At 38.0% G+C, this 72,089-nt stretch overlaps 2 protein-coding genes and 2 long non-coding RNA genes across 4 annotated transcripts; 2 read left to right on the forward strand and 2 right to left on the reverse strand.

Moving 5' to 3' along the window:
- Positions 1-3,961: 3,961 nt before the first annotated feature.
- On the forward strand, positions 3,962-5,760 carry LOC104238472 (uncharacterized). Its single transcript, XR_011403046.1, has 2 exons — positions 3,962-4,034; positions 4,523-5,760. It is a non-coding gene; the product is annotated as an uncharacterized lncRNA (long non-coding RNA).
- A 686-nt stretch (positions 5,761-6,446) lies between these two features.
- LOC104238474 (DAR GTPase 2, mitochondrial-like) lies at positions 6,447-8,375 on the reverse strand. The gene is made up of 3 exons (XM_009792830.2): positions 8,307-8,375; positions 7,817-7,913; positions 6,447-6,772 (listed from the first exon to the last, which is right to left on the reverse strand). The coding sequence occupies exons 1-3, from the start codon at positions 8,319-8,321 to the stop codon at positions 6,570-6,572; spliced, it is 315 nt and encodes a 104-aa protein (XP_009791132.2). The 5' UTR covers positions 8,322-8,375; the 3' UTR covers positions 6,447-6,569.
- A 1,351-nt stretch (positions 8,376-9,726) lies between these two features.
- LOC104238471 (DAR GTPase 2, mitochondrial) lies at positions 9,727-15,453 on the forward strand. Its single transcript, XM_009792827.2, has 9 exons — positions 9,727-10,124; positions 10,449-10,618; positions 12,183-12,287; positions 12,795-12,872; positions 13,715-13,865; positions 13,993-14,063; positions 14,297-14,393; positions 14,645-14,817; positions 15,075-15,453. Exons 2-9 carry the CDS (start codon positions 10,451-10,453, stop codon positions 15,318-15,320), a joined length of 1,089 nt encoding a protein of 362 aa, XP_009791129.1. The 5' UTR covers positions 9,727-10,124; positions 10,449-10,450; the 3' UTR covers positions 15,321-15,453.
- A 2,020-nt stretch (positions 15,454-17,473) lies between these two features.
- LOC138880388 (uncharacterized) lies at positions 17,474-24,374 on the reverse strand. The gene is made up of 3 exons (XR_011403023.1): positions 24,147-24,374; positions 18,674-18,773; positions 17,474-18,519 (listed from the first exon to the last, which is right to left on the reverse strand). It is a non-coding gene; the product is annotated as an uncharacterized lncRNA (long non-coding RNA).
- Positions 24,375-72,089: the final 47,715 nt, after the last annotated feature.

Below are 72,089 nucleotides of genomic sequence, written 5' to 3' on the forward strand. Positions count from 1 at the left end.
TTATTTTCATGAATTTAGGTTTATTTCTTTAAATTTTATTTTATAATATAAATATCTATTTTAAATAATTTATCAATGTGATTCTTAAAAGAAAGAATTACAAGAAAATATACATGACTTCACACCATAAAAAAATAGCCCATGTTTTTAAGTTTTATCTGACTTAGCTCATATTGTACATATATTGTTGAAAGCACTATAGCAAATTCAAAATCTGTGTTCTTATAACCATTGCTTCTAAAAGCTATGAAGTTAAATATATATTATCATAACTATTGCTTTCACTCTCTCTTCTTCTCACATCTTCTACATATGCTTCAAGGGACCGTCCACCCTTACTGCTTCTCTCCTTGTGTCACCTGATTGCAATGTAAGAAAATTGAAAAGTAAAAGTCCACCATTGAACGCCATTCAAAGCTTTGCTTTCGAAAATAGGATTTTTTGAGTTTGTTAGTTGTTTGGATTGGTGTTGTTCCAATTGATTGAAAATATCAATAGGAGTTCAAAATTTAAATTTGAAGTGATTTGGAGTAGATTTGAGCAAGATTTGAGTTAAATTTCAAAAAAGATGTTAGGGATATCTACGGGACACTATGGTGGACACAAAGGAGATTGGTGGTGGAATGCAGTTGTCCAAGGTAAAGTGGAAGCAAAGAAGGCGGCTTACCTAAGGTTAGTAGGGAGCACTGACGAGGAGGAGAAGAGAGAGAACAGTCAAAGGTATAAGGTAGCTAGGAAGGAGGCGAAGATGGCAGTGACGGAGGCTAAGACGACAGCTTTTGCTCGTCTGTATGAGGAACTAAGGAACAAAGGTGGGGAGAAGAAGTTATTCCGACTCGCTAAGGCGAGAGAGAGGACAACTCGGGATCTGGACCAAGTGAGGTGCATAAAAGATGATGACGACAAAGTTTTGATGGGAGATGACCAGATTAAGAGGAGGTGGCAGACCTACTTTCATAAACTTCTAAGTGAAGAAGGGGATCAGGATATTATACTTGGGGAATCGAGGAATGCCGACAGTCACCATGAATTAAGTAATTGTAGGGACATTGAGATCGATGAAGTCATGGAGGCAATGCGTAAGATGAGAAGGGGCAGAGCTACCGGGCCAGACGAAATTCCGGTTGAACTGTGGAGGTGTGTGGGTAGAGCAGGCTTGGAATGGCTTACTGCATTGTTTAGTGTTATATTCAAGACTAATAGGATGCCTGAAGAGTGGAGGTGGAGTACAATGGTCCCGTTGTATAAGAACAAAGGTGATGTCCAGAGCTGTAACAACTATAGGGGCATCAAATTACTAAGTCATACCATGAAAGTTTGGGAGAGAGTGGTAGAAATGAGAGTGCGAAGGACGGTGTCTATTTCAGACAACCAGTTCGGGTTCATGCCGGGGCGATCTACCACAGAAGCTATCCACCTTATTAGGAGGATGGTGGAACAGTACAGGGATAGGAAGAAGGATCTCCACATGGTGTTTATTGATCTGGAGAAAGCGTACGATAGGGTTCCTAGGGAGGTCTTATGGAGCTGCTTAGAGGATAAAGGGGTCCCGGTTGACTATATTAGGGTGATTAAAGACATGTATGCTGGAGCTAAGACTCGGGTTAGGACAGTAGGAGGCGACTCTGAACACTTTCCAGTTATTACGGGGTTGCACCAAGGGTCTGCGCTCAGCCCATTCCTATTTGCCCTGGTGATGGATGCACTGACTCATCATATTCAAGGGGAGGTGCCATGGTGCATGCTATTTGCTGATGACATTATTCTAATTGACGAGACACGAGGCGGCGTCAACGAGAGGCTAGAGATTTGGAGACATGCTCTTGAGTCTAAAGGTTTCAAGTTGAGCAGGACGAAGACGGAATACCTCGAGTGCAAATTTGGAGTTGAGCCGACGGAAGCGGGAGTTGAAGTGAGGCTTGACTCTCAAGTCATTCCCAAGAGGGGTAGTTTCAAGTACCTTGGATCGGTTATTCAGGGGATCGGGGAGATTGACGAGGATGTCACACACCGTATAGGGGTGGGGTGGATGAAGTGGAGGTTAGCGTCGGGAGTCTTGTGTGACAAGAAAGTGCCACCGTTACTAAAAGGTAAGTTTTATAGAGCAGTGGTTAGGCCTGCCATGTTATATGGAACTGAATGTTGGCCGGTAAAGAACTCACACATCCAGAAGATGAAAGTAGCAGAGATGAGGATGTTGAGGTGGATGTGCGGGCATACAAGGATGGATAAGATTAGGAATGAAGATATTCGAGAGAAGGTGGGCGTGGCCCCCATGGAGGACAAGATGCGGGAAGTAAGACTCAGATGGTTCGGGCACATTCAAAGGAGGAGAACTGATGCACCTGTGAGGAGGTGTGAGCGACTGGCTGTAGTTGGCACGCGGAGAGGTAGAGGGCGACCTAAGAAGTATGGGGGAGAGGTGATCAGACAAGATATGGCACGACTTAGGATTACTGAGGACATGACCCTTGACAGGGAATTATGGAGGTCGAGCATTAAGGTTGTAGGTTAGGGGAAAGTTGTGAATATTTCTACAACACAATAGAGAGAGACTAGCCAATTAGGAGTTAGACTAAAAATGTCATTGGTCGTCTATTGATGTAGGGCTTTACCTGCTAGTTTTACTATACCAGCCATCTATTTCGTATTTCGTATTCTGTATTTCATATTTCATATCTCTTATACTGTTGTTATTTTATTATGCATTTTTATGGTACTAATATATCGGCTCCTGTTGCTTTTTGAGCCGAGGGTCTCCTGGAAACAGCCTCTCTACCCTTCGGGGTAGGGGTAAGGTCTGCGTACATATTACCCTCCCCAGACCCCACTTGTGGGATTATACTGGGTCGTTGTTGTTGTTGTTGTTGTTGTTGTTTCTTTTCAAAACCAGTCCAAATCTCCATTGAATGACTTCAAATATTATATACAACCTGCTTATGCTATTTCTAACAAGCCTAAATAACACCCACTCCAAATTTTTTACAAAATCAAATTCGAAATTTAAATCCACATATTTAAGCTTGTTAAAAATCTAATTTTCACCACCCAAATGGATTTGGTTTGTTGAACTAATAATTGAGTCACAGTTACTGATTCAAAAATTAACTTAAAAGCTTGAGCAATCTTTTTAAAAATTAAATAGCAATTTCGAGAACCTATTGGAGTTGAATGTTGAGTATTAGTCTATTATTTTTGGGTTAGTTGGTTGTAAATTGAAATATGGGCTATAAAATTGAAAAATAGGGAACCCAGTTGTTCTAATGTGAAATTTTCCCTTCTTAAAAAGCTTATACATATTGATATGGGCAGACGCGCAACGTGTGTATCCAAAGATTAGTTAATAATTAATTAAGTGTTGTGCACTTTTTGATCTTTTCACATTAAGACTTTATTTTAGGGTTCGTTTGGTATGAGTGAACGGAATGATAAAGAATAAGTAATTTCGAGACAAAATTCAAGAAGAGTTTATCACATGTTTGGTTGGTAAAAAAACTACGGTATAATTAATTCCGGAATTTATTTTTGATTTCCCACCTGGTGTCTGGTACCTGCATTGGAGCCCGACTATATCCGGATTCGCGCCGCGTAGGGCCCTATTTGGGAGGGAGGAGCGTTCCCTACCAAAGATTTTTCCATATCCAAGGCTCGAACTCGAGACCTCTGGTTAAGAGAAGAGCAGTCTCATCCACTGTACCACATCCTTTGGTGATAATTAATTTCGGTATTCCAAAATTATAGTATTTTTTATCCCCATGAAAAGGTGAAATAACTAGTACTGGAATACTAATCCTGGAATAATTAATCCTGGGATAACTTATTTCCAACCAAACAACTCCCTTGTGTGTTAAGAAATACTGCTGCTATCTTAAATTACCACGGCAAAAAGAAAAAAAGAAATTACCTACTCGATCATAATATAAAAGAGAAACCCTAGCATTCAAATCAAAGCAAAGCTCCAAATACAGAAAAGGTTAAATCTTTTCAAAGGCCAATGAAAGAAGAAATCAGTATCTCCCCTTAAATTCACAAAGGTGTCTGTTTATTTTTGCCGCATCTGATGTCTATTTTCTGTTTGTCTGTGCGCGCGCGTCGTGCCTGAGCAAGCTTAAGTCAGTTCTAACTCTTACCCTCTAACAATGGCGGATTTAGAGGGGAAGGGGTTCATCAGAACACCCTTCGCCCGAAAATTGCTTTTAATTTTATAACTTTCTCTTTTTTGAACCTTTTAGTGGTAATCCTGCCTCCGCCATTACCCACTAAAGTTTAGACAGATGAAAACAAATTATTTTTGGTGCCTCAAGTTACAACCTTGAGTGTTATTTTGTTTTTGTTTTTTATAACTCAAGCCTAAGCAACACTCGATTAATTTCACGAGGTATCTGCTACCTTTCATTAACATAGATATCGTATAACTTTGTTCATCAAGGCTTGGACAGATGGAAATAAATTACCTAGTGTTTTTTGCCTCCACTAGCGTTGTTACTTGTGTTATGGCGCTAACCACTATTTTTAATTGCAGCTAAAAGAGTTGTGAAGCTTTCAAAGAATACAAAGCAGTTGGATGTTGATGGGGCTATGGGAATTCACTTACAAGATGAAATAATTATGGACATTCTCTATATATTACCTGTACGGTGTCTTCTTCGATTCAAATGTGTTTCAAAGGTTTGGAAAAGGTTAATCTTATTCGAGCCTTATTTTAAGATAAAGCATCTCAATCGCGCCAAGAATGATCAAAATTCCCGAAAATTTCTTGTTAGCCAAATGTCCCTTGATACGGATAATATGTTTTCCTTCTATAGTTCTTCATTGTCTTCGTTTTCTTCTTTGTCTTCATTTCAACTCGTTAAGGATGTGCAAAAACTTGATTGCCCTTCAAATTGTAGACCAAGTCGTTGCAGAATCTATTGTTGTCGCGATGGCTTGTCTCTTATTGGGGTTTGTAGTTATCCTGACAAACACGTCGTACTTTTGCTATGGAACCCCTCCACAAGAGAAACCGAAGTACTCCCATGTTCTGAATTTCCACCGGAGGAATTTTGTACTTTCGGATTGGGATATGACTCAACTAGTGATGACTATAAGATCCTTAAGATTGATCCTAAAGCACGCGGTGAAATTCTCGCGCTGAAAAGTGGTTCATGGAGAAAAATTGATCAACATCCTACCGGCGTTTCCCCTGTGTTGTCTGGTATGGACTCTTTGGCATTTGTAAATGGAGCATTTCATTGGCTTGGTTTGTCGCTCAATGATTTTGCGGTATCATTTAGTATTTCAAATGAAGTGTATGGACAGATTCCGTTGCCATATGCAATGTGCTTAATGGAAACCACCGAACGTGGCATCTCAGTATTGAACGGAATGCTTTGTGGTTATTGTATTAACAGTCGGGAGAAGGACAGTTTTTGCGCATTGGTAATGAAAAACTATGGCGTCAAGGAATCTTGGTGTCCATTGTTTGTTATACAATGTACGAATCTTTATTCAGCCATACCCGGATATAGGTTTGCAGATGGTGAAGTGTTGCTCTATACTGGGAATTGGTTTTATTCTGTATTGAGGACATCCAAAGGACCATTTGGATTATGTCCTCAATATAATACTTATCGTGAAGGATTCGTTTGTACAGAGAGTGTGATCTCTCCAAAATTACATTATGAATGATCGAGACAATTCTTTTATTTTTTCTCTGGTAATCATGTTACAACCTCTTATTCTTGCAAGTTTATCTATTGATTGACAATTTTTGGTTCAAAAGTGCATTCACCAAAGCTTTCAGCTTGCTAGTTTCATGTTCTCAGTGGTGTAGTTAATAGTTGTTTTGCTCAAGTAGCTACAACAACAACAACAACCCAGTATAATCCCACTTAGTGGGGTCTGGGGAGGGTAGTGTGTACGCAGACCTTACCCCTACCCTAGGGTAGAGAGACTGTTTCCAAATAGACCCCGGCATCCTTCCCTCCAAGAACTTCCCACCTTGCTCTTGGGGAGACTCGAACTCACAACCTCTCGGTTGGAAGTGGGGTTGCTTACCATCAAGTAGCTATTCTTTATGATATAGTTTCAAGCTTTTGGAAATTATATAACTTAGTTTTAATATCATGAAATTCAACTTTCTGGTGCAGCATATTTTGGTGGGGAGCCATACCCACCATTAATAGGTATCTAGATTTTTTTTTACAAAAAAAGTTGAGAGGATAACCCCGGGTAAAAATTTATTCGCTATGAATAATAAACCTGAGGATGTTCTTTGTATAAAACAAACTACAAATTGAGCTAGAGAAAAAATCAAGACTCTTGACAACGTCGGAACTGCAATCTCATCTTAGAATAATAAAATACACTCTGTGTCACAACGACACTTCCATCATAGTCGACTACATAGACAGCCCCCTAAAGTTGCCACATCTTTTCATTTAGACAACTCAAAACTAAAAACTGGACTATATTCATGTTCTAAAATTGCCAAATGACTTTGGATGGCTGGCCTCTAATTTTGTAAGAGCAGTTTCATTACAAATGACTAAAGAACAAAACAAACATACAGCAAAGAGGAAAGAAAGACGTTATAACCAATTTCCTTTTGAACTGCTAACCTGCGTGTGATCTGTTAAATATTGTCTCTTTTGTCTTCTCTCCAACTCAGAACTATCATCAGCACCTGATAATGACAACTTGGCCCATTTCTTGTATTCATCACTCAAGTTAAAGATGGATAGAAAATATTCTGCAAGCTCCACTTCCCCGACCAAGCAATCTCTGATTGCACCTGCATTTAGAATAAAGGAAATTGGAGTATCAGTTGGCAAGTCACGTCTAGACTCACACTCCTGCATTTTTCTACTTGCTCGCGAGCCATGGTACTTTCTCCTTGTGTATAGCCATTCCCCATTCATGTGGGGGATTGTTGAGTTTTTGTTTAAGATGAAATAGTCTTAAAATTAGAGTGAATGGGAAATGGGATTTGGATTCGGATTTGGTCAAATGATCGATCGATTGATTAATTTTTTGGACCAAATTTATTTGTTAATAGTGAATATTAACGTGATATAATCCGTGTTTGTAACGGATGTTTTCCAATCCGTGTATTGTGTTGCAACACTAAGCAATAAGCAGCCTAGTGCACCTCCCACAATAGTGCAAGTGCTCCTCCCACCAAGCAAGTGTACATTCCACCATGTAAGTGCTTCCGTCACGATAGCCTAGTGCTTGTTACACCATGGAGGGGGCGGATTTCTCTCAAATAACTGCTATAAATAGAGCATAACTTGGAGAGAAAGAAGAACACATCGAAAAAAACACTCGAAACACTCTGTATACACTTAATATACACTCTGTATACACTGCGTATACACTGGAAAAACGAATTGCAATCTGATATTCTCTTCAGTAAAAATTCAACATTGGCTATACTTTGCATTCCGTCATCTCAGAATTTCCATTCGACTTCTGAGTTGTGCTCCTTATTCTGCATTATTTTTAACTACAAACAAAACATCCATAAATGTGATTTGCTGCCGAACTTTGTGTTCGCTGAAACACTGGGGTTTGAAGTACCGCTACACCAATGTGTAATTCGTTCTATCCTGGGAGGAAATAATCTATAACTTTGGGTACTAGGAGTGGATTAAATTCCTTAAAGAAACACTGTGAATTCAGTGGGCTCAAATTAATTTCTGTTTTATTTATATTTACGTTTATAAGCTAACTTTCTAATTTCCAGAATCATTATTTACAAATACAGGCAGGAAAATAACATTATGTTCTGATGAATCCAAAAGGTTAGCGAAAGAAAATGTTTTGGAAATTCTACCTGTTAAAGCTAGATTGGAGCACACCTCTGCATCAAGAATCTCAGCCGGCAAAACACCAGGTGTGTCTAACACATAAATACTAGGATGGCTGGCGATCTGATTTTGTAAAAGTAGTTTCATCAGGAAATGACTACAGAAACACAAAACAAACAGAAAACAGGAAAACTAAAACCCATAAGCTGAAAAACAAGCTTCAGGAACTATGCGAAAAATCCCAAATTCAGGAACTATTGTCTTTCTGAAAGACGAGAAAACAGCTATAAAAACTTAACAACTAAAAATTTGCACTAAGTTGTAATTATAGTAACTATATTACTTCTTGTCCAGTAATTCCTTGACACATGTGCCTCTAGCCTACCTCTTATTGGGTTGTTTCACATCCTGACTCGTGTGCAACCCACTCCTAAGCTCAAGTACTTCATTTTGGTTTACCCAATTCATAACAGTGTTTCAAAGTTATGGAAAAGGTTAATCTTATTCGAGCCTTACTTTAAGATGAAGCATCTCAATCGCGCCAAGAATGATCAAAATTCCCGAAAATTTCTTGTTAGTCAAATGTCCCTTTATATGGATAATATGTTTTCATTCTATTGTTCTTCTTTATCTTTGGTTCAACTGGTTAAGGATGTACAGAAACTTGATTGCCCTTCAAACTGTAGACCAAGCTAGGGCTGTTCATTCGGATCGGATATCCGAAATCCGAACCGTTCCATTCAATTTTGGATTTCGGATTTCGGATTGTATTTATTAAAATTTCGGATTTAGGATCGGATTCGGATTGGTATATTTTAATCCGATCCGAAATCCGAAATTATTAGGTAATGTATAAATACTACACTTTAATTTCGGATAGTCAGTACTTCCTTTACATCTTCTTCCAAGTTATTACCTTTACAATTGCTAGATTTAGCTATATTGGTACCGTAGTACTCTCATAATTGCATAAACATGATTTTTTTTTAATATCTTGCCTCTTTTACAAAGAAAATATACATATTAGTTTGCAACCTTGAGGCATAATAATATCCGAAATCCGATCCGATCCAATCTTAAAATCCGATACGATATAATTCAGATCAGATTCGGATTGCATTTTCTAGAATCCGAAATCCAAATTCAAAATGTACGAAATTCGATCCGATCTGATCCATGCACAGCCCTAGACCAAGCCGTTGCAGAATCTATTGTTTCCACGGGCCCACGCACAAGGGCAACTCAACGGGTCTCGTGGCCTAAGGGGAAATCATATTGAGAGGCCTTTAAATTTATTTTATAAAATATTTGCACTAACAACATTTGCTTTTTAAATAACAAATTAATCATTTAAAACAAAAAAAGCCGAATTTCAAAAAAAAAAAAAGAAGGAAGAAGGGCACAAAAGATAAAGCGGTGAACTAATGGATGTTGAAGTCCATAACTCAAAGTAAATTTTTTGATTTGGCTATCATCACAAACAAGAAAAAGAAATAAACGTACATAACGTGATAGCTTAAGTTTTGACATTAGACGGTATCAAAAATATTTACTCCTTCTAATCAATATAAACGATAATCATAGTTCATTCTATTAAGTAGCACTTATTGACGAATATCTAAAATAAATTGTAAATAACCTAATATAATATGTCGAATTACACTAAAAGAAAACCGGTGCATTTTGTTTTCATGCAGTTTCAGAGAACATTGTAAAAGAAATTCATTATGTTGCAAAAACATTCTGCTTCATAAGAGCACACAAACTATCCGGGACCTAATACAGCTTGTAGAATTGCATCAGCAAGAAGAATTACATATTGATTTAGATACTTGCACACTATCTTTTTGACTTTTGATGCAACTTAAAAGTTGATCAACTGTGTTCTTAGTTTTGCAACATTTTGAATCAGATTGTGTGGTATTTGTTCAGATTTGTTTTGTTCAGCGAAGAAAAGTTCTATACAACTAGTAAATTCACATAAATTGGGAGTGAATAGTACTAAAAAGAAATTAGAATAATTATTAAAAATTAGCTTAACAGAAATGTAACATCAAAATTTAAATATTTATAATTTCAGAAGTTGTAAATTGGTACAAGTATAAAAACTGAATGAACTGTATCTGCAACTGCCAAAGAAGGATCTCTTTTGAAAATTGCTTCTTTTTCCTGGTTATCTATATCTCCATTATTTCACAACTGGTTCTGTATGTGGGAGCTTTTTGACAATACTTTTGATTTGGATGGCTTCACTTTCAAGAGGGTTTTAGGCATTCTATAAGAATAAGACAATCTGGATTTACTTCTACTTGCTGGAGTTTCATCGCCAATTTGGTAAAAATCGAACATTTTCTCTTTTTTTTTTTTTTTTTTTTTTTTTTGTGTGTGTGTGTGTGTGTGTTTCTTTGAGCTTTTTCACTTGCTTTAGCATTTGAAGTTTGCAGCTTTTTTTGTTAAAAACTCATTCTTTCTGTCCATTTTGGGTAAAGCATATGGAATTATTGCTACTGAGTGGTTAACTTAGCTTTATTTCCTCCAATTCTTGGGCAGTTTGAGTGTTGGATTTGGGAATTTTGGAAAACTTTGACTTGGGTGTTTACTTGTTATGGAAAATACTAATCCAACTATGATTCTGACCTAGCTTATTCTTTTGTGCAGGAATGACGTTAAAGGCTAGTTTAGTTCAAAAGATAGGTAATGCAATTAAGGAAGTGGCCAGGAATAAAGGCTCAACATGGTGGTACACACCTCATATGGCTGCAGCATCTCGTTCCATAGCTGAACGAATCCCGTTGGTTGATCTTGTCCTTGAAGTCAGAGATGCGCGGGTATGTATAAACCTTAGCCTTCATGGATATTTTCCTTTCCTTTCTTGTCTGACAAATGTTTGATTAAATGTCTGAATGAGTTTGGCAGTATTACTCCTGAAATGTTTTGTTTTGTGATGTGGTTCTTTGGATAATACATTATTCTCTTAGATGTGTGTTCTCTTGTTAACAAGTTTTGACCTCGCACGACTTAAGTCCTGCATGATGTACTCCAACTACGTACCAGTTATGGAAACAGGAGGGATAGCCTAGTGGTAAACCCTCCAATCTCTAACCATAAAGTTGGGGGGGTTTGAGTCGTGGGCACAATAAGCTGGCTTATCATGGATCTTTACAGGGATGGGGTCAATGAAATTCTTGTCTGGATGTTGTATCATAGATGACAGGGTAACCAATGCATCGGCAAACTCATTCTAGACTTTAGGAACATGCTAGAACTTCATCCCCGTGAGCCACTTTCTTAATTCCTATACATGATGCAAATACGGGAGTATTTTGGAGTTCTTGGTTGCCCATTCTTCACGCACCTGATGTATGAGTAGGTTTGAATCTTCAATCACTAGCAACTCTTGAACGTTCATGTCAATGGCCATATTGAGCCCTAGGATGCAGGCTTCATACTTAGCCATATTGTTGGTGCATGGGAACCTGAGTTTGGCGGACACCGGATAATGCTGACCGGTTTCTGATACTAGGATTGCTCCTATGCCAACTCCTTTGAAGCTTGCCACTCCATCGAAAAACATTCTCCAACCGTCATAAAATTCTGCAATGTCTTCTCCTATGAAGTATACCTCTTCGTCAGGAAAATACATTTTTAGGGGTTCGTATTCTCCATCCACGGGATTGTCGGGAAGGTGGCCTGCCAGTGGTTGTCCCTTGACCGCTTTCTGAGTTACGTACACAATGTCGAACTCACTCAACAGGATCTGCCACTACAAAGTGGTAACTTCAGCTTTGTGTAGTGGGGTTTGGGGGTTGGAGTTTAGCAATTCAAGATGTATGTTGCAATTGAGCAAAAGACCATTATTTTTGGCCTCTTTTGGTAGGTAATGATCTTACCGGTTAGTCTTTCATTCTTCCAGAGCCTTTTTCTAAGTTTTATCTCAAGTATCAACACAAACATAATAAAATAAAAAGGAAAAGCAACAACATAGCTTGATATATTGAAATTGTTGTCAAGTCCCCAAAGGGCTGGCTGAGTGATTGAGGCATATGAGTGACAACTGGGAGGTTCTATGTTCAAATCCCAGCTACAGCACTTGTGGTGAGCCTGTCTACTCCATCCTCAATGGATAGGGTTACTCGACACTGGTGCTTGTGGGTGATAGCAGGCCGTTTGGTGGATTAGTCGAGATTGCACAAACTAGCGCGGACACCACCATTATGAATAAAATAAAAAATTGACAAAGTTGTCAATGACATATATGGTGGATATTTTTTATAATGACTCAATTATAATTCAACATATGTTCAAACATGTTTTAGTTCCCTTATTAACAAGGATATGTTTGTGTATCTAACATCTAATTTTTTAATCTTTTTCCCCTTTGACTTTTCTCAGATTCCTTTATCATCAAAATGTGAGCTAATTAAGAATTTGTCACCTTCCTCGAGGCGCATTATAATTCTGAACAAGACAGATTTAGCAAATCACATTCAATTAAAGGTGATGCTTTTTTCTTCACTTTCTTAGCTAGCATTTGGACATAGATTTGATTGAAAATTGATAAAAGAGTTTTTGAAGTTGTGTTTGGACATGCATTTTATTTGAAGAAAAGTTAGAAGTTTTGTGAGTGAAAGAAACTTTTTACCCAAAAACTGTCATAAACCAGTTTTTGGGAACTTGAATATTTTTGAATTTCTTTTTCCAAAACAAGATCATATTTCACAAACAAACAATATTTTCAAAAAAAAATGAAGCCAAAATTTATGGCCGGACAGGAGCTTAGTGTGGTAAACACTGCTGTTTCAGTAGACAATTGTTCATCTAGCCGATTCCTAGATTCCCCCTGCTCTGCCCACCCCTCTATATGATCACAAGCAGCATACCTTACAGCTTTTTGTTGTTAGGCACTACTTCCGATCCCAAATAATCGCAGATTTTATGTTGTAGATACTTTTTGCTCGCTTCCTTTTGCATGAGCAGATATTTATTTGCATTTATATCCTGCAGGAATGGCTGAAATACTTTGAGCAACAAAAGTGTCTTGTATTTGGAGTCAATTCCCATAATAAAGATAAAATCAAAGAGGTACGTGTATAAAAGTGTCACTGCTTTGTTTCTTATTTTATTTAGCCGAGGGGCTATCGGAAACAACCTCTCTGCCCTCCCACAGTAGGGGTAACGTTTGCGTACACACTACCCTCCCCAAACTCCACTTGTGGGAAATCACTGGGTATGTTGTTGTAGTATTTACTTCAGTATTTTAGGTCACTGGTGTAAGTGCTCATTTTACAATGTTATAAAGAAAAATGACATGCATTTCATGAAATTTTGTAGTTGAAAGAATAGTTTCGCTAATATAACTTTCATAATCTGGATTTTGTAACGATTATTTGTTTCAAGTTATACTCCTGAATTTATTATTCAGTTCTAGCTGCACCAATCTGTCTGGAACTTTACTCCCCATAATTCTGAAAATACTCTCCCACTGAGGTTCCATGTTGATGTATTTGATGGGCTAGCTTTCTAGATTGTTTACTTCAGTAACATTCTTTTTCTACAGAATAGGAATTCTTTAATGTTTAATATATGAGGCAATACTTTGACAATACCCTAAGTTGTAGTAGTATAAAGAGTAGAACACCGCAGTGATGCGACGTTTCAAAGATTATATAAATTGTGTTACCAAGTTCGCTAGCTTTCATTTGAATTCAGGTGGCCTTTCGGTTAATGGTGTGCACCCAAAATACGTTGGTCCATTTGAGTATGTTTATCAATTTGGCTAATTATTGTTGGTTTGGCATCGATATTGTACTAATGAAAAAGGAGTAGGGTTTGATGTTCATCACTAGTTGATCTGACAACCTTTTGTTTTGTATGTCATGCCCATTTGCGTCAGATATAAATCTTGACATATTGCTGACTTGCAGTTACTGAACTTTCTGCGAGCTAGAGTTCGAGAATTGCCAAAGACTGGTCATGGTGATAAGACAATCACATTAATGCTTGTTGGCATTCCTAATGTTGGCAAGTCTGCCCTTGCCAACTCATTGCATCAAATTGGAAGGATCAGTGCAGCGGGTACATCAACTTTTTGTACAAACTGTTAGTTGTGTAGTTCTTATAGCTTTTTTCTCATCTTTCAGAAAGACACTAGTCTAACAAACTTATTCGGTCCAAACATCCTGAAACATTCTTTGATCTGTAGAGAAAGGAAGATTAAAGCATGCCGTAGTGAGTCCTGATCCCGGAGAAACAAAAAATATTAGTGGCTTGAAGGTATTTATTTCTTACTTATTAAAAAAAAGAGGCTCTTTTTTCTTTCTTTGTATTATTATCATCTGGCTTCAACCACAAAAGTTGTGATCTAGAAAGGTTAGTATATCTGGATTTGGATTTTTCGCATAGTTCCTGAAGCTTGTTTTTCAGCTTATGGGTTTTAGTTTTCCTGTTTTCTGTTTGTTTTGTGTTTCTGTAGTCATTTCCTGATGAAACTACTTTTACAAAATCAGATCGCCAGCCATCCTAGTATTTATGTGTTAGACGCACCTGGTGTTTTGCCGGCTGATATTCTTGATGCAGAGGTGTGCTCCAATCTAGCTTTAACAGGTAGAATTTCTAAAACATTTTCTTTTGCTAACCTTTTGGATTCATCAGAACATAGTCACAAATCCGAACTCTCTCACAGCTCTTGCTCCTCTTGTTAACCGAAGCAAAAAGAAGGAATGATATATATTAATAGGGACAAAACTATACACAAGGAGAAAGTACCATGGCTCGTGAGGAAGTAGAAAAATGCAGGTGTGAGTCTAGACGTGGCTTGCCAACTGATACTCCAATTTCCTTTATTCTAAATGCAGGTGCAATTAAAGATTGCTTGGTTGGGGAGGTGGAGCTTGCGGAATATTTTCTATCCATCTTTAACTTGAGTGATGAATACAAGAAATGGGCCAAGTTGTCATTATCAGGTGCTGATGATAGTTCTGAGTTGGAGAGAAGACAAAAGAGACAATATTTAACAGATCACACGCAGGTTAGCAGTTCAAAAGGAAATTGGTTATAACGTCTTTCTTTCCTCTTTGCTGTATGCTTGTTTTGTTTCTTTAGTCATTTGTAATGGAACTGCCCTTACAAAATTAGAGGCCAGCCATCCAAGTCATTTGGCACACTATTGGTAAAATGGAAATTTTAGAACATGGATATTGTCCGGTCTTTAGCTCAACTTGTATCGACTCCTTGTTCTTTCCCCATTAGAATAGTTGGATATGACATCTGAGATTATTCATGCAGGATTTCATTGTGAACAAAGTCCGAAGAATGCTCTTCGAAGTAGTTTCATCTTTCAATTGCAATCTAGAGGATGAGGAGATCATGCTGCAGCTTATCAAAGCAGAGTTTGCTGTTCTTCGCGATGCTTTTAATTTACCTCCTGATTCGGATGATTATGTTCGTAAAGTGGCTGCTAAATTGCTTAATCTGTATCGTACTGGAAGGCTTGGTCATTATACTCTAGACCTTGTTCCAAGTAATAACTAAGGAAGTCTAACAGGTAATAGCCTCAATTTTGAGTTGTCTAAATGAAAAGACAGTAATTTTAGGGGGCTGTCTATGTAGTCGACTATGATGGAAATGTCGTTATGACACAGCATATTTTATTTTTCTAAGTTAAGATTGCAGTTCCGACGTTGTCAACATCAATAACAACAACAAACCAGTATATTCCCACAAGTGGGATCTTGGGAGGATAGTGTATACGCAGACCTTACCCCTACCTAGTGAAGGTAGAAAAGCTGGTTCCAATCGACACCGTCAAGAGTGTCTTAATTTTTTCTCTAGCTCAGTTTGAAGTTTGTAAGAACACCCTCAGGTTTTTCTCTAGAATATGCTAGTATTACTTTATATGCTACTTATCTAGGCACTATTATTACCTTTGCTTTCTCTTCTTTCATTGTCTCTACTTTTTTATTCCTTTTTTTCCTTTCACTTCATTTCAAAATTCCCTCTTTCTCCCTTCCTTTCTTTTCACAAAACACACTTTGGGCAAATACTATTAGGGCCGGACATATATCGGGTATAACCGATAGCCCGAACTAATAAAATGTTATTGGGTTATGAATATTGGGTTATTGGATAAATAGTTCGATACCAGTTTAATGCTATTTGACTATTGAGTTATCGATTCGGGTCTCGGTTTACCCAATTTTATTAACGGTTTAACCGATAGCCTAATAAAATTTAACAAAATTATTATTTTACCTACTAAGTATATAAAGCCACCTTATGGTTTCATTTTCTCATTCTCTCAATTCTCTCGGCAGTTACTCTTCATCTTCGGACCTTAATCCTTAGAGTAAGTTTTAAACTTTTCTGAATTTCTCAGCTTAATTCTTCGGTTAAAATTTTTAGTTTTATACTTTAAAGAATTAATTGTTTAGATTTTTAGTTTTTCTATTTGTTTTTTTGTTGCACTGATTCTTTAGTATTTACAAGAATAGGATTTTATTATTTTCCTATTAGTTATTCTCGCCCGTAGTGAGATAGTTAGTAAGATTATATGGTGAATGTCTAATTCCTTCTTGCTACTAACTTATAACTTTGAAAATTGAGATCATTCATTGGGATTTTCAAATGCAAAGAAAGTTTTCTTTTCTAAAGTTGAAATTTAATCCATATTTCTTATGAGCAAAAATTCAGTTCCTTTCTCTTTACATTATGATCACGATTTCTACAATACAAACATAAAATTTTTGAATATTTTTTATTCTTATCGGGTAAACCGATAACCGAACCGATAATGATCGATAACCGACAAACCGATACTCGATAACCGATATCTTATCGATTCGGTTATCGGTTTAGCAAATTTATAAACTGATAACCGATATGTCGAACCGATAACACACAACCGAACTGAACCGACCAATGCTCATCCCTAAGTACTATCCATATTGTGGTGCCCAAATATGATAAGGTATAATATACCAAAGCCCCTCTAAATTTGGCATCATATATTGGATGCCTCTGAGCTATTTTTGTCTTATTGCTCCTAAATATCTTTCTAAATTTGGAAGTTTGATAGCGATTTAGAATATCTAGAACATGGGTGCACCACTAAAGAAATAAGAAAAAAAATATTAAGTGGGAATTGATCATTGATTCTTTGAGTAAATAATTAAGTATTGAACCAAGTGCACCGTTCAGCCTTTATGGAGCACAAGTAGCAATACATAATATTGGATCAATTTTAAAAAATACGTACATAAAATGTCTAGTTTGACGGGGGAACTATGGCTTCACGTGCCCCATAATTTAGGCTATAGATCCGCCCATGTTTAATAATCTTGACTCATTGGATGCTAATGTGACAAATAGCATGAATACACTTTTTTAGATGCGTGAGGTTGAAGGAAAATTGACAATCACCTTCTAGGCGGGTATTTTTCAACCGTTAATTGTCACGTAATCATTGCGACTAAAATTTTACCCTGGGTTATATAAAAACTAAGTTCATGATATTAAAACTAAGTTATATAATTTCCAAAAGCTTCAAACTATATTATAAAGAATAGCTACTTGAGCAAAACAACTATTAACTACACCACTGAGAACATGAAACTAGCAAGCTGAAAGCTTTGATGAATGCACTTTTGAACCAAAAATTGTCGATCAATAGATAAACTAACAAGAATAAGAGGTTGTAACATGATTACCAGAGAAAAAATAAAAGAATTGTCTCGATCATTCATAATGTAATTTTGGAGAGATCACACTCTCTGTACAAACGAATCCTTCACGATAAGTATTATATTGAGGACATAATCCAAATGGTCCTTTGGGTGTCCTCAATACAGAATAAAACCAATTCTTAGCATAGAGCAACACTTCACCATCTGCAAACCTATATCCGGATATGGCTGAATAAAGATTCATACATCATAGAACAAACAATGGACTCCAAGACTCCTTGACACCATAGTCTTTCATTACCGATGCGCAAAAACAATGGCTTGGTTTGTCATTGAGCGACAGACCAAGCCAATGAAATGCTCCATTTACAAATGCCAAAGAGTCCATACCAGACAACACAGGGTAAACGCCGGAAGGATGTTGATCAATTTTTCTCCATGAACCACTTTTCAGCGCGAGAATTTCACCGCGTGCTTTAGGATCAATCTTAAGGATCTTATAGTCATCACTAGTTGAGTCATATCCCAATCCGAAAGTACAAAATTCCTCTGTTGGAAATTCAGGACAAGGGATCGGAGTACTTCAGATTCCCTTGTGGAGGGGTTCCATAGCAAAAGTACGAGGTGTTTGTCAGGATAACTACAAACCCCAATAAGAGACAAGCCATCGCGACAACAATAGATTCTGCAACGGCTTGGTCTACAGTTTGAAGGGCAATCAAGTTTTTGCACATCCCTAACCAGTTGAAACGAAGACAAAGAAGAACTATAGAAGGAAAACATATTATCCGTATCAAGGGACATTTGGCTAACAAGAAATTTTCTGGAATTTTGATCATTCTTGGCGCGATCGAGATGCTTCATCTTGAAATAAGGCTCGAATAAGATTAACCTTTTCCATAACTTTGAAACACATTTGAATCGAAGAAGAGACCGTACAGGTAATATACTGAGAATGTCCATAATTTTTTCATCTTGTAAGTGAATTCCCATAGCCCCATCAACATCCATGGGCTTTGTATTCTTTGAAAGATCCACAACTCTCTTAGCTGCAATTAAAAATTGTGGTTAACGACATAGACATTATAACATAAGTAAAAATTTCAGCGGAGGCAAAAAAAAAAAAAAAAACTAGGTGACTTATTGTTATCTATTCAACCCTTGGTAAACAGAGTTATCGGGTGTACTGGTGGGCAGTAGTACCTCGTGAAACTAGTCGAGATGCGCAAGCTTCGGTTATTAAAGGTTGCAGTCGAGCAGAGGCGGATCCAGGATTTGAGGTTCCAGGTTGATAGGACCAAACCTGTTGTTGTATGTGAAAGTAGACAAAACAAAAGAAAAAAAAATCAAAAAGAGATGAAAATATGATGTAAGCGCTTACATCGACATTCTTGTGATGTAAGCGCTTGCCTCAGCATTCTTATGATGTAAGCGCTTACATCGGCATTCTTATGATGTAAGCGCTTACCTCGGCAGGGCATTCAAATGCTTATAAATAGGGGTCTACATTTTCATTTGTAGAGCATCCCAAAACTTCTTCTTTCTCTCTTCAATTAATAAAGAGCTATTCTTTGTGCGGCCGTGGAGTAGGCAAAAATTGCCGAACCACGTAAATCTTGTCTTGTCTTGTCTTGTGCAATTTATTGTTTCTCTCCTAAATATCCTTTTCCTTCTATTATCTTGACACGCTTCCTCAACAACTGGTATCAGAGCACAGATAGTGTAATTCTGGTAGAAAAGTGCAATATTGGTGCAGGGACTATTCACAAGAATAGTGCGACACTATTGATCATCGTTACTATTCACAAGCACTATTCACATAAATTGTTTTTGTAAAAAATGGCATCGGAAGAAGGGAAGGTTAAGATTGACAAGTTCAATGGCAAAGATTTTGGATTCTGGAAAATGCAAATAGAGGACTATTTGTACCAGAAAAAATTACACTTACCTTTGACCGAGGTGAAACCGGAGATTATGTCCAAAGCGGATTGGGATCTATTAGATCGCCAAGCTCTTGGTGTGATTCGTTTGACACTAACACGAAATGTGGCGTTTAACATCATTAACGAAAAGACCACTGCAGGCCTGATGAAGGCGTTATCAAATATGTATGAGAAGCCATCTGCTTCAAATAAAGTCTATTTGATGCGTCGATTGTTCAACTTAAAAATGACAGAAGGTGGATCAGTCACGGAATATATCAATGAGTTTAATACAATATTAACTCAGTTGAGTTCTGTTAATATAACAATTGATGATGAAATCAGGGCGTTGATTCTACCATCATCTCTACCGGAGAGTTGGTCTGCAACAGTAACTGCAGTTAGCAGTTCATCAGGAAGTACCAAACTCAAATTGAATGATATTAGAGACTTGGTTCTAAGCGAAGATATTCGCCGAAGAGAATCAAGTGATTCCCCAGGATCTGCTTTTAGTACCGAAAGCATGGGGAGAATCAACCAAAGAGGACAGATTTATGGTCGTGGCAGATCAAAGTCAAGGAGAAGAGGACAATCCAAAAATCGCAAGGACATTACTTGTTGGAATTGCGATAAAAAGGGTCACTACAGTAGTCAATGTAGAGAACCAAAGAAGAAGAAGGAAGAAAATTCAGCAAATGTAATTGCTGAACAAGTCGGTGATGCACTAATTTGTTGTGCAGACAGTCCAGTCGAATCTTGGATTCTGGACTCAGGTGCATCCTTTCACTCTACATCATGCAAAGAATTATTGCATAATTATATTGCTGGAAAATTTGGGAAAGTTTATCTAGCAGACGGCGAACCTCTCGACATTGCCGGAAAAGGTGAAGTTCATATAAAGACTTCACAAGGCACGCTATGGAAATTGCAAAATGTACGACATGTTCCTGGCCTCAAGAAAAATCTGATATCTATGGGTCAGATTGACGATGAAGGATATACAACAACATTCGGCAACAGATCGTGGAAGATAACCAAATGGAATTTGGTTGTGGCTCGAGGCTTCAAAAGGGGAACACTGTATGCAACTGCAATAGAAAGAGATACTATAGCAACAGTTGATCACGGTCGTGATACAACATTGTGGCACCGGAGGCTCGGGCATATGAGTGAGAAGTGAATGAAGCTTTTGGCATCCAAAAAGAAGTTGTCAAACCTAAAACATGTTGAATTAGGTTTGTGCGAAGATTGCATTTATGAGAAACAAAAGAGAGTTAGTTTCTCAAAGGTGGGAAGGACGCCAAAGAAAGAGAAGCTGGAACTAGTGTATACAGATGTGTGGGGACCAGCTCCTGTAACTTCTCTAGGAGGCTCACGCTATTATGTCACCTTCATTGATGATTCCACAAGAAAGGTATGGGTTTATTTTCTGAAAAATAAATCTGATGTATTTGTTACCTTTAAAAGATGGAAAGCTGAAGTTGAAAATCAGACAAGTCTAAAGTTAAAATGTCTGAAGTCTGACAATGGAGGAGAGTATGATAGCCAAGAGTTCAAAGCATTTTGCTCGGAGAATGGGATCAGAATGATTAAGACAGTTCCTAGAACACCGGAACAAAATGGTGTTGCTGAGAGGATGAACAGAACCATGAATGAACGAGCCAGAAGTATGAGAATACATTCTAGATTGCCAAAGTATTTTTGGGCTGAGACTGTTAACACGGCAACTTACCTCATAAACAGGGGACCCTCTGTACCGCTAAATTTTGAAATTCCTGAGGAGGTATGGACAGGAAAGGAGGTAACTCTCTCACATCTGAAAATTTTTGGTTGTGTTGCTTATGTGCATGTAAACTCTAATGATAGAGATAAGCTCTAAAGCAAAGAAATGTTTCTTTATTGGCTATGGTGATGATAATTTTGGTTATCGGTTTTGGGATGATCAGAATAGAAAGATCCTAAGACACAGGAATGTCACATTTATTGAAAATGTGATGTACAAGGACAAACTTGAAGTAGAACCAACCAACACCAGCAAACAGACAATGTCTGAAACAGTTGAGTTAGAAGAAATCTCAGAAAATGAAGTAGCTAGAGGGATTACAACTGATTCTGAAATTGAAGATGAAGAACCAGAAGCCGAATTTGAAGAAGAACTAGAAGACGAACCTGAAGCGGAACCAGAGATAGAATCAAATACAGAACCAAATCTGGAATCAGGACCTGAATCAAATTCGGATTCTGTTACTCATGAACCTACATTGAGGAGATCTAAAAGAGTCACGAATGCTCCATATAGGTTAACTCTCTCTCTTCACTATTTACTTCTTACTGATGCTGGAGAACCAGAGCATTTTGTTGAAGCAATGCAGGTGATAGACTCTGATACGTGGAAGCTAGCCATGAAAGAAGAGATAAATTCTCTTCAAAAGAATAAAACATGGATACTTACGGAGTTACCAAAAGGAAAGAAGGCATTGCAGAACAAGTGGGTGTACAGAGTCAAGGAAGAGCATGATGGTAAGAAGAGATACAAAGCACGATTAGTAGTAAAAGGCTTTCAGCAGAAGGAAGGAATTGACTACACCGAGATCTTCTCTCCTGTAGTCAAATTAACTACTATCAGGTTGGTGCTAAGTATCATAGCTGCAGAAAATTTGCATTTGGAGCAGCTAGATGTTAAAACTGCTTTCTTGCATGGTGACCTTGAAGAAGACATCTACATGAAGCAACCTGAAGGTTTTCAAGTTTCTGGTAAAGAAAACCTTGTGTGTAAGTTGAAGAAGAGTTTGTATGGTTTGAAACAAGCTCCCCGACAATGGTACAAGAAATTTGATGGATTCATGCATAAAAATGGTTTCACACGATGTGAGATGGACCATTGCTGTTATATCAAAAATCTTGATGAATCCTATATCATTTTATTGTTGTACGTTGATGATATGCTAATTGCAGGATCTAGCATAAATGAGATCAACTTGGTTAAGCAACAACTGGCGGAGGAGTTTGAAATGAAAGACTTAGGACCAGCTAAGCAAATGCTTGGGATTAGGATTAGCAGAAATAGGTCGGAAGGAACCTTAAAGTTGTCTCAAGAAAAGTATATACAGAAGGTACTAAGCAGGTTCAGTCTTCATGATGCAAAGACCAGAAGCACTCCACTTGGAAGCCATCTAAATCTGTCAAAGGACCAATCACCTAAGACAGATGAAGAAAGGAAGTACATGTCCAAAGTTCCGTATGCTTCAGTAGTAGGAAGTTTGATATATGCTATGGTTTGCACTAGACCTGATATAGCCCATGCAGTTGGAGTTGTCAGTAGATACATGTCAGATCCAGGAAATGAGCACTGGGAAGGTGTAAAATGGATATTGCGATATCTCAAAGGCACTTCAGGTATGGCACTTTGTTTTAAAAAGAGCAATATTATCTTACAAGGTTTTGCTGATGCAAATTTAGGTGGCGATCTGGATAGTCGAAAAAGTACCACGGGCTACGTGTTCACCTTGGGCGGTACTGCTGTTAGTTGGATGTCCAGACTTCAGAAAAGTGTTGCTCTATCTACCACTGAAGCAGAGTACATGGCAATCTCAGAAGCTGGAAAAGAGATGATTTGGCTCAAGAATTTTCTTAAAGAGCTAGGTAAAGAGCAGGACAATTGTGAGCTTTTCAGCGATAGCCAGAGTGCAATTCATCTAGCCAAAAATTCAGTGTTTCATGCAAGATCGAAGCATATCCAGTTGAGATATCATCATATCCGAGAGTTGATAAATGAAGAAACTTTTTCCCTACAAAAGATACCAGGATCAAAGAACCCGTCAGACATGTTGACCAAAGTTGTCGGTGTTGACAAACTGAGGCTGTGCACTGCCTCAGTTAGCCTTCAAGACTGATAGAGTGAAGGCGCCATCAGAGAATAACAAATCTTTCTTTATTTTCTTTCTTGATGTAACATAGGTTTGAGGGGGAGATTGATAGGACCAAACCTGTTGTTGTATGTGAAAGTAGACAAAACAAAAGAAAGAAAAATCAAAAAGAGATGAAAATATGATGTAAGCGCTTACATCGACATTCTTGTGATGTAAGCGCTTGCCTCAGCATTCTTATGATGTAAGCGCTTACATCGGCATTCTTATGATGTAAGCGCTTACCTCGGCAGGGCATTCAAATGCTTATAAATAAGGGTCTACATTTTCATTTGTAGAGGATCCCAAAACTTCTTCTTTCTCTCTTCAATTAATAAAGAGTTATTCTTTGTGTGGCCGTGGAGTAGGCAAAAATTGCCGAACCACGTAAATCTTGTCTTGTCTTGTCTTGTGCAATTTATTGTTTCTCTCCTAAATATCATTTTCCTTCTATTATCTTGACACGCTTCTTCAACACCAGGTGACAAGCAGAAGGAAAAAATGGACCATTGCCACTGGCACCTTGGCGATTTTTGTTTTGTGGGCGGCACTTTAATTATATATACTATTTCTTATACATATTTACATATATACATAGAGTTTTCGCTTAAGCTGGCGGGTTCCGTACCACCCCGAATCATATACATAGATCTGCCCTTGCAGCCGATGCACCAAAAACAATTTATTTGCATTTGTCTAAACTTTGATGGGCAGAATTACGAGGTAATAACTCTAAGCTTGAATAGTCGAAGTACATACAAACTAGCGGCACAGACACCACACACACTCATAGACTAAGAAAAAATACACATCAATGTAGCAAAATTAAATAGATAAATAAACAGATACCTTTGCGAATTTGAGGGGCCATTGAAAAGATTTGCGTTTTGTGTATTTGGAGCTTCTTCTTCTTTATTACTTTTGATTTGAATGCTAGGGTTTCTCTTTTATAGTAATTTTGACTCTCTACTAATTTTAATATGATACGTAATTTCCTTTTTTTCTCTTTTTGCCATGGTAATTTATGATATCAGTTTTTAACATCTAAAAACAATATGCTTGATATATACGAGAAGATCAAAACAATGCATAATACTTTCGTATTATATTTAATCGAAAAAAATATTTGAGAAAATCAAAGTGAAAGAGAAAAAATAGTTTGACTCGGTCACATTATAATAATAGTCTCATAAATTGTGAATATGGACGAATAAAAAATTAAAATAAAGAATAAGGAAAAAGCCCTGCTACTAGTTGCCTATACACCTTTTTTTATAGGAAAATTACCCGTTATGTGACATATTATAAAAATTGGTCAATTTATAAAATATTACCAATATTAGCAAAATAGCTATTTGTAGCTAAAAAAAAAGTCAAAATTTTGCGTTCATTTGAGTGAGTGTTGTTGGAATAGATTGAGTACATCTTAAGGAGCTTGTATGATTAATTTTGGGATGATTTGGTAGAGTTTTGTTTGAATTAAAATTTGAAGTAGAAGATGAACATGGAAAAAGATGATATATGTATCACACAATGTATTACATATGTATCACATGTATATTTGTGTATGAGATACATGCGTAATACATGTGTCGCAGAAAAATTTCAAACTCGATTTTATGATTTATCTACGAATCTTGATATCAAACCAGTCTAAATCACCTTTAATCTTGTTCAAGTTTTGTATATTGTCTCATCTATATGTTTTCAACGAATTCCAACCGTTTTCATTGGGGAAAATCTTTTTTTCCTAATTTTTTAAATATTTTATATTATTGATAATGAATTTTGACTCCAAACTAGTATAAGCCGCCTTCAAACTTCGTTAAATTTTATATATTGCCTCATCTATGTGTTTTGAACGAATCTCAACAATATCAATTGAAAAAAAAAACTTTTTTTGCCTATATTTTTTTAATATTATATATCATTGATAATATTTTTTGACTATTTTTGGTAGCATAACTAAAATGATTAGTTGTTGGTAAATAACGTTTTTTTATACATTCCCGTAAGATTCATTTGTTTATTTATTAACTAAAGATGTGTCGAGGTTTATATAGTCCATATTTTTCTTTCTATGTTGTTTTTCTTTCCTCTTTTTTATATGCTTGTTTTCTTTCTTTAGTCATTTGTTATTTAAGTGCTCTTACAAAATTAGATGCCAGCCATCCAAGTCATTTGGCACACTATTGGTAATATGGGAATTTTGGAACATGAATTTTGTCCAGTTTTTAGCTCAAATTGCTTAATCTGTATCGTACTGGAAGGCTTGGCCATTATACTCTAGACCTTAAAAAAAAAAACCGATGCACTAAGCTTCCGGCCTCCCGCTATGCGCGGGTAGGGGCGGCTCTAAGGCTTTGGACAATGAGGCCATTTCCTTAGGCCCCCAAAATTTGAAGACCCCAAATTTGTTTAGATGATGATTATTATTATTATTATTATTATTATTATTATTATTATTATTATATAATTTATATAAATAATTAGTATAAATAATTCTTATTATTATGCTTCATATAGACAAATAAGCTGAAACACTCAGTTCCTACCTGCCAATATTCACTGATCGTGTCGACACCAATAATGCCAAGGTCTAAATCTCCTGATACCAACTTTCGAACAATGTCTTTTGGCCGTTGAAACCAAATCTGGACCAGATTAGATATCTGTAACCCACAAAGAAAAAGAAGGTGTGTAATTAAAGTAGACCATGTGTTCTCCTAAATAATAAGCTCTAGATTCCAAAGAGATAATCCAACAAAAATAATCTTAAATTAGACATTTCAATAAGTGTGAAAATGTTAAATATTCGATACTACAGTCTTCCATAACATCAAATTCACTGTGAAGTACAACAGCGAAGATAATACACCATACCTTGCTTTAGAGAATTATTATAAGTAGCGACAATGTTACCACCAGCAGAAGCGCGATATCACTATTCTTTAAAGTTAAAGAATAACTCAGTTACTACTCAATAGGTTGATAGAGGTAACCTGAATTTAAAATAGTCCAGAAGGACACTATTAGGAAAAGTCTCAAAAGAAATTTTAAACAGTGATTTACTCTTGAAAAATACTTTCAATACCATAAAAGCAATATCAGGATACAACAACAACAACAACAACGATCCAGTATAATCCCACAAGTGGGTGGGGTTCTGGGGAGGGTAATATGTACGCAGACCTTACCCCTACTCCGAAGGGTAGAGAGGCTGTTTCCAGGAGACCCTCGGCACAAAAAAACAACAGAAGTCGATATATTAGTACCATAAAAATGCATAATAAAATAACAAAAATATAAGAGATATGAAATACAGAATACGAAATACGAAATAGATGGCTGGTATAGTAAAACTAGCAGGTAAAGCCCTGCATCAATAGCCGACTAATGACATTCTTAGTCTAACTCCTAACTGGCTGGTCTCACTCTATTGTGTTGTAGAAATATTCACAATTTTCCCCTAACCTACAACTTTAATATTAGACCTCCATAATTCCCTGTCAAGGGCCATGTCCTCCGTAATCCTAAGTCGCGTCATGTCCTGTCTGATCACCTCTCCCCAATACTTCTTAGGTCGCCCTCTACCTCTCTGCGTGCCCACTATAGCCAGTCGCTTACAAAAGCAATATCAGGATCATTTTTCCAATTTTTGTGCAGCTTCGGCAACTTATTCACTTAAATACAACATTGTGATGAAGAGTTTATTGGTAAAACCAAAGCAATCAATTTAACATAAAATCATAATTTTCATTGGTGGAAATGCAGTTCATACTCTATATAGAAAATGGAAGTTTTTTTGAGGAATCTTAATTAGAACTGGACATAAATATTTCCGTAAAAAAGTATGTCAAGATAACCACATTTTCCCCTTGCGAAGCACATCTAGTGGCGAGAAAAGCTCATACTCTGACAACTACAGCATAAGATAGTTTGTAAACATGGAGATATAACAAAAAAGCAAATAATGAACTTGATATTCTAACTTGTATTTGAAATAGAACAAGAGCCTCCAACAGCAAGATTACTCTAAATTACCAATGCTGATTCAATAGGATTGACACAATTTGTAATTGCAAGAAGACGATTAGTTGTTGCCTCTTTTTTTAAGGCGGCGTTTCAACATAAGTGCATTTTTTTTCTTCTGTCGTGGCCATATCGTGACACATTTCACATCGTTTGGTATTCTTATCATCAACCCAGATGTTGTGAGTTCGAGTCACCCCAAGAGCAAGGTGGGGAAGGATGCCGATGGTCTATTTGGAAACAGCCTCTCTATCCATGGTAGGGGTAGGTCTGCGTACACACTACCCTCCCCAGACCCCACAAATGAGATTATACTGGGTTATTGTTGTTGTTGGTATTCTTAGCAGGACAGAGAAGGAGATTGGATGTTTGCAGGAGAAGTACCATGGCAGTATGTACTTATATTTCTGTTCTTTTTAGTTATTTCAATCTCAACGATGGGCAAAATTAATTGAAGTAAAGTTCTTGTCCTTGGGTGGAATACAACTTTACATACTGCACCAACAACTATATTTGGAATCTTTTGGACTTGACAGAATGCTGTATTTTTGAGTGGCCAGCCACACATTATTCAGATTCGTCTTCTTTTAGTATACAAATTAAATAAATGAAGTAGAAACACCGAAATAAAGTTTTTTTTGCTGGGTCTCGCTTGCACATTTCTGGGTTTGACCTTTCGTCCCTTAGTCTCACTATGTTCAACTAAGCCACTTTGTCCCTAAACTCGAATTTTCACGCCTTTCAAAACCTTAAAGGCGCAATCCAGTTAGGGGTGGAACTGCGTTTTATCGCTGCCAAGCTTCCGGTAGCAATAGCACGACCACTTATAACCGACTTACTTGATATTTCGTGTGATTTCTACTCCAAATCCTAAAAGCAGCTCAGTTTTCAAATAACAAGAAGAATAGAGCTTAATCATTACACCAGGCAAAAAAAAAGAACAAGAAGTCCACCATATTACGTTGAGTTCCAAATAACAGATGAAAAGGAAGAAAATTTGAATATCTGCTTCAAGTAGCAGTTGTTTCTTTTCAAGTCTATAAACATATATGTACCTGTGAAGTTAACATTATTTAACACGGACCCTATATTTCAATTTTCCTCTACTTCAGAATTGATATGTACGTTGAGTTTTCGCCTACTGTATACCTTTCGTATGTTATGCCATTCAACAAAGTTAATCTATTGCTTATCAGTTTTAGTCTCTAGTTCCTTAAATTTAAACAACAACAACATTTTAAAACTTTAGGAGATATACTAAAGACTTGTTCCTTTTACATGGTAGTGACTTTACTTTTCTCTTGTAGACGCAAAAGCTCCAGTAAATTGTGTATGCTTAAGAGGACTTAAACACCAAATTGTTCGATGACTAAAATCTTAGTGAAAAATTCTTAAACGACAGGCACACTATAACACTCTCCTGCACTTTTGTCAACACAAACACACTCACTCTCTCAAACAACTACTGTGTTTAAATGGAGAAGGAAACAGAAAACAAGAAGAAGCAAGTGCTTCTGTACTGTGTTGAAATGGAATATATTGCTCGTAAAACTTGCTTGTGAATCTGACTCCATTATTCTCCACTCAACTTCTAGATAATTTCACATGGAGATTAATCACTTTGACACAGAAGACTAAGCGAAAAAGGAAGAAGCTGAGAAAACTTAAGCAGTCTTTTGTTGGTTAACCCAATTTTGGGAACACCAACGCAATAGAGTACATTGACACACCCATGAAAGTCTGATGGGGGATCCAAATTTCAAAAGATAAAATAGAACTCCAGTACAATTTTACCCCAGAAAAGAATAGAAAGGGTCCAGACTTTGAAATGACAGTCCACCATAAATTACCATATTTCAAACACAAAAGCAAATAAAAATCAAGGAGCTTTCCTATCACAAATAGGATCATTAGAAGAATAAAACAACAATTTGAGTTCCCACTGAAAATTGGCGTGTAATAGCTTTGGTAGTTTTACCCAATATAAACAATTTCTAAGCAACAGTGATAATAGGCTAGATTTATGTAATTTGGCGATTGTTTATGCCCCAGCTTGATAATGTTTCACTTTAATAATATAGTAAAATGATGATAAATTGGCTCTAATTGTGAATTTCACACGTTGCAGGAGTGAGTCGCATGTATGAGGACTTAAAGTTGTGAGTGAAGCTAAATTAAAGCAAGAAAAGCCCCTAGGAGCTGAGTCCGTGGGAAGACGAGAAAAAGAAGAGATGAAATGAAGACCTGGACTAGCGCGGTCACTAGCGCGACTGCGCTAGCCCAGATAGTCGAGGTAGAATGATAGGGCATATGCGCGGTCACTAGCGCGACCGCGCTAGCCCAGTTCCAGAAAATTAAATTTCAGGGGTAAACTTGGAAGTTCGGGGGTAAATCCACTTAACCTACAGAAGGTCCAGCTCGCCCAAAAGATTGATTATCAAGGTTTTCATAGCTCGGTTCAAGGCAAGGAGAAGCAAGAGGCAAGGAGGATAATTCAACATCGAGTTCTTCCTTTCTTCCTTTTGTTTTTATGATTTGTGATGAATTTGAATATTGTTATGATGAACACTAGTATGAGTAGCTAAATATTTTAGTCTAAGATTTTGATGGAGCCTATTGAAGGATGAACTTCTTGTCATGTTAATATAGTTTGCCTAGTTTAATCTCTATTTATTCAACTATATACTTGTTGTAGTTAATTGATATGATCCTCAATTAGTTGTGTCTATTTAGATGCATAACTCGGGAGAGAGTGCATATTTAGGTAATACTTGAACAACACCACTCCCAAAGTATATGAGGGATCAATAATTGAGGGTTCAAAGATGGGATTAGGGATAACGAAGCCTTGGGTGCAATCTAAAGTGAGCTATAATAAACAAAGTCAGCTAGCGTATCTCGGGAGAGTGCATCTAGTAAATTATTGTGATTACTCGGGAGAGATTTACGGTAATAATAGTACTCATGATTGATAGATATGATTAGGTGAATCTATGTGAAACCTAACCGGAAGGGATTCCAGCAATAGGGGAAATCATAACCTTAGATCCTTCTCTTAATTGTTTACAACTTAATCATAGTTAGTCTTTATTTGCTTAGTTACAGTCAGTCTTAGTTAGTAGAAACATCCTCAATTGTTATTTACAACGTTTAGGAAATTGATTAAGTAGAATTTCGTAAGTCTAACGAGAGTAATTGATAGGTTAATTCCTTGTGGGTTCGACTCTGGGCTAAATACTCAGATTATATTTACAACGTCCACTTGTCCTTTTTATAAGGCATAGTTGGGTGTGATCAAATTTTGGCGCCATTGTTGGGGAGTTTACGGTGTTATCAATTACAATTGAAAGAAGTACAAAAATTCTTAGTTTAGTCAGTTTTCTCTATACCCAATTTATACATCGAAACTTTAACGTTTGTTGACTTAGTTGTACAGGTGCATGCCTAGAAACTTATCGAGAACTAGTGAAGTATTTGAAGCATTATCAGATCCTGAGAAAGTTTTCAAGGCCTTGAATCAGTCTGACCGGAAAAATAAACAACAACAAATAACTAAACAATTCGAACTAGACATGGGGGATCACATAGTAGACCCAGCTGCACTGATAGCGCCAGTGGCACCTCTTGTGCTAGAGGCTGCGCTATATGACTGGGCACAACCCACAACAGAGAACTTGGCCACAGCGATTTTAGTCCCGCAGATACAGGCTAAGTCATTTCAAATCACGAACAACATACTACACTTGTTACAAAATAAGGGACTATTTTTGGGGTCACAAATCGAAGATCCTCAACAACACTTGAAGAACTTCCTATCAATCTGCAAAACACAGAGGCAACCCAACGTAACTTAGGAGGCAATCAAGTTGTTATTGTTTCCATTCTCAGTGACAAGAGCTGCCCAGACCTGGTTAAACTCACTCCTCATCAATTCCATAACAACTTGGGAGGAGTTAGTCAAGCAATTTGTGAACAAGTTCCATCCACCCAACAAGACTGCCCAATAAATTGATGAAATCTTGAGTTTCAAACAGAGACCAATGGAGACACTGCAAGAAACATGAGAACAATTCAAAGGGATGTTGGTTATATGTCTGCACCACGGGATTCCAGATCATATGTTGGGGCAGCGGTTTACATGGGTTTGGCAGATGGCATGAAGGGTAATGTTGATGCTTCAGCTGGTGGAGCATTTTTTAGCAAAACATGGAGAGAAAGCCAGAGTCTGCTTGACAAGATGGCACAGAATTCGGGATGGACAACCAGGAATGCACCTATCACTCCAGTGGTTCACTCAGTGCCCTTAGATCCATCCAACTCTATGGCTGAAAATATGGCCAGCTTATTGACACAGATGAGTATACTCACCAAAAAGGTGGAAGAGTCAGGGCAGAAGCAGCAGGTACACATCGTAGATACTACCAATGAGGGCTTGTGCACATCTTGCATTAGTCAACCAATTGGTAACCAGTGGAATGCAGAACATGATCATCATCACTACCCTGAAGACATGAATTATGTGTCTAATTATGGAAGTCAGAGTCAAGGTGGTCAGAATTGGGGCCAGCAAAATCAGTCGTACATGCCAGTCCAGCCACAGTTCAACAATGGGAACATGGGAGGTATGAGACCTCCTAATAATATGGCACCTTACCCAAGGCCACAAGGATATAACAATCAAAATCAGCAGCAGAGGTATCATCATCCTCAGCAGCAGCATGATGGACGACAGGAAGATGGGTTTGCTAGACTTGAAGCAATAATGCAGCAGGTTATTGGGTCTAATGCAAAAATTAGTGAACATAACATCCAGATTGAGACTGAGAAGGAAGCTGAGACAGCCCAAGAATAAGTAGTTGAGGTAGCAGCTGATAAAGAGCAATCCCAAATCATTGGGAAGAGGAGCAAGTACAAGAAATTCTTGGAGATGTTGAAACAAATCCAGGTAAATATTCCATTGATAGATGCTTTGAAAGAGATGCCTGGTTATGCAAAAATGATGAAGGACTTAATGTCACGAAAATTCAATTTCCAAGACTTGGCCACGATGACTCTTACTCAGACCTGCAGTGTAGTGGTGACTAGACCAATTGTTGATACCCAATTTTTTCCTATGTATTTTTTATACTCAAAACACTTTGAAAATAGCATGTATATGCATATATAAGAATGCCCAAGAGTTTTGGTATTTTTTCCTAATTTTTAAAAAAATTAAAATCAATTTATTGTCTATTTTAGCAGTGCAAAACCCATAATTATTCCCAAAATCATCAATTTTGGTGAATAATTTATTTCATTCCTATATTTATACCAAAATATAATTAATATAGTTTTTTCATATTTTTACAAATTTATTTGGTATGTTAAAAGCTAAATTGCATATAATTGCAATTGTAGCCTACTTTAAGATTAATAGCATTTTATAATTGTAAAATTGGTTCCAATATTTTTAAATTAATATTTATATATTGTTTGTTGGCTAAGTACTTTTAATTTGCTTTCAAGATCATTTTACCATTTTTATAAAAATAAAAAGGGAAAAACTGGCTATTTAAAATCTGGCCCATTTTTATTTCAATCATAGCCAAATTGATCCCCCCCTAATTGAACCAATTATGAAACCCAATTCGACCGACCCAATTCCGATTTAACCCAACCCCTTTACCCATTTATCTGACCCGCCTGGTTTTCTTTTAATCCCAGCTGTTGATCTTTTATATCAACGACTCCCCTAATCCCCTTCCTTTTTTAATTCAAACGACCCATTTACCCTACCTCATTCTCACCAACCGCCGCCTCTGCAACCCTCCACTATCTCGAACTCTCTCGAGGGTTCTCAAACCCTAGCCTCCTCCTGCCTTGTTCCGCCGTGTTTTCACCGGAATCCATGGCTTCTCAGGCCATGGACAGCCTATATTCACCTACTCCGGCTCTTGCATGCCTGATGCTCGAAGGTTCGAGGCCAGACCTCGAAGGTCTTCACTCAGACCTTCACTGATTCGAAGATTCCGGCCATCTCCGACTTTGCTCCGGGGGCTCTTGGTCTTCTGAGCCTGTTTCTAACCTCATCCGACTTAGATCGGACCTCTTTCCAAGACTTTCTCATTCCAGGGTTCCTCTAAAACCCTAGCTATTCGAGGTTTTCTCTGACTGTTCTTTTAAATCTATGTTATATTTGTGCTTTACTGGAATTTTAAAATGCTTTCCCCAATTTTTCTTTCAAAAATTACTTCTTTCCGATCTAGGGTTTCTGAAAAGCTTAAAATGTTTTTCTGACTCTTCCTTTTCTTTTCTTTGTATGTATGTGTCTATACTAGGTTCGTATGTTTACTTCTCTACCACGTCTGTATTGTCCTTCTACTTTTCTTTTATACATGTTACTCATGTGCTCACATGATTATCCTTGTTATGTTTTTATTACTCTTCTACTATATGTGTTTACTGTTAAGTTCTTCAATTTTGTTTGCTTTACTGGACTCTGTTCATGTTCTTGATAAATGTGTTTCATCTGCTGCTTCTTAAGTTTGTATCACTTTTTCTTCTGAACTTGTTTAAGTTCTGAGTTTTTCTCAGAACGTGTTCTCCATGCTTTTGACTGTGTATCATGTCGTTTGTTTCTCATAAGTTTTTGGAAAAGACTCCTGAGCCTCTATTGAATGGTTTGCCTTCTCATCTCTATTGTCTGACTCAACTCGAAACCCTAAGGTTCGGGGATTTCTTGGCATTTTGATCTTTTGTGTGCGAGTTAGGTTCCACTTCGGGACCCTGGACTCTCAGACTCATTGTGAGTCTGCGAACTAGACTTATACCTCTTCTTGCTTATGATTCTGAACCTTTCTTTGTTAAACTCTCTTCTAAATAATTTGACAAACCCATCTGGTATTCACATATTTGTGTGCTTTATATATAAAGACTCTGCCTTCAAAGGTTTTTGATTGATTCTGAAATCCTCTAATGGGGTTTGATTGATTATCACTGATTTTTCTTTAATTGAACCTCCTTTACTTTTTCCTGACTTGGTTCATTCGAATTGAATTGTAATTTTGATTTCCCTGGCTGTTTGATTGATTCCCTTTCCTTATTTTTTCCAAGCCGTGTACTATTGAATTCTTTCCTTTAATAACTTCTCTGTATTTACCCCTTTTGTGCTACTTTGAAAAGGTTTTAATCAAAACTGCTTTCCTTAATTGGCTTTTACCCATTGAAATCAGAATCCCTTAACTAAAGGGAGATTGATTTCAATGTTATTTCCTTACCTTTTCTCACTTGTTTTCTGCACTATAAAAGGGACACGACCCTTCTGCACTTTGATCATCCTTAACTTACAATTCAATACTTTTACAACACACTTCGAATTGCATACTCTTACACACACTCTCAATTCAGCACTTTACACACATAATCTCACAGCTCTCTTCTAAGATCTTCTGACTATTTGTTGGCTTTACAAGACTACTGCTTTTCTTTTCTTGTTGCCCTGAAACTGGTATGTCCTTTATTTAATTGTCTGCCTCACCCTTATGTGCTTCAGACTGTTGTTTACTCTACTGCTTATGTTCAGTAATTTGTGTTAAATATTTTTCTTCCTTGCTTCTATTTCTGTTATGAATCCTCTACCTCTATCCCCTTCTATGTGCTGAGTTAAGTTCTTGGCCTGACAGTATCCTAATTACTGTCCAGGCCTTGGCTTGATCCACAATGGATCCTAACTCTCAATGCTTGACTAGCAGGTTGGTCAGGGGTGTGCCAGCTGGGCATGACCACTAGCTTGCCCTGTCTCTCTTTGATTCCCTTCCCCCTTGTGCACTTACACCTATTCCTAGAATCTTAAGTTCTGCCCCTCTCTTTTGAGCCTCGCTTTGGGACCTTGAGTTCCCTCTGAACTTGGACATCTGAGAGCTGGCATTTCCACACTGCACTATAATCTAAATCTGTAATATATTTGGGGTGTAAGCACTTCCTGAAGTTCCTAAAACTCCTTGGATCTCTAAAACACCCCAGATAAGAGAAGGCTTTGGAAATCTGGATTTCGGAAGTGGTTCAATTTCATATTGTTAGACACTAAGTCTGAATTAGGCTACTCGGATGTAGCTGTGATTTCTGATGTACTTTTAATTTTTGTCTTATTTTTTTATTGGCCTGTAATAATTTGTATAAACTCATGGGGATTTAGTGAAGAGGGAGAGGGTTACTTTATGCACAAAGGGTAGAGATCATACCTATAGGATTTAATTTTTGGTCTATGCAACTCTACACATAGAAAGCATGTCTATAGGGATTAACTTCTAAACTTTCTACAACTACGCATATAGATACCATGCTCATAAGGGTTTATATTTTCTGCGCATAATGATACCATTAGGCAAACTGTAGGTTTAACAACAAGGTTGCATATAGACACCATGTTTGTAAGACTCATGTTTTAAAAAAAAGTGTTAAAATCAATTGACATATAGAAAGCATGCCTATAGGAATTTCGAATTTGAACTATCTCATTCTTGTGCAAGACAACACTAACCGTTTAATTAATAAATACTTTTGGTAAAACTGGCAGTCTTCTGCGATTTTCTGAGCCTCGTAAGTTAACAAACATTTCCTAAACAAACTGGCATTTTCTGAAACTCTCTTTTTCTGATAAGTTCGTGAATTCTCTTTTACTAGTCTGCATACCTTTTGAAGTTCCTTTCATTTATTTTAGACCTCTTCAAAATAGAACACACTTTTCCTGAAACCCGTTTCATTCTGAAAAACTGATAACTCTTTATAATCAGTCTGCTTTTCGAAATCGTTAGTTTTGTCCAACACATAGCTAAAGTGGTTCAGTCTTTGACGACTGCATTCGAGTAAGCCTAATGCGGACTTCCTGTCTAAAAATATGAGTTAAACCCGTCCGTTTATCGCTTTAATTTTAAGACAAAACCAGTACGTGCAAAACATGCTAAACTCCGTGGCTTATGTGATTTAAGGAGGTTTACTTGAGCCGTAATTGCTTATTTTCTCTCCCCTCTATTGTATTGTGGTTTTGATTGACGCCTTAGTATTTTGTCCTTTGAAACTCTCCAAAGGCCCCAAATCCCTTCCCTTTTAGGATTAGTAGTCCTAAATGCCTCTGGGACTGATATGATTGGGGGTGGGTAGTAGCATACAATAAGTAACGATACCATTCCACACTTTAATACCTTAATGGGTGGGAAGGGTAGAATATGGATATGATGACCGGTGCGCTAATATCACGTGTGACCCCTCTTCCGAGGAGTGATTGCTGGATATTGCATTGAAGTGATCCATATTAATTATAAACCTAGTACCCCCCTCCCTTTATTTGCTTTCATCTTTTCTTGTAAAATTATTCAAATCTCTTTATTTTTAAATTTCTTCCCTCTCTATATACTTTCAAAAGTTTTCAACCTAAGTGCAATGTTATATGCGAGTCCTTATTTGAGCCTTGATTGTTTACTTGTAAAGTCACAATTGCAACATGGTCGGGACCACACTAGTGGATCTTGAGGGGTGACTAACACCTTCCCCTCGAGATAATTTCTAGTCCTTACCCGAACTCTGGTTTTCCAACTCAAACTCTTCTAAAAAAAGTGTCCTAATGCACTATAATCATTAGGTGACGACTCTTCAAATTCTGAAACCCAATTCTCTAAAGGGAATAGAGTTGTCCTTCCTAATGTCTTATACCCTATTTCTGACCCCACGGTCAGAGAAAAAGGGGGCGTCGACAGCATGGCGACTCTGCTGGGGATCTTCTTTAGGCTTTTACCATTGCATGTTGCTTGTGACTTTACTATCTCATTAATTGCTTTATTTACTATCTTTTATTCTTTCACTACGAAACTGACTTGGCTCTTCATGCCTTTCCTTTCCTTTAGCTGCTTTTCTTTACTGCTTTATTTCAATACTGTTGTAATTACTGCAATTATTGTAATCATTTATCTTATGAACGTGAAAATACATGTCAATTTGTTTCATTCTTGTAAACTGCATCTTCAACATCATATTCCACTCGTGCCAAACAAATACCATAGCAATGCTTATAATGAGTGGTTGCGCTCTTCCGATATTATCACCCTTTAAATTTGCAAAGGCGTATTTGCGGTAAAACCAGTCGATCAGCGGTGCAGTCGACGGTTCCGTGCCTTTTCCTCTTGAGTTGTCCGCTCAAGGGTACCTATCTAATACCCCGATAGAAACCTTACTCTATTTAACTGTGCATGCATCATGGTCGAGTCAGTTATGTTGTCCATATAATGACTCATTAAGATAGCCTTGTCCAAAGTCCATCGGGTTTTCCCTGAAACCCAAACGGACACCTACATGTTCTGTGCATTTATTTGGAGAACTAAATGCTTGCTATGCTAATTATTGGTTTCAATAGTCGAGTCTGGTGGGGTAAGGGTCTAACACTCTGTTTTGCAGAAAATGAGGCACGAAGTCCCCAGATTTGGCATGATAACCAACATTCACCCAAGGCTGCTAAATTGGTGGGAAGACCTCCACTCCAGTGATCAGCCACTCGTCCGCAAATACTTAGGGAATCTGCCTTATCTTCTAGAAATCCAGCCTGACAACAAAATCATAGAGGCTGCAACTCTGTTATGGGATAGTGACAGGTTTGTGTTCCGCTTCGGGGACCTTGAAATGACTCCTTTGCTCGAAGAAATAGGAGGCTTAGCTGGTATTCCTTGGGAGACTCTGGGTTTTCTTATGCCAGAGAATCGCAAGGGTAGGGGTTTCCTTAAGATGATGGGACTGAATAAGAACCCAGACTTGACCTGTTTGAAAGACTCCTACATCCCATTCGACTATCTGTACGAGAGGTACGACCATAGCAAGTCATACCGCACCTACTCAGATGAAAATGCCCTCACCTCACTGGGGCATGTTCACATAAGGGTCTTCGTATTCATGTTTTGTTTCCTGGGGATGATAGTGTTCCCTATGAAGAAGGCTAGGATCCACACCAGACTGGCCATGGTAACCAAGACTCTGATGGAAGGAATTGGCGGACAGACTTTCAATATAGTGCCCATGATCGTTGCTGAGATATATCGGGCCCTGGACAACTGTCAGTGAAAGGCCAGTCATTTTGAGGGATGCAATTTATTACTTCAGCTCTGGCTCATGGAGCACCTCCAAAAAGGAGAATACCGACAAGAGATCTTACGTAGAGACTAGGATGATCACATTGCCTTCCACCAGCCAAGGCGTATTAATTATATGCCTAACATGTTCGCTCAGCCAGAGGACGCTAAAAGATGGGTGGAGTTATTTGAGAATCTAAAAGAAGACCAGGTACAGTGGATGGTCGAATGGTTCCCTACGGAAGAATCATTGTTCGATCCCGAGACGCACCATTTCTCATACTCATTGGTCTAAGAGGAACTTATCCCTACGTTCCCCTCCGAGCCATGAGGCAGGCTGGAAGAAAGCAAATCATACCAATGGTCGACAAAATGAGTCACTTTAGGGCTGATTTCCAGGACGATGATAGCCCTCACAAATGCCAAGCTCAACACATGTGGCATTGTAAGCTCGTTTTGGGGAAAGAATCTATTGAGCCAGACAGGTATCATGCTGGTTGCGTGCCGCACTATTTGGGTTGGTTGGAAGATAATCACAATGGTATGGGTCAGCCCGGGTTCATTCATGGGCACAGAATCATCAACGAGAAAGCTGAAGCACGGGTTAAGTACAATCAACTGCGCAAGAGAATTCGAGAGTGTGAAAGTGAGCATCGGAAAATACAAGAAGCCCATTAGAAGTTGATCGAGGAATGGAAGGATATGGCTGTCAGCGCCAACAAGCGACTAGGGTATTTGGAGCAGGGTCTAGTGGAGCTAGAAGGAAAGTTCCTCAAGAGGATTGAAGATTGTCGAAACGCTGAAGGAAATGCAGGCGGACATTTGGCCCAAGCTTATCTGCTGCTGGACTGCGCGAGCTGGTGAAGCTGTTCAAGGGGGATAAAGATACCAAATTTGGAGAAGGTCCTTCTGGGACCAAGTAGTTAGGAGTCTTTTATTTTTCTTTTAATGATGTAATAAGGCCGATGGCCACTAGTGACATTTTATTTTCTATTATTTAGCGTCGTTTTGGATTCGTCTTATTTTTATCAATAAAATGAGGCATTTAGCATTATAAGTTCTCCAAATTAATTTGTCGCTAGGCCTACCTCGGGTACAACGAGGCACCCAAATTAGGATGCGATTTATATTCTTGCACAATGTGTTTAAATATTGCAACATTTTCTTCTCATAACCCGCACTAACTTGTTACCTTTTTTGTTTTTCTTTATTTTTATTCCCCTCCCCAAAGGTTAGTTCTTGCATTCTGGCACCATCATCATACAGTACGAGATCCAAGGGCCCTCCACCTCCTCCTCATCCGAGTCCTATCCGGAACAAGAACAAAGGTATGGGAGATTCAAGTGCCAGAAAGGAAATTGAAAGAATTGAGATTCCTCAAGGTACCCCGGTTGCTAAGGAAACTGCTGCCCAACTTGATCAGAAACTGTTAAAGTTCCAAGAAGAACTGGATCATGTTCGGAACTTGGCAAATTTATCATTCACTCTCACCGCTCCTGATGTCAACTTTCCAAATGCTCAAAATCCTGCACATCCACAGAACACCCCACAACCACAAATGCAACCCACTCATGCTCAACACTGCAACACATGCCACACTCCAAACAACGCTACACTACTCATTCCTGAACCACTGAACACCACAAACGACCACCTCCACAATACTCCCATCTACGTAGATACCATACCCCACTACACTCAACCAATCTCAAGTGCACCTGAGTCTGATGACAAGGACTCTCTTATCAGAAACTTGGCAGCAGAACTCAAGAAATTGACCAGCCGAGTCCAGGGCATGGAAGGAAACAAAGGCATAGAGGGGCTGAATTATGAGGACCTCTGCATTCAGCCAGATGTTGAACTTCCGGAGGGATACAAACCTCCCAAGTTCGAAATGTTCGATGGCACGGGAGATCCCAGAGTCCATTTGAGGACATATTGTGATAAGCTGGTCAGAGTCGGAAGGAATGAGAAAATCCGTATGAAACTCTTCATGAGAAGCCTGAAGGGGGTTGCTTTATCCTGGTACATCATTCAGGACCCCAAGAAATGGACAAGCTGGGTAGGTATGGCATCGGATTTTATGGATAGGTTCCGATTCAATACAGAGAATGCACAGGATGTATTCTACATCCAGAATCTGAAGAAGAAGCCTACCGAGACATTCCGCGAGTATGCTACTCGTTGGAGATCAGAGGCTGCTAATGTCAGGCCAGCCTTAGAAGAGGAACAGATGAACAGATTCTTCGTTCGGGCTCAGGACCCACAATATTATGAGAGGTTGATGTTGATCGAGGGCCAGAAATTCTCCGATATCATCAAGCTGGGAGAGAGAATTGAGGAAGGCATTAAGAATGGTATGGTTACTAATCTTGAAGCATTGCAGGTCACTAACAAGGCTTTACAGTCTGGTGGCACGTCCAAGAAGAAGGATGTCAATGTCGTGATGGTCGCATAGGGAGCCAAATCACCACTAAAATACCACACTTACCCATCACCTCCACTTACATATCAGCCTATCCCGAATTACCAAGCACCCCCACCCTCTTACCAAAATCCACCACCTATTTACCAATCATCTCCACCGCCCACATATCAACCCACTTCACCTAGATACTCTCAACCTGTACCTATTTACCAAGCTTATAATGCCCAACCCTCTCACTATCAATCACCTCCCACTCGCCAAAATTTCCCTAGACCCAGACCAAATTTTGACCGCAGACCTCCCAGACAATATACAGCCATCGCTGAGCCAATTGGCCAGCTGTATGAGAAACTTAAAGCTGCTGGTTACGTCTCTCATATCCCTGCCATAACTCCAGAAAATCCTTCCCAGTGGGTCAACCCTAATAAAACCTGCACGTACCACTCCGGCATAAAAGGTCACACCATTGACAAATGCTGCTCATTGAAGGACAAGATTCAAACCCTGATCGACAATAAGGTCATCGTAGCAAAGGAGCCTGCTCCTAATGTCCGCAATAACCCTCTGCCTGACCACAACGGTGGAGACATTCACATGATCCAGATCGAAGATGACTGGGACCCCAAGAGGTCGATAAGACTGATTGCTAAGGATGATGAGCCAAAGAAACCGGTAGACACACTTAACCCAATTGTTTTGCAGAACCAGCCCTCCAGGGGCGATGAAGTAAACATGTCTATACCTCTCGAATTTGAAGCACCTTCTTCTACGAAGGTGGTCGGGCCAATTGAGGTTGAGTTTGGGGCTCCAAAGGCACCTGTACTCTTTGAAGTTGTTGTGTTACCACCGAGGGTACCCATTCCTGTAGCAATATCAGACATAACACCATTCCACTCAAATGCCATACCATGGGATTACACAGCTGAAGCAAGTAGGAAAGGAAAGACCAAGACGGGAGAGGCAATTGTTGTGCAGGGTATGACCAGAACAGGCAGGGTTTACACTCTAGAGCACCTAGTTGAGTCTAGTAAGCAAGCCTCGGGACGGACTACTGAAACTGGTCCCGATGATCTTTGGAGGAAAATACAAGCTAAGGAGTATTCGGTCGTTGAGTAGTTGAATAAAACACCAGCACAAATCTCCATCCTAGCTCTTCTACAGAGCTCTAACGCATACAAAAATGCCTTGATGAAGATATTGAGGAAGCTTATGTGCCCAGCAACATAACTGGGGGCGAAATGGCAAATATGGTAGGACAAATACTGGAAAGCCACAAAATCACCTTCCACGAAGATAAGATGCCGCCGGAAGGACTGAGTCACAACATGGCCCTACACATCACCGTGCAATGCGAGGATTACTTTGTCACTAGAGTCTTGACCGATGGTGGCTCCAGCCTCAATATCTGTCCGTTGATAACTCTCAGAACATTGGGAAAGATCCTGCACGAGATCAAAGATGGGGCCATCAATGTCAAAGCCTTCGATGGGTCCCAAAGGTCTACTATTGGAGAGATCAGCCTATGCTTGCAAATGGGGCCAACCTGGTTCGACGTTGACTTTCAAGTGATAGATGTCCCAACATCCTACAATTTGCTGTTGGGATGACCATGGATCCACGCCGCTAGAGCTGTAGCATCGACCCTGCATCAGGCAGTGAAGTTCGAATGGAATCGCCAAGAGGTGATTATTCATGGCGATGGTAGCAACCCCATATATAGTCGCCAGACCATCCTGATGATTGGAGGCAGAAGGAGAATAGGCAGAGAAACATACCACCACATTGAAAGAGTCAACGTTGTAGATAAAGATAAATGGTGGGATAACAAGATTGAAAGTATCCTGAATTGGTGTGGATACGAACCTGGAAAGGGACTCGACAAAAACCTCCAGGGAATCGCCAAACCCATCAAGCTGAAGAAACATGGAACTACATTTGGTTTGGGGTATGAGTACACTTGGGAGGAGTTCAATCACTGGTCGCCACCATGGTGCGGTCCCTACTGCCCACTGAAGCATCCGATACCTCACCTGGAGCAGACTTTCTAGCCAGCAGATACTATATATGGGTCGGAGGAAGATGAAGCATTGGCAGCCGTGAAGAATCTGTTCCTGGAGAATGATGATATGAATTGTTGTGTTATTTTCGAGGAGGAAGGGGAGGAAGGCCCTTCTATACAAGTTGTGAACCGAGGAGAGCGCCTCAGCAATTGGTCAATCAGAACCACCAGGTCCCGGAAAGCTTCGGGCATTGCTATTACTTGCCTTGATGATGAACCAACGATTCTGACTTGCAAGGAGACAACGCAACAAACGTATACGGATTCAGAAGAGGATGATATACCAGAAGAGGTCGTCAGAGGGGTTGACAATTTTGAAAATAGGCCTAAGTCTAACTTGGACGAAACTGAGGTCGTTAATCTAGGAGATGCAGAGAATGTCAAAGAAACGTGCATCAGTGTTCACCTATCACCATCAGAAAAGAAAGAGTACACAGAATTCTTAAAGGAGTATGAAGACATATTCACCTGGTCATATGATGATATGACTGGTCTCAGTACATCCATTGTAGCTCACAAACTGCCAACAGATCCAACATGTCCACCGGTAAAGCAGAAGCTCAGGAAATTCAAGCCCGACATGAGTTTGAAAATCAAAGAGGAGGTTACCAAACAAGTCAAAGCCAAGGTTTTTAGGGTAGTAGAGTATCCGACATGGTTAGCCAACATCGTGCCAGTGCCAAAAAAGGATGGGAAAGTTAGAGTTTGTGTTGACTATCGGGATCTTAATTGGGCCAGTCCCAAAGACGACTTCCCCCTGCCTAACATACACATTCTTATCGACAACTGCGCCAAGCATGAGTTGCAGTCTTTTGTTGATTGTCTCGCTAGGTATCATCAGATATGGATGGATGAGGAAGATGCAGAGAAAACGGCTTTCATCACGCCATGGGGAATGTATTGTTACAAAATGATGTCATTCGGTTTGAAGAACACTGGTGCCACCTACATGAGAGCCATGACTACCATCTTTCATGACATGATACACAAGGAGATCGAGGTATATGTGGATGACATCATCATCAAATCCAAGAAAGTCAGGGATCACATGGAAGACCTAAGAAAGTTCTTCAACAGATCGAGGAGGTACAATCTGAAACTGAATCCCGTCAAGTGTGCATTCGGGGTTCCTGCTAGAAAATTATTGGCTTTCATCGTGAGTCATCGAGGAATAGAATTGGATCCATCAAAGGTCAAAGCTATCCAAGAATTGCCGCCTCCAAAGAATAAGAAGGACGTGATGAGTTTCCTGGGAAGACTCAACTATATCAACCGGTTCATAGTTCAATCCACGGTCATTTGTGAACCTATCTTCAAAATGTTGAAGGACGTTGCCACCAAATGGACTGATGATTGTCAGAAAGCTTTTGACAGAATTAAGGAATACCTGTCAACGCCACCGGTCTTGGTTCCGCCTGATCCAGGAAGACACCTATTGCTTTACCTTGCGGTATTGGATAGAGCATTCGGTTATGTTCTGGGATAACATGATGAAACAGGGAGAAAGGAGCAAGCCATCTACTATCTTAGTAAGAAGTTCACACCGTACGAGGCTCGATATTCTCTTTTAGAATGCACTTGTTGTGCTCTGACTTGGGTCGCGTAGAAGTTGAGGCATTACTTCTGTGCTTACACTACTTATCTCATATCTAGAATGGACCCTCTGAAGTATATCTTCCAGAAGCCCATGCCCACTGGCAAGCTCACCAAGTGGCAGATCCTGCTAAATGAATTCGACATTACCCAGAAAACAATCAAAGGGCAAGCCTTGGCGGACCATCTCGCCGAGAATCCCGTGGACGGAAAATATGAGCCCCTAAAAACATATTTTCCCGATTAAGAGGTATCTTTCATAGGAGAAGATATTGCAGAATCCTATGATGGTTGGAGGTTGTTTTTCCACGGAGCTGCAAATTTTAAAGGAGTTGGCATAGGAGCAGTCTTAGTATCAGAAACCGGCCAGCACTACCTGTCACACCTCCTTTTTCCGCACCCGCGAGGGCGCAAGGGAGTTTTTCCAATTAAAGGACAATCGAGACGGGATTGGTTTATTTATTTCAGAGTCGCCACTTAGGAGATTTAGGGTGTCCCAAGTCACCAATTTTAATCCCGAATCGAGGAAAAGAATGACTCCATATTACAGTCTGCGTACCAGAAATCCGGATAAGGAATTCTGTTAACCCGGGAGAAGGTGTTAGGCATTCCCGAGTTCCGTGGTTCTAGCACGGTCGCTCAACTGTTATATTCGGCTTGATTATCTGATTTTATACAAATATGAACTTATGTGCAAATTTTATCTTTTAACCGCTTTATTATTATTGTTTTTAAAAAGAAATGTGAACATCGCTTAAAACACGTCTTTGGACTGCGTCACATGAAATGCACCCACAATCCGGAACACGTTTTATTTGATGTTTTGGGATTTGGATTCGGGTCGCATGAAATGCACACCCAGGCTTAAGAAAGTAAAATATTAAACACGCGCCTAAAGAGATTATCGCGTTATTATTTTGGGGAAGACCGTGAAATTCGCTAAACGGTCCTTCCGAATTCTAATTAAACCATACATTTTGTGAGGGCCCCGCAATCTATACGTTTTATTTGGCGAGGCTCGTCTCATTTTTATTTTTAAAGGATAAACCTACAATGACTATATTTTCTATTAAGTTCGTCTCTAAAATAAAAGAAAATCTCTTAATTATTTACATGCTGAAAAACGTAACTTATTAGTTATTAGTTTACGGCTAATGCGAATGGAAAATTGCGATCGAGTTTGTACAAAAAAAAAAAACTGCTTTCATTTTATATTCTGTTATTCAATAATACTAGAACATGAGATTGACCATAATATCAAAACAGATTAATTATTCTCCGATTAATTTAAACTAACATTATTAGATGAAGAAAGTATACATATGCAACCTCATTATTCATTAATCATTCAACTACATCTTTATACGAAGAAAGAAAAATTATATTCAACCACAAATCTAAACAGGAGGAATTCAACAGGAACAAAGCCTGATTAATATTTCATTTTTTGCTTCAAGCCGAGATTGTACAAATGTGTACCTGGAAACAGCAGTACAAGAACAAAAGAAGGAGAAGTCAACAGCAGTAATAACACAGCAACAGCAGATTCAGCAACACCGCAAACCAGTACAGTAGGAATAGCAGAAAACCCAGGAGACTATAAACGACTCCAAGTATAGAGAAGAAGTAAAAGGCAGGAAGGTTCTGACTATTTCAGATCTTAAGCGAGGCAATGAAGCAGTAACTATTCTTTTTCAACTTCAAAACTCTCCAAAATGAATTCTGCCCTTGTATATTCAGTGTATCCAGAATGTATATCGGGTGTATACTTCTCACTCCGCCCCCTCTTTTTTTCTTCTCAGAAATCCCACCTTTATTTACTTTTATTTTTAAAATTCCAACTTTAATTACTTTATCTTATTTAAAATCCCACTTTTTATTTTTTTAAAAGAGAATCTCACTTTATTTAACTTTTCTTTAAAAAATAAACCACTATCTTTTCTTTTTCTTTTAAAAATGCTACTTTCAATTACTTTAAATTTTTTAAATTTTCAGATATCTTTATATTTATTTTTTAATTCCAACCTTCTTTTACTTTTAAATTTTTTAAAACTTTTTACTTTTTTTTTAAAATTTTCTACATTCTTTTACTTTTTTTTATTTTCTTTATTTTTTATTTTTTTAAAATCATTTCCGAAATTACTATATATATATATATATATATTAAAATAAAAATAATAAATAAAATAAAATATTTTCGGATTTTTTTTATATATATAAAAAAACAAAAAATAAAACTATTAATAGTGATAATTCACTTTTTATTTTTATTATTTTTTTTTTTTGGTTTTGTTTTGTGTTGGACAAAAATGAAGAAGGGGTGTTGGGTTAATGGACTGGGTCGACCCAGTTCGAAATGGACTGGGTCGTAGGGAAGATTGGGCCATTTTTTGGGCCTATAGCTTGAAATTGAAGAAGAGGCCCAATTCCGACTTTCTTTATATTTTCGCTCTCTTTTCTTCTTTTATTTTTCTAAAACTAAATTATAAAAATACTTAAACTATTATTAAGAACTAAATTAAGTTATAAAGGCGCAAATTAACTCCCAATAACAATTAACGCACAATTAAGTATTAATTAAGCATAAAATTGTATATTTGGACATTAAATGCTAAAAATGCAAACGATGCCTATTTTTGTAATTTTTAATTTTTGTAAAACAATTTTAATTACTAACAATTGTAGAATTAAATCCTACATGCAAAATGCGACATATTTTTGTATTTTTTATTAATTTAGCGAATAAACACGCACAGACAAATACAAATAATTCTTCAAAATATCACAAAATATCACAAAATTGCACACCAAAGAAAAATCATTTTATTTTTGAATTTTTTGGGAGTAATTCTCATATAGGGCAAAAATCACGTGCTTACAGCTGCCCCTCTTTGCCCGGAGACACGAAGGGTTTTCGTGCAAAGATAAAGCGAGCGATTTTTGCCCATCCGAGTACTCCGTTGAAGCATTTTTTGAAAAAGATTTGACCGAACCTTTGCTTCAAAGGTTTCCTACATATCCTGGGCTAAACAGGAATCAGGTCAATGTAGTTCGAGAAATTTTGGTAGCTGGGACTACCGTTGGACTGCAATGTTACTGTTGTTGCATGCTATTACTACTGCTTACCGATCTCCTTGTTACACCGTGCTTAAAAAAAACAAGAAGCTAGGCTAGAGTACAATTTGTTCTTGTTGCCTTGCTTTCTTGTCAGCTTGTGTTTCCTCCGGTGCTTTTCTTCAGATGCTTTTCTTCCTTTTGACACATGCACTTGAGTTTGTGCTGGGACCTCTTGTTGCATCCTTTTGCTTCCCGGTGCTGGGGATTTTTATTGTTTCCTGCTGGGGATTCCTGTTGTAACCCTCTGTTTTATTGTCCTCTGACTTGATCTTGAAATGTGTGCCTCTGTTATCTGGGCGGGCTCCCAATTTTAATACTTGAAAATTAAAGACTTGAAATGTATGCCTCTGTTATCTGGGCGGGCTCCCAAGTTCAATGCTTGAAAATTAAAGACTGAAATGTATGCCTCTGTTCTATGGGCGGGCTCCCAACTTCAACAACAACTTTAAAAATGAATGTCATTCCTCTCTTCAACCAATACATCGCCATTCTGTTCTTCAGAGGGGGCTCCTGATTTCAACAACTTTAAAAAATAAAATCCTATTCGAGGGCGGATGAACCCGAAATATCCTATTCGAGGGCGGATGAACCCAAAATATCCTATTCGAGGGCGGATGAACCCAAATATCCTATTCGAGGGCGGATGAACCAAAATATCCTATTCGAGGGCGGATGAACCCAAAATATCTTATTCGAGGGTGGATGAACTCATATATCCTATTCGAGGGCGGATGAACCCAAAATATCCTATTCGAGGGCGGATGAACCCAAATATCCTATTCGAGGGCGGATGAACCCAAATATCCTGTTCGAGGGCGGATGAACCCAAAATATCCTGTTCGAGATCGGATGAACCCAAATATCCTATTCGAGGGCGGATGAACCCAAATATCCTATTCGAGGGCGGATGAACCCAAATATCCTGTTCGAGGGCGGATGAACCCAAAATATCCTGTTCGAGGGCGGATGAACCCAAATATCCTATTCGAGGGCGGATGAACCCTAATATCCTATTCGAGGGCGGATGAACCCAAAATATCCTATTCGAGGGCGGATGAACCCAAAATATCCTATTCGAGGGCGGATGAACCCAAAATATCCTATTCGAGGGCGGATGAACCTAAATATCCTATTCGAGGGCGGATGAACCCAAAATATCCTATTCGAGGGCGGATGAACCCAAAATATCCTATTCGAGGGCGGATGAACCCAAAATATCCTATTCGAGGGCGGATGAACCCAAAATATCCTATTCGAGGGCGGATGAACCCAAAATATCCTGTTCGAGGGCGGATGAACCCAAATATCCTATTCGAGGGCGGATGAACCCAAATATCCTATTCGAGGGCGGGATGAACCCAAATATCCTATTCGAGGGCGGATGAACCCAAATATCCTATTCGAGGGCGGATGAACCCAAAATATCCTATTCGAGGGCGGATGAACCCAAAATATCCTATTCGAGGGCGGATGAACCCAAAATATCCTATTCGAGGGCGGATGAACCCAAAATATCCTATTCGAGGGCGGGTGAACCCAAAATATCCTATTCGAGGGCGGATGATCCCATTTTCAAAATCTTGGAATTGTCTTACCTCCGACTGTTTTTCTTCGAATCGTGTTGTCTTGCTATCTCTTAAAACTTGAATTGATTTCCTCGTTCTTCCGAGAAAATTTTCGACAATGGCAGAAAATCTTCTGCCCCAGTTTTGGTGCTTTTCCTTGTTCTCCAGGTGGACGCCTGACTTCTGATATTTCAACTGTTCTTCCTTGTTCTCTAGGTGGATGCCTGATTGCTGATACTTCAACTGTTCTTCCTTGTTCTCCAGGTGGACGCCTGACTGCTAATACTTCCATTTCTCTTCCTTGTTCTCCAGGTGGACGCCTGATTTCTTCTTCAATTTTTCATCCTCCGCTCTGCTTTGTTCTTGCTTGCTTTTTTTCTTTTTTTTTCTTTCTTTCTTTACACTGCTGGGGATAAAAGTGTTATCTTCTTGGGATAACGTTGTTGAGGATAACGCTGCTGGGGAATTTTATCCCTTCAAATCGATGCTTCATTCTTTTGGAAGCTGCTGGGAAGGATAATGGCTCTTTGCTTTTCTGAGCACAAATGTCATCTCTTTGTTCTGTCTGCTGGGGATCAACTTCCTCCATTGGAAGCTTATTATGTTGGGGGAAACCCTGGTTCAAAGACCACTTCCTTGGTGCTATCTTTATTCTTCCCCAAATGGGTACCTGATTTCCAGAAAATTTTCTAACTGAAAAGAAAATTTTCTGCCCCAGTTTGCATTTTCCCTTATGGTCTTCACTGCCATTCCATTTACCTGTTTCAAACCAAACAAAATTTGTTAGTTTAAAAACCCGGTGGTTGGTTATGATACTCCTACTGGGATGGTTTTTTCCCTTTCTCCCTTCCCCACTCTATGTTGTCCGACCCTCTTGGAACTTGGTCGAAAATCTGTCGGGGATGCTCCTACATCTCGATGATCTGCCGGGGGCCCTCTTGGAATTAGGTCCACAATTTTCTCAACTGTTGTTTTCCTGTTTTTCTCCAACTTCCCCTGGAAATTTGGTCTTATTGGGATCTAGGCCCCTTTCATCATTTGGTCTTGCGACCAACTTCTTTTCTCTTTATCGCCTTATCTTTGGCGTGTCCTATTCGCATTTTGCTTTGCATCATTTTGGCAACTGGTAGTAAGCTCTGAAAATCCTTTTCAAAAACAAACTGCTGGGAAGGTAAGTCTTTTAAACCAAGAAATGAAAAAGTGATGATTTCAAAAAATAGAAAAAAGAAGAAGTCTTTCTGAACAAATGCTAGGGAAAAGGAAAGAAAAGAACTTATCTGAATGATATAACCGATTCCAACGATCATGTCGCGCATTCCGGATTAATCAACCCAGTCTATTTGTATCAATCAACCTTCCAGACGGCCTCATGTTGCTGGGGATAAACAGACACTCAACTCTTTGCGGATCCTTCCCGCCAATCTTGTTTTGTCGCCTCATAGTGCCCTTCGAGGGGTTTTCACTAATAAGACTCTCTCATTTCTCTCAACTCCCGTCGCCTTATGGTGCCTGTGAATGTTTTCACCGATAAGACTCTCTCATTTTATTTTATTTTTCAGCTGGGAATTGGAGTGTTGCCGATATGACTCTCTCTGTTGGGGATTCTTTCGGCTATCAATTCAGTTCCAGCTTATGATCTTCTTCTTTGCTGGGGATCAGAGTGTTATTCCCGACTTCCATTTGCATTGACTTAGCACTTCTCAGATACTGATCGGGAGGTCTTTTTTGGACATCAATAGGGATTTTTGTGTATGGCTGAAAGGAGAAGGGGGTATCAAAAGTTCAAAAATAATTTTTAGGGGTAAAATAGTACAACTCTTGGAATCAAACTTTCTTGCCAAAATTACAAGCGCCAACTTCTGCCCCAGTTTTTCTTGCTTGGGGATTTTTATTTTGTCACAATATGTTACCTTATGCACACTATGCTACACTATGACCGAGCCGTGAGGCGCCTACGTATCCTTCTTTGAGGAATCAGGTCAAACGTAGTTCCTATTCCTTTGTTTTTTTTTCTTGACTTTTCTTTTGTTCTTATTATCATTACTTTTTTCGTTTTCATTACTGATTCCAAAAGAGGGGTATGAAAGAGTAAATAAGGCTCAAAAGGGGAAGCAAATGTCAAAGTGTTTGGATAGAAGAAAGAATTGCCTCCGTCATTTCATTCTCTGATAAATGCTAAGTACAAACAAACAACAATTACAATTACCGGAAATCATACTATCTCTTAACTGCGTCAGAATTGATAGCCATGTCGACGCATTTCCCTTCAATATCTGTGGATCATAAAGCGTCATCGGGCTTGCTCTGTTTAGATTGCGATGATCAACACATACCTCGGATTTTCCTTTTTTTTTTTTTTTTTTTTGCACCACATTAGCCCACCAATCAGGATATCGAGCGGCCCGAATAACCTTAGTATTCAGCTGTTTGGTCACTTCTTCCTTAATCTTCCCACTCACGTTGGTTTTGATCTTCCTGAATTTTGCTGGACGGGGGGTAATGCCGGGTCAGTGGGCAATTTTTGAACCACTAGATTGGTGCTTAAGCCCGGCATGTCGTCGTATGACCATGCAAAATGTTTTGAATTCAGTAAGTGCTTTGATTAGTTCTTCCCTGATGTTTGGTTCCATGTGGATGCTTATCTTAGCTTCCCTGATGTCATCCGCATCCCCTAGATTGACGGCTTCCGTGTCATTTGAGTTGGGCTCTTTTTTTTCATTTTTTTTTTCAAATTGGCTCAACTCTCTGTTAATTTTTCTGAAGGCTTCATCCTTATCGTATTCCGACTTATCATCACAATCTTGTACTATAAGTTCGAAATCAGATTGATTGATTTCTTTTTTAGACTAGGTTGAAGATCCGTCGTGCATGCCATGTCATTAGAACCAGTAGAAAGAGAACTGTTCAGAAGAGAAAAATAAGAAGAAAAATTAAAACAAAATAAGGAATGAGAAAAAAAACTTTCACTTTATTAAAATACGGGATAGCAAGGTTTCACACTTTGGCGAGCACAAGAAAGATCTGGATTACAACCCTGGAATAATCCAGACAACAAAAAAGAAAATCAGAGCCCACTACCAAGACTCCCTTCGTATAGGAAGAGGAGTAGCCATTCAATTGTTGATTTTTGCTTTCAACCCCACAAACTGTACATCTGCCTCATTGGACCCTTTTCCCAACACCATAACTGGCTTGTCATCCACCTTTTCCAACTATACCACCGTTTTCCCACTGGTTAACATTTCTTTTGAACCGACACGGATCATCATCACTGTTTGTGAGGGTTTCTTTAGCTTCCCTCCTTCGTGCATTAGCTCAATCATGTGGGTTTCAAGGTGTGCCGGCAACGGGTTCTGATTGATGTTGGGTGCCTCTGGTGTCTGAACCTCAATCTTGTTGGTGTCAATAAGATTCTGTACTGCATGTTTCAACTTCCAACATTTCTCGGTATCATGTCCGGGAGCCCCCGAACAATACTCACAGCTTACCGAGTGGTCCATATTTTTGGGAAAGGGATTTGGCAATCTGGGCTCGACAGGACTCAACAAGCCTAACTGCCTTAATTTGTGGAACACGGCAGTATAGGTTTCCCCCATCTCAGTGAATGTTCTTTGTATTTTTTCATTTCTGAAAGCCTGATTTCCCCGAAAACCTGCCCCTGGAGGGTTCTTGTAGGCTCTTGGTGGTGAATAGGTGTTTTGCAGTGGTGTATGTGTGTTCTGGGGAGCCGGCGCGCGCCATTGCGAGCGAACCGGAGGCTGAGTGTATGTTTGGGCTTGGTTAATGGAAGAATGGGGCTCTGAAGGGTGATAGTAGTGTTGGGATGAATTGTGGTGGTAAGTTAATTGGCGAGGTCGTTGTTGATTATAGTAAGGCGGTGAACCTCTGGGTCCCGACCAAATTCCTGAATCAACTACCGCTGCTTTCTCTCTCTTCTTTCTTCCGATTTCTCCTACCCCGCCTTGAATAGCTTGAGTAGCTGCCTTAATTGCTGAATAGCTCATAATTTTATTTGTCTTGAGGCCTTCTTCCACCATACCTCCCATCTTCACTACCTCATTGAATGATTTCCCAACCGCTGAAACCAAATGGGCATAGTAAGTTGGTTCCAAGGCTTGGAGGAAGTAGTCTACCATTTCACTCTCCTTCATAGGAGGATCCACTCTTGCTGCTTGTTCTCTCCACCGGAAGCCATACTCTCTGAAACTTTCATTGTGTTTCTTCTCAAATTTTGTCAAAGATAGTCGATCTGGGATGATTTCCAGATTGTATTGGAAATGGTGTGCGAATGCCTGTGCTAGGTCATCCCAGGTGTACCATCTCCCATGGTCCTGGCGTGTATACCACTCCAAAGCTGATCCGCTTAAATTTTGACTGAAGTAAGCCATCAATAATTTGTCTTTTCCTCCAGCTCCTCGCATCTTGCTGCAGAAACCCCTTAAGTGGGCTACTGGGTCGCTGTGCCCATTGTATAAGTCAAATTTAGGCATCTTGAAAGCAACTGGTAATTGTACATTTGGGAACAAGCACAAATCCTTGTATGCTACACTGACTTGCCCACCTAACCCTCGCATGTCTCGGAACGATTGTTCTAGACTTTTGACCTTTCTGAACATCTCTTCTTGTTCAGCATTTTTGGCTGGCTTGTCACTTTCGGTTGGGAGGTCAAAACGAGGAGTAGTTGAATGGATTTCGGAGGCTTTGAGGGTGGGCTCCGGGGGTAATATTGGTTGTCCTGGGCCTGGAATGTAGGCTCACTAAGAGATTTGTGGAATGTAGCCGGGGGAGGTGCTACGAAAACAGGAGTCACATGTGGAGGAAAGTATGAAACTGGTTTCGGAGGTGGAGACTGCGGTGTTTGAGAGGTGGTTCCTTGGTAGTGTTGGTAAATGGGGAAATTTGGGGATAATTCAGTGGTAATATTATCCTGAGTTTGGGTCATTGATGGAGCAGGGTAGTTGGGTAAGATGGGGGTAACTGTCCTGTAGACCAGGCTTGGTACATCTCAGTCATTTGCTGCTTGAGTTTAAACATCTCTTCTTTCATTTTCCCGACATCCATCTCCTCTAGCTCAATACCTGTGTCAACATCTGGGATAGACATACTTTCGGGTATTGGTCCTTTTGATCTCGTGTGATAATGATAATATGCTAGTATACTCTTTAGAGAAACTAACTGCTTGAATTCTGAAAATGAACAAACTTGTTAGTTTTGAGAATTTAACACATATATAATTACACGTTGAGATGCAATGCTCCTAGACAAATATCCCCTTTCTATTATGCATTTGCTCGACTGCTTGTGTCGTCCCAGCTTTCTTGAAAATTTTATTCACTTTTATTTTATTCTATTTTCTTATATATATTTTATTGTGTGGTGGTCGAATCTTATGGAGATTGCCTACGTATCATGACCCCGCATGAATCAGACCTTGCGTAGTTCGGACCAATAAAAGATAAGCAATACTAATCATTTTTTTTTCAATTTTCATATTGGGTTTCAAAGGTTTAAAAATGACCTACAAACTTGAAAATCAAACGACCCACATATTATAATCAAAAGTTTTACAAACTCCAAAACAAACGGCCAGCTTCCTTTCTCCGTTTGACAAATGCAACCAAACGGCTATTTTTGCAAATGTGGCCCCTTCCAAATTTTGAGGCCGGAGAGGATTATTTTATGACACTTTACAAACTTGTTCATTCTTTTACGAAAATAGCCTTTCGACAACTGAAAGATATTCTAAGGCTATTTCGGCAAGAACGGTTTAAGACGCGGCCGAAGCTGGCTTGACTTATTTTTGACTAAACAAAATTCAAATGGTATTCACCTGACCGCTGAACTCTTTGTTTTTTTTTCAAATTATAATGAAAACGTGGTGTTGCAATCACGGCCCTTCAGCGCCTCGAGGACGAAGATTTTTTAAGGCTGTGTGGGTCAACTGGACCAAAATCCTAACCATGACCCAAAAGGTGGCTGTTTATGCAAGGTCAGCCTTCCGGCGTCCCTTTCGGGAACATTCGGCTATGTCTTGATAAAAGAGCGTCACCCGACTTCAAAATTAAAATTTGACATATTTTTTTTGTTGCTATTTTTTTTTTTAGCAAAAAGTGGAGGCTGGACACTGCCCTACTTATTTACGACAAAATTAAAATTTTGACACGTTTTTTATTTATTTATTGGTTTTTGGCTTATTTTAACAAAAAGGGGGTTGGACCCGATGAGGGTTGCCTACGTATCTCACATCCGGTGAGAATCAAACCCGCGTAGTTCGGGCAATCAAGAATAAGTAGATGAACTAACTTCCTTTTTTGAATTTGTGAAAGAACTATTTTAAAAGGAAAAAGGAAATATTTTTTTTTTTTTGGATTTTTGATTGATTTTCTTTTTAAAAGAAAGACTTCTAAGATATATATATTTTTTTAATTTCCATTTGTTTTTTTTTTTCTTATTCTAAAGAAGAAAGAAAATATTTTTTTTTTTGGAATTTTACCTTTAATAAAAGAAATGCTTTCTAAAAAAAATATTTTTTTGAATTTTGAATTTTATTTTCAATTTTTAAAGAAGAAGGAAAATATTTTCGAATTTGTTAAAATATTTTCGAATTTGTTTTATTTTATTATATATATATATATATATATATATATATATATATATATATATTATAATTAAAAAGACTTTCTTAAAGAAGTCAATATTGGAAAATATTTTTGGATTTTTTTGTTTTGAAAATTGGGAGTGTAAAAAAAAACTTTTCTAGACTTTTTGGCAGGACAACAAATAAAGATATATATAAATTTTTTGGAAATAAAGAAAAACTTTTTGGATTTTTATATATATATATATTTGCAACAAATAATAAATCCACTTTCAACGCGACTCTTTTTATTTTATTATTTTTATTTTTATTTTGGTATATAAACAAATAAATAAATAAAAACTCATTTTAACAACAAGACTCTTTTTCATTTTCATTTTTTATGGCAAGACAAACTATTTTTAAAAAAAAAAACAAGACAGAACAACGACTCTTTTTTTTTTTACTATTTTTCCTTTGCTTTTAATAAAACAAACTAATAAAACATTTTTTTTTCATTTTCTCAAAATTTTGGCAGAGTTTTGACAGTTATTTGGGTATTGTTTTTTTTTTCAAAAATAAACAATCAATTCCCTAACCGCTATTTCTTTTTTTTCAATTTTAAAATATTATTCCTGATATTCAAAAGTCAGTCAGCACACAAGTACGAATCAAATAAATGCGCAAGTAGGAGCAAGTAAGATGCATCAGGATGGTCATTTTCATTTTTTGGTACACCTGTCCTAGACAGACCCAACCCCTGTGTTGAGTCTCCAAAGTCAAATGCACGTGATGCAAACAAACGCTCCTACTAGGGATCCGGCATGAAGCTGAGTTATTCTAAGTGAAAAAACCTGAGGCATATTGATCTAGCCCTGGCTTACCCAAACAGACAGTTTGAGCCGAAATGGGGGCAACGTACCGGGAGCACGAAAGTCTGCCCGGCCTAGTTACTTGTCCCAACTTCGTCTTATTTGGTATGACTTTTAACAGAAAGGTGGGCCACGCGCACGTGTACACCATAAATTCAGAAGACTCAGAGAGAGAAGGGTTTCGTAGCAGTTTTATATACACAATTCAGATAATATTAAAGTGGTAAAAGCATCATTTAGCACATTAGGCATATATCATGTAAAAATCAAATAATAAATAAAGCCAACTATAACAGTTATTTTAAGCTCAAATTCTTGAACCCTGAACCAGTGGTTCTGGGTTGTCTCCCCAGTGGAGTCGCCAGGGCTGTCACACCTCCTTTTTCCGCACCCGCGAGGGCGCAAGGGAGTTTTTCCAATTAAAGGACAATCGAGACGGGATTGGTTTATTTATTTCAGAGTCGCCACTTGGGAGATTTAGGGTGTCCCAAGTCACCAATTTTAATCCCGAATCGAGGAAAAGAATGACTCCATATTACAGTCTGCGTACCAGAAATCCGGATAAGGAATTCTGTTAACCCGAGAGAAGGTGTTAGGCATTCCCGAGTTCCGTGGTTCTAGCACGGTCGCTCAACTGTTATATTCGGCTTGATTATCTGATTTTATACAAATATGAACTTATGTGCAAATTTTATCTTTTAACTGCTTTATTATTATTGTTTTTAAAAAGAAATGTGAACATCGCTTAAAACACGTCTTTGGACTGCGTCACATGAAATGCACCCACAATCCGGAACACGTTTTATTTGATGTTTTGGGATTTGGATTCGGGTCGCATGAAATGCACACCCAGGCTTAAGAAAGTAAAATATTAAACACGCGCCTAAAGAGATTATCGCGTTATTATTTTGGGGAAGACCGTGAAATTCGCTAAACGGTCCTTCCGAATTCTAATTAAACCATACATTTTGTGAGGGCCCCGCAATCTATACGTTTTATTTGGCGAGGCTCGTCTCATTTTTATTTTTAAAGGATAAACCTACAATGACTATATTTTCTATTAAGTTCGTCTCTAAAATAAAAGAAAATCTCTTAATTATTTACATGCTGAAAAACGTAACTTATTAGTTATTAGTTTACGGCTAATGCGAATGGAAAATTGCGATCGAGTTTGTACAAAAAAAAACTGCTTTCATTTTATATTCTGTTATTCAATAATACTAGAACATGAGATTGACCATAATATCAAAACAGATTAATTATTCTCCGATTAATTTAAACTAACATTATTAGATGAAGAAAGTATACATATGCAACCTCATTATTCATTAATCATTCAACTACATCTTTATACGAAGAAAGAAAAATTATATTCAACCACAAATCTAAACAGGAGGAATTCAACAGGAACAAAGCCTGATTAATATTTCATTTTTTGCTTCAAGCCGAGATTGTACAAATGTGTACCTGGAAACAGCAGTACAAGAACAAAAGAAGGAGAAGTCAACAGCAGTAATAACACAGCAACAGCAGATTCAGCAACACCGCAAACCAGTACAGTAGGAATAGCAGAAAACCCAGGAGACTATAAACGACTCCAAGTATAGAGAAGAAGTAAAAGGCAGGAAGGTTCTGACTATTTCAGATCTTAAGCGAGGCAATGAAGCAGTAACTATTCTTTTTCAACTTCAAAACTCTCCAAAATGAATTCTGCCCTTGTATATTCAGTGTATCCAGAATGTATATCGGGTGTATACTTCTCACTCCGCCCCCTCTTTTTTTCTTCTCTCTATCTAGTTTTTCCTCTTCTTTTTTTTTTTCCACACTTCTTCCTAAATTTTCTCTTCTATTTATAGCAAAATTTTCGAAATTTTCAGATTTGTTTTTTTATTATTTTTTTATTTTTTTAATTAAAAGAAATCCCACTTACAAATTGCTTTTATTTTTTTAGAAAAAGAAATCCCACCTTTATTTACTTTTATTTTTAAAATTCCAACTTTAATTACTTTATCTTATTTAAAATCCCACTTTTTATTTTTTTAAAAGAGAATCTCACTTTATTTAACTTTTCTTTAAAAAATAAACCACTATCTTTTCTTTTTCTTTTAAAAATGCTACTTTCAATTACTTTAAATTTTTTAAATTTTCAGATATCTTTATATTTATTTTTTAATTCCAACCTTCTTTTACTTTTAAATTTTTTAAAACTTTTTACTTTTTTTTAAAAAAAATTTTCTACATTCTTTTACTTTTTTTTTATTTTTTTATTTTTTATTTTTTTAAAATCATTTCCGAAATTACTATATATATATATATATATATATATATATATATATATATATTAAAATAAAAATAATAAATAAAATAAAATATTTTCGGATTTTTTTATATATATAAAAAAACAAAAAATAAAACTATTAATAGTGATAATTCACTTTTTATTTTTATTTTTTATTTTTTTTTGGTTTTGTTTTGTGTTGGACAAAAATGAAGAAGGGGTGTTGGGTTAATGGACTGGGTCGACCCAGTTCGAAATGGACTGGGTCGTAGGGAAGATTGGGCCATTTTTTGGGCCTATAGCTTGAAATTGAAGAAGAGGCCCAATTCCGACTTTCTTTATATTTTCGCTCTCTTTTCTTCTTTTATTTTTCTAAAACTAAATTATAAAAATACTTAAACTATTATTAAGAACTAAATTAAGTTATAAAGGCGCAAATTAACTCCCAATAACAATTAACGCACAATTAAGTATTAATTAAGCATAAAATTGTATATTTGGACATTAAATGCTAAAAATGCAAACGATGCCTATTTTTGTAATTTTTAATTTTTGTAAAACAATTTTAATTACTAACAATTGTAGAATTAAATCCTACATGCAAAATGCGACATATTTTTGTATTTTTTATTAATTTAGCGAATAAACACGCACAGACAAATACAAATAATTCTTCAAAATATCACAAAATTGCACACCAAAGAAAAATCATTTTATTTTTGAATTTTTTGGGAGTAATTCTCATATAGGGCAAAAATCACGTGCTTACAGCTGCCCCTCTTTGCCCGGAGACACGAAGGGTTTTCGTGCAAAGATAAAGCGAGCGATTTTTGCCCATCCGAGTACTCCGTTGAAGCATTTTTTGAAAAAGATTTGACCGAACCTTTGCTTCAAAGGTTTCCTACATATCCTGGGCTAAACAGGAATCAGGTCAATGTAGTTCGAGAAATTTTGGTAGCTGGGACTACCGTTGGACTGCAATGTTACTGTTGTTGCATGCTATTACTACTGCTTACCGATCTCCTTGTTACACCGTGCTTAAAAAAACAAGAAGCTAGGCTAGAGTACAATTTGTTTTTGTTGCCTTGCTTCCTTGTCTGCTTGCATTTCTTTCGGTGCTTTACTTCTTTTGACACATGTACTTGAGTTTGTACTGTGACCTCTTGTTGCAACCTTCTGTTTCCCGGTGCCGGGGAATTTTATTGTTTCCTGCTGGGGATTCCTATTGTAACCCTCTGTTTTATTGTCCTCTGACTTGATTTTGAAATGTATGCCTCTGTTATCTGGGCGGGCTCCCAATTTTAATACTTGAAAATTAAAGACTTGAAATGTATGCCTCTGTTATCTGGGCGGGCTCCCAAGTTCAATGCTTGAAAATTAAAGACTGAAATGTATGCCTCTGTTCTATGGGCGGGCTCCCAACTTCAACAACAACTTTAAAAATGAATGTCATTCCTCTCTTCAACCAATACATCGCCATTCTGTTCTTCAGAGGGGGCTCCTGATTTCAACAACTTTAAAAAATAAAATCCTATTCGAGGGCGGATGAACCCGAAATATCCTATTCGAGGGCGGATGAACCCAAAATATCCTATTCGAGGGCGGATGAACCCAAATATCCTATTCGAGGGCGGATGAACCCAAAATATCCTATTCGAGGGCGGATGAACCCAAATATCCTATTCGAGGGCGGATGAACCCAAAATATCCTATTCGAGGGCGGATGAACCCAAATATCCTATTCGAGGGCGGATGAACCCAAAATATCTTGTTCGAGGGCGGATGAACCCAAAATATCCTGTTCGAGATCGGATGAACCCAAATATCCTATTCGAGGGCGGATGAACCCAAATATCCTATTCGAGGGCGGATGAACCCAAATATCCTGTTCGAGGGCGGATGAACCCAAAATATCCTGTTCGAGGGCGGATGAACCCAAATATCCTATTCGAGGGCGGATGAACCCAAATATCCTATTCGAGAGCGGATGAACCCAAAATATCCTATTCGAGGGCGGATGAACCCAAAATATCCTATTCGAGGGCGGATGAACCCAAAATATCCTATTCGAGGGCGGATGAACCCAAAATATCCTGTTCGAGGGCGGATGAACCCAAATATCCTATTCGAGGGCGGATGAACCCAAATATCCTATTCGAGGGCGGGATGAACCCAAATATCCTATTCGAGGGCGGATGAACCCAAATATCCTATTCGAGGGCGGATGAACCCAAAATATCCTATTCGAGGGCGGATGAACCCAAAATATCCTATTCGAGGGCGGATGAACCCAAAATATCCTATTCGAGGGCGGATGAACCCAAAATATCCTTAAGACTTGAAAATGTCTTACCTCGAATACTTGCTGACAATGGCAGAAAATCTTCTGCCCCAGTTTTGGTGCTTTTCCTTGTTCTCCAGGTGGACGCCTGACTTCTGATATTTCAACTGTTCTTCCTTGTTCTCTAGGTGGATGCCTGATTGCTGATACTTCAACTGTTCTTCCTTGTTCTCCAGGTGGACGCCTGACTGCTAATACTTCCATTTCTCTTCCTTGTTCTCCAGGTGGACGCCTGATTTCTTCTTCAATTTTTCATCCTCCGCTCTGCTTTGTTCTTGCTTGCTTTTTTTCTTTTTTTTTCTTTCTTTCTTTACACTGCTGGGGATAAAAGTGTTATCTTCTTGGGATAACGTTGTTGAGGATAACGCTGCTGGGGAATTTTATCCCTTCAAATCGATGCTTCATTCTTTTGGAAGCTGCTGGGAAGGATAATGGCTCTTTGCTTTTCTGAGCACAAATGTCATCTCTTTGTTCTGTCTGCTGGGGATCAACTTCCTCCATTGGAAGCTTATTATGTTGGGGGAAACCCTGGTTCAAAGACCACTTCCTTGGTGCTATCTTTATTCTTCCCCAAATGGGTACCTGATTTCCAGAAAATTTTCTAACTGAAAAGAAAATTTTCTGCCCCAGTTTGCATTTTCCCTTATGGTCTTCACTGCCATTCCATTTACCTGTTTCAAACCAAACAAAATTTGTTAGTTTAAAAACCCGGTGGTTGGTTATGATACTCCTACTGGGATGGTTTTTTCCCTTTCTCCCTTCCCCACTCTATGTTGTCCGACCCTCTTGGAACTTGGTCGAAAATCTGTCGGGGATGCTCCTACATCTCGATGATCTGCCGGGGGCCCTCTTGGAATTAGGTCCACAATTTTCTCAACTGTTGTTTTCCTGTTTTTCTCCAACTTCCCCTGGAAATTTGGTCTTATTGGGATCTAGGCCCCTTTCATCATTTGGTCTTGCGACCAACTTCTTTTCTCTTTATCGCCTTATCTTTGGCGTGTCCTATTCGCATTTTGCTTTGCATCATTTTGGCAACTGGTAGTAAGCTCTGAAAATCCTTTTCAAAAACAAACTGCTGGGAAGGTAAGTCTTTTAAACCAAGAAATGAAAAAGTGATGATTTCAAAAAATAGAAAAAAGAAGAAGTCTTTCTGAACAAATGCTAGGGAAAAGGAAAGAAAAGAACTTATCTGAATGATATAACCGATTCCAACGATCATGTCGCGCATTCCGGATTAATCAACCCAGTCTATTTGTATCAATCAACCTTCCAGACGGCCTCATGTTGCTGGGGATAAACAGACACTCAACTCTTTGCGGATCCTTCCCGCCAATCTTGTTTTGTCGCCTCATAGTGCCCTTCGAGGGGTTTTCACTAATAAGACTCTCTCATTTCTCTCAACTCCCGTCGCCTTATGGTGCCTGTGAATGTTTTCACCGATAAGACTCTCTCATTTTATTTTATTTTTCAGCTGGGAATTGGAGTGTTGCCGATATGACTCTCTCTGTTGGGGATTCTTTCGGCTATCAATTCAGTTCCAGCTTATGATCTTCTTCTTTGCTGGGGATCAGAGTGTTATTCCCGACTTCCATTTGCATTGACTTAGCACTTCTCAGATACTGATCGGGAGGTCTTTTTTGGACATCAATAGGGATTTTTGTGTATGGCTGAAAGGAGAAGGGGGTATCAAAAGTTCAAAAATAATTTTTAGGGGTAAAATAGTACAACTCTTGGAATCAAACTTTCTTGCCAAAATTACAAGCGCCAACTTCTGCCCCAGTTTTTCTTGCTTGGGGATTTTTATTTTGTCACAATATGTTACCTTATGCACACTATGTTACACTATGACCGAGCCGTGAGGCGCCTACGTATCCTTCTTTGAGGAATCAGGTCAAACGTAGTTCCCATTCCTTTGTTTTTTTTTCTTGACTTTTCTTTTGTTCTTATTATCATTACTTTTTTCGTTTTCATTACTGATTCCAAAAGAGGGGTATGAAAGAGTAAATAAGGCTCAAAAGGGGAAGCAAATGTCAAAGTGTTTGGATAGAAGAAAGAATTGCCTCCGTCATTTCATTCTCTGATAAATGCTAAGTACAAACAAACAACAATTACAATTACCAGAAATCATAATATCTCTTAACTGCGTCAGAATTGATAGCCATGTCGACGCATTTCCCTTCGATATCTGTGGATCATAAAGCGTCATCGGGCTTGCTCTGTTTAGATTGCGATGATCAACACATACCTCGGATTTTCCTTTTTTTTTTTTTGCACCACATTAGCCCACCAATCAGGATATCGAGCGGCCCGAATAACCTTAGTATTCAGCTGTTTGGTCACTTCTTCCTTAATCTTCCCACTCACATTGGTTTTGATCTTCCTGAATTTTGCTGGACGGGGGGTAATATCGGGTCAGTGGGCAATTTTTTGAACCACTAGATTGGTGCTTAAGCCTGGCATGTCGTCGTATGACCATGCAAAATGTTTTGAATTCAGTAAGTGCTTTGATTAGTTCTTCCCTGATGTTTGGTTCCATGTGGATGCTTATCTTAGCTTCCCTGATGTCATCCGCATCCCCTAGATTGACGGCTTCGTTGTCATTTGAGTTTGGCTCTTTTTTTTTTCATTTTTTTTTCAAATTGGCTCAACTCTCTGTTAATTTTTCTGAAGGCTTCATCCTTATCGTATTCCGACTTATCATCACAATCTTGTACTATAAGTTCGAAATCAGATTGATTGATTTCTTTTTTTAGACTAGGTTGAAGATCCGTCGTGCATGCCATGTCATTAGAACCAGTAGAAAGAGAACTGTTCAGAAGAGAAAAATAAGAAGAAAAATTAAAACAAAATAAGGAATGAGAAAAAAAACTTTCACTTTATTAAAATACGGGATAGCAAGGTTTCACACTTTGGCGAGCACAAGAAAGATCTGGATTACAACCCTGGAATAATCCAGACAACAAAAAAGAAAATCAGAGCCCACTACCAAGACTCCCTTCGTATAGGAAGAGGAGTAGCCATTCAATTGTTGATTTTTGCTTTCAACCCCACAAACTGTACATCTGCCTCATTGGACCCTTTTCCCAACACCATAACTGGCTTGTCATCCACCTTTTCCAACTATACCACCGTTTTCCCACTGGTTAACATTTCTTTTGAACCGACACGGATCATCATCACTGTTTGTGAGGGTTTCTTTAGCTTCCCTCCTTCGTGCATTAGCTCAATCATGTGGGTTTCAAGGTGTGCCGGCAACGGGTTCTGATTGATGTTGGGTGCCTCTGGTGTCTGAACCTCAATCTTGTTGGTGTCAATAAGATTCTGTACTGCATGTTTCAACTTCCAACATTTCTCGGTATCATGTCCGGGAGCCCCCGAACAATACTCACAGCTTACCGAGTGGTCCATATTTTTGGGAAAGGGATTTGGCAATCTGGGCTCAACAGGACTTAACAAGCCTAACTGCCTTAATTTGTGGAACACGGCAGTATAGGTTTCCCCCATCTCAGTGAATGTTCTTTGTATTTTTTCATTTCTGAAAGCCTGATTTCCCCGGAAACCTGCCCCTGGAGGGTTCTTGTAGGCTCTTGGTGGTGAATAGGTGTTTTGCAGTGGTGTATGTGTGTTCTGGGGAGCCGGCGCGCGCCATTGCGAGCGAACCGGAGGCTGAGTGTATGTTTGGGCTTGGTTAATGGAAGAATGAGGCTCTGAAGGGTGATAGTAGTGTTGGGATGAATTGTGGTGGTAAGTTGATTGGCAAGGTCGTTGTTGATTATAGTAAGGCGGTGAACCTCTGGGTCCCGACCAAATTCCTGAATCAACTACCGCTGCTTCCTCTCTCTTCTTTCTTCCGATTTCTCCTACCCCGCCTTGAATAGCTTGAGTAGCTGCCTTAATTGCTGAATAGCTCATAATTTTATTTGTCTTGAGGCCTTCTTCCACCATACCTCCCATCTTCACTACCTCATTGAATGATTTCCCAACCGCTGAAACCAAATGGGCATAGTAAGTTGGTTCCAAGGCTTGGAGGAAGTAGTCTACCATTTCACTCTCCTTCATAGGAGGATCCACTCTTGCTGCTTGTTCTCTCCACCGGAAGCCGTACTCTCTGAAACTTTCATTGTGTTTCTTCTCAAATTTTGTCAAAGATAGTCGATCTGGGATGATTTCCAGATTGTATTGGAAATGGTGTGCGAATGCCTGTGCTAGGTCATCCCAGGTGTACCATCTCCCATGGTCCTGGCGTGTATACCACTCCAAAGCTGATCCGCTTAAACTTTGACTGAAGTAAGCCATCAATAATTTGTCTTTTCCTCCAGCTCCTCGCATCTTGCTGCAGAAACCCCTTAAGTGGGCTACTGGGTCGCCGTGCCCATTGTATAAGTCAAATTTAGGCATCTTGAAACCAACTGGTAATTGTACATTTGGGAACAAGCACAAATCCTTGTATGCTACACTGACTTGCCCACCTAACCCTCGCATGTCTCGGAACGATTGTTCTAGACTTTTGACCTTCCTGAACATCTCTTCTTGTTCAGCATTTTTGGCTGGCTTGTCACTTTCGGTTGGGAGGTCAAAACGAGGAGTAGTTGAATGGATTTCGGAGGCTTTGAGGGTGGGCTCCGGGGGTAATATTGGTTGTCCTGGGCCTGGAATGTAGGCTCACTAAGAGATTTGTGGAATGTAGCCGGGGGAGGTGCTACGAAAACAGGAGTCACAGGTGGAGGAAAGTATGAAACTGGTTTCGGAGGTGGAGACTGCGGTGTCTGAGAGGTGGTTCCTCGGTAGTGTTGGTAAATGGGGAAATTTGGGGATAATTCAGTGGTAATATTATCCTGAGTTTGGGTCATTGATGGAGCAGGGTTAGTTGGGTAAGATGGGGGTAACTGTCCTGTAGACCAGGCTTGGTACATCTCAGTCATTTGCTGCTTGAGTTTAAACATCTCTTCTTTCATTTTCCCGACATCCATCTCCTCTAGCTCAATACCTGTGTCAACATCTGGGATAGACATACTTTCGGGTATTGGTCCTTTTGATCTCGTGTGATAATGATAATATGCTAGTATACTCTTTAGAGAAACTAACTGCTTGAATTCTGAAAATGAACAAACTTGTTAGTTTTGAGAATTTAACACATATATAATTACACGTTGAGATGCAATGCTCCTAGACAAATATCCCCTTTCTATTATGCATTTGCTCGACTGCTTGTGTCGTCCCAGCTTTCTTGAAAATTTTATTCACTTTTATTTTATTTTATTTTCTTATATATATTTTATTGTGGTTGTAGAATCTTATAGAGATCGCCTACGTATCATGCCCTCGCATGAATCAGACCTTGCGTAGTTCGGACCAATAAAAGATAAGCAATACTAATCATTTTTTTTTCAATTTTCATATTGGGTTTCAAAGGTTTAAAAATGACCTACAAACTTGAAAATCAAACGACCCACATATTATAATCAAAAGTTTTACAAACTCCAAAACAAACGGCCAGCTTCCTTTCTCCGTTTGACAAATGCAACCAAACGGCTATTTTTGCAAATGTGGCCCCTTCCAAATTTTGAGGCCGGAGAGGATTATTTTATGACACTTTACAAACTTGTTCATTCTTTTACGAAAATAGCCTTTCGACAACTGAAAGATATTCTAAGGCTATTTCGGCAAGAACGGTTTAAGACGCGGCCGAAGCTGGCTTGACTTATTTTTGACTAAACAAAATTCAAATGGTATTCACCTGACCGCTGAACTCTTTGTTTTTTTTTTCAAATTATAATGAAAACGTGGTGTTGCAATCACGGCCCTTCAGCGCCTCGAGGACGAAGATTTTTTAAGGCTGTGTGGGTCAACTGGACCAAAATCCTAACCATGACCCAAAAGGTGGCTGTTTATGCAAGGTCAGCCTTCCGGCGTCCCTTTCGGGAACATTCGGCTATGTCTTGATAAAAGAGCGTCACCCGACTTCAAAATTAAAATTTGACATATTTTTTTTGTTGCTATTTTTTTTTTTAGCAAAAAGTGGAGGCTGGACACTGCCCTACTTATTTACGACAAAATTAAAATTTTGACACGTTTTTTATTTATTTATTGGTTTTTGGCTTATTTTAACAAAAAGGGGGTTGGACCCGATGAGGGTTGCCTACGTATCTCACATCCGGTGAGAATCAAACCCGCGTAGTTCGGGCAATCAAGAATAAGTAGATGAACTAACTTCCTTTTTTGAATTTGTGAAAGAACTATTTTAAAAGGAAAAAGGAAATATTTTTTTTTTTGGATTTTTGATTGATTTTCTTTTTAAAAGAAAGACTTCTAAGATATATATATTTTTTTAATTTCCATTTGTTTTTTTTTTGTTTTTTTTTTCTTATTCTAAAGGAAGAAGAAAATATTTTTCGGATGGAATTTTACCTTTAATAAAAGAAATGCTTTCTAAAAAAAATATTTTTTTGAATTTTGAATTTTATTTTCAATTTTTAAAGAAGAAGGAAAATATTTTCGAATTTGTTAAAATATTTTCGAATTTGTTTTATTTTATTATATATATATATATATATTTTATAATTAAAAAGACTTTCTTAAAGAAGTCAATATTGGAAAATATTTTTGGATTTTTTTGTTTTGAAAATTGGGAGTGTAAAAAAAAACTTTTCTAGACTTTTTGGCAGGACAACAAATAAAGATATATATAAATTTTTTGGAAATAAAGAAAAACTTTTTGGATTTTTATATATATATATATTTGCAACAAATAATAAATCCACTTTCAACGCGACTCTTTTTATTTTATTATTTTTATTTTTATTTTGGTATATAAACAAATAAATAAATAAAAACCCATTTTAACAACAAGACTCTTTTTCATTTTCATTTTTTATGGCAAGACAAACTATTTTTTTTAAAAAAAAACAAGACAGAACAACGACTCTTTTTTTTTTACTATTTTTCCTTTGCTTTTAATAAAACAAACTAATAAAACATTTTTTTTTCATTTTCTCAAAATTTTGGCAGAGTTTTGACAGTTATTTGGGTATTGTTTTTTTTTTTCAAAAATAAACAATCAATTCCCTAACCGCTATTTCTTTTTTTTTCAATTTTAAAATATTATTCCTGATATTCAAAAGTCAGTCAGCACACAAGTACGAATCAAATAAATGCGCAAGTAGGAGCAAGTAAGATGCATCAGGATGGTCATTTTCATTTTTTGGTACACCTGTCCTAGACAGACCCAACCCCTGTGTTGAGTCTCCAAAGTCAAATGCACGTGATGCAAACAAACGCTCCTACTAGGGATCCGGCATGAAGCTGAGTTATTCTAAGTGAAAAAACCTGAGGCATATTGATCTAGCCCTGGCTTACCCAAACAGACAGTTTGAGCCGAAATGGGGGCAACGTACCGGGAGCACGAAAGTTTGCCCGGCCTAGTTACTTGTCCCAACTTCGTCTTATTTGGTATGACTTTTAACAGAAAGGTGGGCCACGCGCACGTGTACACCATAAATTCAGAAGACTCAGAGAGAGAAGGGTTTCGTAGCAGTTTTATATACACAATTCAGATAATATTAAAGTGGTAAAAGCATCATTTAGCACATTAGGCATATATCATGTAAAAATCAAATAATAAATAAAGCCAACTATAACAGTTATTTTAAGCTCAAATTCTTGAACCCTGAACCAGTGGTTCTGGGTTGTCTCCCCAGTGGAGTCGCCAGGGCTGTCACACCTCCTTTTTCCGCACCCGCGAGGGCGCAAGGGAGTTTTTCCAATTAAAGGACAATCGAGACGGGATTGGTTTATTTATTTCAGAGTCACCACTTAGGAGATTTAGGGTGTCTCAAGTCACCAATTTTAATCCCGAATCGAGGAAAAGAATGACTCCATATTACAGTCTGCGTACCAGAAATCCGGATAAGGAATTCTGTTAACCCGGGAGAAGGTGTTAGGCATTCCCGAGTTCCGTGGTTCTAGCACGGTCGCTCAACTGTTATATTCGGCTTGATTATCTGATTTTATACAAATATGAACTTATGTGCAAATTTTATCTTTTAACCGCTTTATTATTATTGTTTTTAAAAAGAAATGTGAACATCGCTTAAAACACGTCTTTGGACTGCGTCACATGAAATGCACCCACAATCCGGAACACGTTTTATTTGATGTTTTGGGATTTGGATTCGGGTCGCATGAAATGCACACCCAGGCTTAAGAAAGTAAAATATTAAACACGCGCCTAAAGAGATTATCGCGTTATTATTTTGGGGAAGACCGTGAAATTCGCTAAACGGTCCTTCCGAATTCTAATTAAACCATACATTTTGTGAGGGCCCCGCAATCTATACGTTTTATTTGGCGAGGCTCGTCTCATTTTTATTTTTAAAGGATAAACCTACAATGACTATATTTTCTATTAAGTTCGTCTCTAAAATAAAAGAAAATCTCTTAATTATTTACATGCTGAAAAACGTAACTTATTAGTTATTAGTTTACGGCTAATGCGAATGGAAAATTGCGATCGAGTTTGTACAAAAAAAAACTGCTTTCATTTTATATTCTGTTATTCAATAATACTAGAACATGAGATTGACCATAATATCAAAACAGATTAATTATTCTCCGATTAATTTAAACTAACATTATTAGATGAAGAAAGTATACATATGCAACCTCATTATTCATTAATCATTCAACTACATCTTTATACGAAGAAAGAAAAATTATATTCAACCACAAATCTAAACAGGAGGAATTCAACAGGAACAAAGCCTGATTAATATTTCATTTTTTGCTTCAAGCCGAGATTGTACAAATGTGTACCTGGAAACAGCAGTACAAGAACAAAAGAAGGAGAAGTCAACAGCAGTAATAACACAGCAACAGCAGATTCAGCAACACCGCAAACCAGTACAGTAGGAATAGCAGAAAACCCAGGAGACTATAAACGACTCCAAGTATAGAGAAGAAGTAAAAGGCAGGAAGGTTCTGACTATTTCAGATCTTAAGCGAGGCAATGAAGCAGTAACTATTCTTTTTCAACTTCAAAACTCTCCAAAATGAATTCTGCCCTTGTATATTCAGTGTATCCAGAATGTATATCGGGTGTATACTTCTTACTCCGCCCCCTCTTTTTTTCTTCTCTCTATCTAGTTTTTCCTCTCTTTTTTTTCCACACTTCTTCCTAAATTTTCTCTTCTATTTATAGCAAAATTTTCGAAATTTTCAGATTTTTTTTTATTATTTTATTATTTTTTTAATTAAAAGAAATCCCACTTACAAATTGCTTTTATTTTTTTAGAAAAAGAAATCCCACCTTTATTTACTTTTATTTTTAAAATTCCAACTTTAATTACTTTATCTTATTTAAAATCCCACTTTTTATTTTTTTAAAAGAGAATCTCACTTTATTTAACTTTTCTTTAAAAAATAAACCACTATCTTTTCTTTTTCTTTTAAAAATGCTACTTTCAATTACTTTAAATTTTTTAAATTTTCAGATATCTTTATATTTATTTTTTAATTCCAACCTTCTTTTACTTTTAAATTTTTTAAAACTTTTTACTTTTTTTTAAAATTTTCTACATTCTTTTACTTTTTTTTATTTTCTTTATTTTTTATTTTTTTAAAATCATTTCCGAAATTACTATATATATATATATATATATTAAAATAAAAATAATAAATAAAATAAAATATTTTCGGATTTTTTTATATATATAAAAAAACAAAAAATAAAACTATTAATAGTGATAATTCACTTTTTATTATTATTATTATTATTATTATTATTATTTTGGTTTTGTTTTGTGTTGGACAAAAATGAAGAAGGGGTGTTGGGTTAATGGACTGGGTCGACCCAGTTCGAAATGGACTGGGTCGTAGGGAAGATTGGGCCATTTTTTGGGCCTATAGCTTGAAATTGAAGAAGAGGCCCAATTCCGACTTTCTTTATATTTTCGCTCTCTTTTCTTCTTTTATTTTTCTAAAACTAAATTATAAAAATACTTAAACTATTATTAAGAACTAAATTAAGTTATAAAGGCGCAAATTAACTCCCAATAACAATTAACGCACAATTAAGTATTAATTAAGCATAAAATTGTATATTTGGACATTAAATGCTAAAAATGCAAACGATGCCTATTTTTGTAATTTTTAATTTTTGTAAAACAATTTTAATTACTAACAATTGTAGAATTAAATCCTACATGCAAAATGCGACATATTTTTGTATTTTTTATTAATTTAGCGAATAAACACGCACAGACAAATACAAATAATTCTTCAAAATATCACAAAATATCACAAAATTGCACACCAAAGAAAAATCATTTTATTTTTGAATTTTTTGGGATTAATTCTCATATAGGGCAAAATCACGTGCTTACACTACCCGGTATCCACCAAGTTCAGGTTCCCTTGCACCAATAATATGGCCGAATATGAAGCCTGCATCTTGGGGCTCAAAATGGCCATTGACATGAACGTTCAGGAGTTGCTAGTGATCGGGGATTCAGACTTGCTCATACATCAGGTTCTAGAAGAGTGGGCAACCAAGAACTCTAAGATACTTCCCTACTTTCATCACATACAGGAGTTGAGAAAAAGGTTCACAAAGACAGAGTTTTAGCACATCCCTAGAGTCCAGAACGAGTTTGCTGATGCATTAGCTACCTTATCGTCCATGATCCAGCATCTAGATACAAATTTCATTGATCTCATCCCAGTAAAGATTCATGATCATCCGGCTTATTGCGCCCACATTGAGGAAGAAACAGATGGAAAACCATGGTTCCATGATATCAAGGAGTATTTGACAACATGGGAATACCCAGAACTTGCCAACACT

The sequence above is a fragment of the Nicotiana sylvestris genome, chromosome 10 (assembly GCF_000393655.2).
Source record: "Nicotiana sylvestris chromosome 10, ASM39365v2, whole genome shotgun sequence".
Taxonomy (NCBI): Eukaryota; Viridiplantae; Streptophyta; class Magnoliopsida; order Solanales; family Solanaceae; genus Nicotiana; species Nicotiana sylvestris.

Coding starts and splice junctions, on each gene's coding strand:
- LOC104238474 (XM_009792830.2), bottom strand. Junction 6,773..7,816: donor CTCCAATCTAGCTTTAACAG/GTAGAATTTCCA, acceptor TTCTAAATGCAG/GTGCAATCAGAGATTGCTTG.
- LOC104238471 (XM_009792827.2), top strand. CDS start 10,451: ATGACGTTAAAGGCTAGTTTAGTTCAAAAGATAGGTAATGCAATTAAG. Junction 14,394..14,644: donor CTCCAATCTAGCTTTAACAG/GTAGAATTTCTA, acceptor TTCTAAATGCAG/GTGCAATTAAAGATTGCTTG. Junction 14,818..15,074: donor ATTTAACAGATCACACGCAG/GTTAGCAGTTCA, acceptor TTATTCATGCAG/GATTTCATTGTGAACAAAGT.